This window comes from Lissotriton vulgaris, chromosome 6 (assembly GCF_964263255.1).
Source record: "Lissotriton vulgaris chromosome 6, aLisVul1.2, whole genome shotgun sequence".
Classification (NCBI taxonomy): domain Eukaryota; kingdom Metazoa; phylum Chordata; class Amphibia; order Caudata; family Salamandridae; genus Lissotriton; species Lissotriton vulgaris.
In genome coordinates, this window is record NC_141694.1 from 844,901,729 (window position 1) to 844,973,817 (window position 72,089).

The following is a 72,089-nucleotide window of genomic DNA, read 5'->3' on the forward strand; positions in this document are numbered from 1 at the left end:
GAAGTCGACAGACGACGGAATAGGTATTATTTGTATATTTAATTATACCTATTCAGTCTTCTGTCAACTTCAGTGGCGGATCCTTCATGGGGGCGTTTGGGCGCCGCCCCACTGCTTTTTCGCCGTGCGAGAAGGCAGAAACAAATAGTAGAGAACTACCATTTGTTTCTGCCTTCTCGAACGGCGAGAAAGCAGAAGTTCCTGCATGAGAGAGTGGGAGGGGTTACTCGAGGGCAGGGGGGAGTGGCTTTCCCCACTGTTGTTAATACTGTCTGTTTGGGCAGCCTGAGAGGCTGTTCAAACAGACAGTATTAACTGTAATAATAACAGCGGGCAAGCCGCTCCCCCCTGCCCTCGAGTAACCCCTCCCACTCTCTGTTCTCTGTATGCTGCAGCATACAGAGAAATCACGTGGTGTTGAGGCAGCCGGCCAAACCAATCACAGCGCTGTGCTGTGGTGGAGGGGAGGGAGGCTGCCTGGCTTCCTGGCTTCCTGCGTGACGAGTAGAACAGGAGGGCGGGAGTCGGAATTAACTTAAAGGCGCCAGCGGGAAGGTAAGGTAAGTTACGTTTATTGACTTCGTTGTTTTATTATTTTATTTAAAATTATCCCGCTTCCCCCCCATCCCTCCCCTCAGCAGTGCGGCAACACCATTTCTACCCCCACCCCCCGTATTGCTGGCCGCGACTGTTTGTGTGGTCAAATTGACAAATACACTAACAGGGGCTCACATGTATTGAAAGTGTCTCCTTCCTGTAGGTCTCTCTCACACGAGCACGCACATCGCACTTGCACCATATCCAGGGGTAAACGGATAGGAAAATGTACAGCGACTTTTTACCCTCCCTCTTCAATTGTTTCACTCGTCAGTTTCAGAAGTCGTCAATTTCTTGGAGCATTTTCGACAAGAAGCAATGCTGAGTATCAATGAGGCCCCTATCAGCATAGCTCCTACAAGGAATCAACGTTCAGAACTGTGGAGGCCCAGAAACAGATTTTGAGAAAAACAAAACGGGAAAAGCAAATTCGCCTTAAGCGTTAACTGTTTCGGTACAACAACGCCATGCACTGTTTATTTATGGATGGATGCGGATCCTCCGTTCTAATGTATACCATGCATGGCTAACACAGCCCATTTGGCCTAAACAGGGCACTCCCCTTGATAGCCCCGGAGTTCTGTCGATAGTTTGTGTAAGCACACACGCGGACAGATGTAGACTGTCCCATATAGACAAGACACAGAAAGGCACATATACATAGAATACACGTCGGTAGGCACACGCCCCTCTTTTATTTATATTAATTCATCTAGTTACTTTGCCAGTTGCCCCGGAATTTTCTCATGCGTATTTAGGCAAACAGGGCCTGTTTATGAAGGCTCGAGATCACCTCTCAATCCTCTGCTCTGTACGTCACTAGACTGCCCAGCGCATAGGAATTGCTTGCAATAATAATGCTTACACTTTTTTTGCATTAGTAATAAAATATTGGCAAAATGATAATTCCCTCGGTTCCTAGGTGCGCACATTGCAAAGGAAAAAGTTCAGACCTATTGTGGAGAATCAAGGTCCTTGTTCACAGTAAGACCGTGTCTGTGTACGGAGTGTGAATTGCTGTGTTTAAGGCTTCAAGTTTTCCGTGTTTTTGTTGCGGCGATTTACATATAAATATATACAGAAAACAATGTGTGCCATGCCGGGATTTATTTTTGAAAAAGGAAAAATACAGCTGCCTAATTTTGTATTGAGTGTCGCGTGGTGCTGTCAAGCCATAATCGTGATTATAGTCCCAGTCTTGTTCGTGCCTGGCGCCCAGGTCTCTGCCTTTATAGATCACGGTTATACATTTGCAAGTCAAGGCTTTATTTCGAGGTTATTTTGAGTCTGTTTAATGTGTCTGTCCCACCAGGCATCAGGAGAAGGGTCATGTTAAGAAATGCGAGGTGCACCCTTGATGCGTTCTTGCTTGCTGGCTGCGCTTGCTCGCCACAGTGCGCCGTCCACAACTCTTAGGCCCCGCCACTTTCAAATGTCACCAGCCGCGACTGGTCAACTTACAACCCCCCACTCCACCTCGCCCAACCACACTTACCTGAGCCGGCCGCCGCTGCCTTAGAAGGGGGTTGCCCTGGCAATTGCCCACTTTGACCTCAGCTTAAACCATCTCTACTCAGACTTGCTTTCCCCTCCACAGACTTCCAGAGCAACCTACACCCATATAAAGTTTACCCAATGCTCCTTGCTTCTGCTTCCTTGCATATCTATAATATCAAATACAGCCTCACACAGGCCAAACGTCAAAGCCTCTCTGGGTACAGGAGCTCTGTGGCTTTAATACCACACCCCAAGGTTACTGTCACACTACCTCCATCCCACACCTTTCTTTACACCACCCTGCATAGTCACCATCACACCACATCTACCCCACACCTTTGCACCATACTGCAGTCACTAACACACCACATACACCACACACCTTGACACCACTCTCCTCAGAAATCACCACACCACCACTACCCACACATTTACACACAATTTTCAGAAAACACCACACCACATCTATCCCCACACCTTTACATCATACTTCACGGTCAACATTACACTACTTCTACCTGTTAGAAATTGGGTTTCTGGTTTGCTAGGGTATGCACAAAAGCCAGGCAAAACCAACCACTCTACTCGGGTTTAGTTACACACCCCAAATGATCTGTGTTCACCTTCTGGTAGCTTGGCATAGACAGTGGTCGAAGTGGGGAATAAAAAGTAGGGGAACTGTGGGTGGAGAATAAGGGGGCGGAAATAACCAAAGATGGGATCAGTGGGCGGAGTCAGGGGTGTGACTAGAAATCGCAAAACATACCAATTTTTAGTACGTTTAGCATTTCACTGACCAGTTACAGCTTATAACGTTTTTAATTCAAACAATGGATAAACATGTTTATTTGAGGTTTAATTCAGGAAAAAGCAAATACTCATAGGGAATACAGGTTTATGTAAAGCGTGCAAAATATAAGCAGGAACAATGGCATGGGCGCAAATTCAGGATGGTGAGTGTAAAAATTCAGGACAAGGGGTCAAAATTCAGGACAAAAATTCAGGACAGGAGGTCAAAATTCAGGACAAAAATTCGGGGCAACAGGTATGCTTTGCAGACACATCAGTGGATGTCATGCAATAGTATATAAATAAATAGGCAAGGAACATAAGTACAAGTCACTTCTCCTACCCCGTAACCGCTCCTTCCCTGTCATTTCCCCTGCCCCGTCACCACTCCTGCCCGTTCACCGCTCCTGTTATTGTTATTGTTATTGTTATCTGGGTTTTATATCGCGCCAAATCACCGTCAGGTCTCAAGGCGCTTCTGACAGATACAGCAACAAGAAGTAGGATGAACAAGAATGCAGATTATCGGCCTAACTTACAGAGATGCAAAGGCGTCTCTGCATAGAAATGTCTTCAAAGATTTCCTAAAAAGGAGGAGATTAGGTTCTTTACGAAGGGCCTCAGGTAGCTTATTCCACATTGTAGGGGCTTGGACTGAAAAGGATCTCCCACCTTTGGTTGCCATTTTAAAGCGTGGGCATGACAGCAATTGGGAGTTGGAAGATCTTAAAGCTCGATTGGGATTATACACTTCAAGCCTCTCTTTTATATAGGCAGGCGCCTGCCCATAAATTGCCTTATGGGCAATGTACAGGCTTTTAAATTCCACCCTTTGCTTTATAGGGAGCCAATGGAGCCTATGCAATAAAGGGGAAGCATGGGTCTGTCTGGGGGATCTAAAGATTAACCGTGCTGCATCGTTCAGGGTAACCTGTAGGCGGTTGATTAAATTTTTTGGTAGACCTAGATATAATGCATTCCCATAGTCGATCCTGGAGACTATTGTTGCCGAAACAATGGTTCGGAGCATGTTTGTTGAAAGCAAAGGGACTAACTTTCGCAACTGCCTAATCAAGTTGGTGCAAGATCCAACAACGGTGGATACTTGGCTGGTCATTGAAAACTCCTGGTCGATCTTAATACCAAGGCTCTTTACGCTGGGGCATGGCTTTGGGGTCGGTCCAAGTTCTTGGGGCCAGAACAGATCATTCCAGGGTGAGGTGGAAGTTGAAACTACCAGAACCTCCGTTTTATCTGGATTCATTTTTAGCAGATTCGTCGTCATCCAGCTCACTGTAAACCGCAGTATATTTTGGGCCATGGACTGAGCCGATGTTGTATTATCGATACTCAGCAACAGCTGAGTATCGTCGGCATAGTTAAAGACTTTACAGCCCATGTTCACCAAGGAGTCTATCAGTGGCTGCAGATATAAGTTAAACAGGAGTGGCGAGCGTGCGGACCCTTGCGGGACTCCACACTCCAGGACACCCACATCAGATACACGATCTGCTAATTGAATCCTCTGCGTCCTCCCTAGCAGGAAAGACGTTAGCCATTGGAGAGCCTGTTCTTTTATCCCAGATATAGCCAGTCTGTCCAGGAGCAATGCATGGCTGACAGTATCAAACGCCGCTGAAAGATCTAAAAGTATCAGGGCGCTTGGTTTTTTACTGTCAGCCATGCATCTAAGCTCATCCAGCACCGAGAGCATTACTAATTCGGTGCTATGATGGGCACGAAACCCCGCTTGCCGCTCCTGGAGTAGATGACATGATTTCAGGAAGGGTGACAATGATCTTAATACATGCTGTTCTAAAATCTTAGACAGAAAAGGCAGCTGGGATATTGGTATTGTAATCAAAGATGATGCGTGGTCAGGGTCTTGTAGATACACAAGTATATTTATTCATTAGTACAGGAAGATGGTAAGTCCTTAAGATGTCAACCAGACCAACTGACCCTCACCACATACAAACACACTCCAACATTCCGCATGACCTCATCACACGCTGAGCAGCAAAGCAGAGAGACACCATAGGGAGAGTGCAACAAGTAGAGTAAGACTACAACAATTGGCTTGTAGTTTTTCAAGCTGGTTGGATCGGCCCCTGGTTTTTTTATCAAGGGTTTGACGCGTGCCTCTTTAAAGCTAGCTGGTAATAGTCCTGTGGCTAATGAGTTGTTTAGGAGGTCTAGAATCTGGTCCTCCAAAATGGGAAGTGCGAGCCGAAAGATTCCAGGGGGGCAGGGGTCTGCAGGGGAGCCTGACTTAGTTGAAATGGCAAGCTGTCTGAGAGTTGTAGAATCTATACTAGGGAATCTAGAGATAGTGGAGGTCGAAGGAATTTGGGGGGCCAGTGGAATAGTAGGCATATTTGGGATTTCTTTCTTAATATCTGACAGAATGGTTGCCACTTTTTCGAGGAAGTATCCTTGGAAGGTGTTGCAATCTATCACTGTATCTACCTTTTCATCCTTCTTACTTAATTCTTTTAAAATTCTGAAGGTTTCTTTCTTTCTTTCTCCTGCCCATTCACCACTCCTGCCCGTTCACCACTCCTGCCCGTTCACCGCTCCTGCCCGTTCACTGCTCCTACCCATTCACCACTCCTGCTCATGCCTAATCACTGCTCCTGCCCAATCACTGCTCCTGCCCAGTCACTTCTCCTGCCTCGTCACTTCTTCTGCCCCGTCACTTCTCCTGCCCCATCACTTCTCCTGCCTCATCACTTTTCCTGCCCCGTCACTTCTCCTGCCCCGTCACTTCTCCTGCCCCATCACTTCTGCCTGTCACTTCTCCTGCCCGTCACTGCTCTTGCCCCGTCACAGCTCCTGCCCAGTCACAGCTCCTGCCCCGTCACAACTCCTGCCCCGTCACCGCTCCTGCCCCGTCTACCGCTTCTGCCCTGTCTACCGCTCCTGCCCATTCACCGCTCCTGCCCGTCACTTATCCAGCCCTGTCAATTTGCCTGCCCCGTCACTTCTCCTGCCCTGTCCACTGCTCCTGCCCTGTCCACTGCTCCTGCCCCGTCCACTGCTCCTGCCCCGTTCACTGCTCCTTCCCCGTTCACTACTCCTGCCCCGTTCACCTCTCCTGCCCCATTCACCTCTCCTGCCCCGTTCAACGCTCCTTTCCTTTCACCGCTCCTGCCCGGTTACCGCTCCTACTCAGGCCTAATCACCAGTCCTGCCCAGTCACTTCTCCTGCCCTGTCACCACTCCTGCCCTGTCATCTCTCCTGCCCAGTCACTTCTCCTGCCCCGTCACCTCTCCTGCCCGGTCACTTCTCCTGCCCCATCACCACTTCTGCCCGGTCACCACTCCTGCCCGGTCACCTCTCCTGCCCAGTCACCTCTCCTTTCCTGTTGCCTCTCCTGCCCCCTCACTGCTCCTGTCCCATCACTGCTCCTGCCCCGTCACCGCTCCTGCCCCGTCACCGCTCCTGCCTGGTCACCGCTCTTGCCCGGTCACAACTCCTGCCCGGTCACCACTCCTGCCCAGTCACCTCTCCTTTCCTGTTGCCTCTCCTGCCCTGTCACTGCTCCTGCCCCGTTACTGCTCCTGCCCCATCACTGCCCCATCACTTCTCCTGCCCCGTCACTGCTCCTGCCCGTTCACTGCTCCTGTCCCGTCGCTGTTCCTCTCCGGTCAGCACTCCTGCCTGATCACCGCTCCTGCCCCGTTCACCGCTCCTACCCATTCACTTCTCCTGCCCCGTCATTGCTCCTGCCCCGTCACCGCTCTTACCCCGTCACCGCTCCTGCCCGGTCACTGCTCCTGTCCGGTCACTGCTCCTGTCCGGTCAGCGCTCCTGCCCCGTTCACTGCTCCTGCCCCGTTCACCGCTCCTGCACCGTTCACCACTCCTGCCACGTTCACTGCTCCTGCCGTTCACTGCTCCTGTCCAGTCAGCACTCCTGCCCGATCACCGCACCTGCCCCATCACTTCTCCTGTCCCATCACTTCTCCTGTCCCATCACTTCTCCTGCCCCATCACTTCTCCTGCCCATTCACTGCTCCTATCCGTTCACTGCCCCTATCCGTTCACTGCCCTTATCCGTTCACTACTCCTGTCCATCAACCGCTCCTGCCCAGTTACCGCTCCTGCACATACCTAATCACCACTCCTGCCCCGTCACTTCTCCTGCCTCGTCACCTCTCCTTTCCTGTTGCCTCTCCTGTCCCGTCACTGCTCCTGACCCGTCACCTCTCCTACCCCGTCACTTTTCTTGCCCCCTCACTTCTCCTGCCCATTACTTCTCCTGCCCGGTCACCTATCACGCCCCATCACCTCTCCTTTCCTGTCTCTTCTTCTGTCCCTTCATTGCTCCTGCCCAGTTCACTCTGTGTATGACATTGACAAATTTCACATGGTGGCAAGTTCCCCACAGTACTCTGCTGGGGGAAAGCTCCTCTGTAATCACTAACTCAGCATGATATGCTAAAGGCAGACAGCGGGCGCATTGTTATTCGAAAGGGGATAATCAGCCTCAATCAGAATGACAATGGGCCTGCCCTCAGTCTGTGAGAGCTCAGGGAGGGGCTGCTGCAGCCTTTAGAGTTCAACAGAAAAGTTCGAGCCGCCCCTGACTTTACGCTGAAAGAAAAAGTTATCGGTTTCAAGTTGGACTATTCTTGCTGTCCCAGGACGGTTGTTTGAATGAAAGAAGTAGGGGAACAGACTGAAATAATTATTAATAGTAGGGGCACGCCGTGCCCTTCCGTTCTCGCCCACTTCTACCACTGGGCATAGAGCAGGCAGGCTTATCATCAGAGGCAATGTGTAAAGCACTTGAGCAACACACTCATACAGTAGCACAATGATTAGACCACAAAAGAGACTCCACATAAGGTTTATAAAAATATATATAGCATATTATGCTGCTCAGAGGGTGGTAGTGTGTGTACGGCAGCGATCTGCTGGTACGGTCACAAACCTGTTTTAATTGCTGTTTTGTTTTAAATTGTAAATTTCACTGACCTGTGGGAATGGAGTGGTGACTCTGCTCCTCTTACGATCTTTTCCACTCCCATCGACCGGCAGGGTCGTCCATGCAAACGGACCCGCCATCTTGGAGGCAGTGGTTTCAGCGCTCTAGCTCTTTCCTGCTACACGTTCAGGGCTCCATAAAATCCCCGATGGCGCGAGCGCGCAGCGCATGATTTGGCTGCTCAAAGGGTGGTAATGTGTGTATGGCAGGGATCTGCTGGTACGGTCATGAACCTGTTTTAATTGCTGTTTTATTTTAAATTGTAAATTTCACTGACCTGTGGGAATGGAGTGGTGACTCTGCTCCTCTTATGATCTTTCCCACTCCCATCGACCGGCGGGGTCCGTCCGTGCGAGCGGACCCACCATCTTGGAGGCAGTGGTTTCAGCGCTCTAGCTCTTTCCTGCTACACGTTCAGGGCTCCATAAAATCCCCGATGGCGCGAGCGCGCAGCGGGCGTGCCAAAGGCAAGCCGGTCTGCACCGGTCTGCGCCCGTCCACGCCAAGGACGCGCTCATCACCAGCCATGCTGCCCATTGGTAAACAGTCATAATATCGATTCCAAAATATAGAATGAACATAATATCGAAGTAAAAATATAGAATGGACAAAATATCGAATGGACACAATATAGTGGTTAAAAATATCGATTTTAAGGTAAGTAACATCGATTTTCAAAATATAGAAGTCAAAATATCGAAGTATACAATATAGGCATTGAATATATCGATTTTTTAATAATATCAATGTTTTAAAGTGTTTTCTATGTTAGTATATGTGTGAAAAGTGTATATTAATTTTTGTAATGTATGTTTAATGTATTTTAAGTAATGAATTTTATGTTATTTCATTTTTGCGTAATTTAATTCTGTAGCGGGTTGTGGGTTTATAGGGGAATAGGGTTTGAAGTAATTTAATTATATTAAATTAAATATTATTTTTTAGCAATTATAATTAATTTTTAATTAAATTTTGCTTTTTAGTTCTGTAGCGGGTTGTAGGTATATAGGGGAATAGGGTGGGAAGTAATTTAATTGTAATTAATTAAATATTTTTATTTATTTATTGGTATTCATTTTGAATTTATTGTTATTTTTTAATTGGTAATTAATTTTTATTAATTGCCAATTAATTTGTATTAATTGATTAATTGTTAATTATGTTAATTTTCTACATTTATTTTCTGTAGCGGGTTTTGGGTTTATAGGGGAATAGGGTGGGAAGTAATGTAATTGTAATTAAGTAAATAATTTTTTTCATTCATTGGTATTGATTTTAAATTTATTGTTAATTAATTTTTAATTGGTAAATATTTCTATTAATTGGCAATTAATTTTGATTAATTGGTAATTATTTTGTATTAATTAAATATTTGATAATTATGATAATTCTATTAATGTATTTTCTGTAGTGGGATGTGGGTTTATAGGGAATAGGGTGGGAAGTAATGTAATTGTAATTAATCACATGTTAAAAATACTTTTTGTGTATTGATAATTAATTTACTGTTAATTTTTATTTGGTATTAATTTGTATTATTAATTAGTTTTTGTTATTGAAAATTAATTAGTTGTTAAATAATTATGAATAGGTTATTAATTTTTAATAACTAATATGTAGTTGTATTTCTAAATAATTATTACATAATATTAAATTGGTTATTAATTTCAATTAATGTTTTATTGGGATTGATATTTAATTTATTTTTAATAATATATTGAATCATTACTTTCCCTACTGTTAAACTCACTGGAGTGGGAATAGTAATTTTCACCCTCCCGCTATCCAAAGCTTTCCCTACTGTTGCACTCTCTGGAGTGGGAATAGTATGTTTTACCCCTACGCTATCCAACGCTTTCCCTACTGTTGCACTCTCTGGAGTGGGAATAGTAATTTTTACCCCTACGCTATCCAAAGCTTTCCCTACTGTTGCACTATCTGGAGTGGGAATAGTACTTTTCACACTCCCGCTATCCAACACTTTCCCTACTGCTGCACTCTCTGGAGTGGGAATAGTATTTTTTACCCCAACGCTATCCAACGCTTTCCCTACTGTTGCACTCTCTGGAGTGGGAATAGTAATTTTTACCCCTACGCTATCCAATGCTTTCCCTACTGTTGTACTCTCTGGAGTTGAAAAAGTAATTTTTACCCTTCGAATATCCAACGCTTTCCCTACTGTTGCACTCTCTGGAGTGGGAATAGTAATTTTTACCCCTACGCCATCCAACGCTTTCCCTACTGTTGCACGCTCTGGAGTTGGAATAGTAATTTTTACCCACCCGCTATCCAACGCTTTCCCTACTGTTACACTCTCTGGAGTGGGAATAGTAATTTTTACCCTTATGCTATCCAACGCTTTCCCTACTGTTGCACTCACTGGAGTGGGAATAGTATTTTTTACCCCTACGCTATCCAACGCTTTCCCTACTGTTGCACTCTCTGGAGTGGGAATAGTATTTTTTACCCCTACGCTATCCAACGCTTTCCCTACTGTTGCACTCACTGGAGTGGGAATAGTATTTTTTACCCTCCCGCTATCCAACGCTTTCCCTACTGTTGCACTCACTGGAGTGGGAATAGTATTTTTTACCCCTACGCTATCCAACGCTTTCCCTACTGTTGCACTCTCTTGAGTGGGAATAGTAATTTTTACCCCTACGCTATCCAACGCTTTCCCTACTGTTGCACTCTCTGGAGTGGGAATAGTAATTTTTTCCCTTACGCTATCCAACGCTTTCCCTACTGTTGCACTCACTGGAGTGGGAATAGTATTTTTTACCCCTACGCTATCCAACGCTTTCCCTACTGTTGCACTCACTGGAGTGGTAATTTTAAATGTTACCCTCCTGCTTACCTTCGGTAAAATATTGTACATTTTGTATTAATAACTTAAATTAATTATATCCTAATTGTAAGGTTATTTGAGTATTTTTAAGTATGTTTTAGTTAATTATATTTATTATTTCATTACTTTAAAATTACTTTTAAGACATTTAAAAAAATTCGATATTTTGACTGACTATATTTTTTACAGACTATATTTTGGATTCAATATTTTTGTACTTACCTGTTTGTAGATAGGAATTCGATATTTTGGCATTCTATATTTTGGTGACTATATTTTGGTAAGTCTATATTTTGTCATTCTATATTATGTCAGTGATCCTGCCCATTTGGGCGTTGGTGGAGGCTCTAATGTGGAACATGGCCACATAAGATATTCCAGTGATGAGCTTTATCATATCAGTGAATCAGGCGGAGAGAAGGGGGCTCTTCGGTTCGCTGAGTCTACTGATCCTCTAGGAGATTTTTTAGACAAAGGTCTTCTAGCCTGTGAGCTTTTAAATGTGAGGTCTCTGCCCAAGCATAGTGTGGAGATTCAGCTGCTGCTGGAATCACACGAGCTTGATGTTCTGTTTATGACAGAAACCTGGACCTACCCAGATTGTGAGGTTGACCCTGGCTGGGCTTGTCCACCCGGCTACAAAATCTATCATCAACCCAGGCTGAATGGGAGGGGAGGTGGGGTTGGGGTGATTTATAAAGATACCTTGAAGATGGGGACTATTGATATTGATGTGGTTATAATACTGAAACTATTTGGCTTGGCCATTAAAAATGATTCTGGTCTTATTGTAACGGGGATCATTTGTTACAGACCTCCAGGGGCTTTTAGTGTACATCAGCAGCAATTACTGTTGGATACCTTCACTAATATGGCAGCCACGCACCATAGATTAGTGATTTTGGGTGATTTTAATTTGTGGTTAAATGGTTCTCTTGATTCAGGTTTTTATAATGTACTTCACTCTTGTGAAGGTCTTGGTCTTTTCCAACAGGTCTCCAAGGCCACTCATAAAGTTGGGCATCTTCTTGATTTAATCTTCTCAGAAACCCATCTTCTGCATATTGGCAAATTTCTGCCTATGGAATGTACTGATCACTTTCTGATTACATTTTTTGTTAACTTTAGCACCCTTAATACTCAGGTATCTCGCTCCACGACAGAATACATCAGTAGAGATTGTAAGGCTCTCGTACGGATGAGGGGTTCTGATTCTGTGTTCAAGGTTGGGGATTGTTTCTCATTAGACAAGCAAGTCGAGGAGAATTATGCCTCTTTGTGTCTGAAGATCACCTCGGCCTTGGACTCTTGTGCCCCCCCTGAAAAAACATAGATGTAGGTGCAGAGCCTCGGCCCCTTGGTTTAACAATAATTTGAAAGACCTGAAATTAGCGTGCAAGCAGGCTGAGAGGAGATGGAGGCGAGGTTACAAGGAGAAGGACACGATCCTGTGGAAACTTAAAATTGAGGGTTATAAGAAGGAGATCAGAAGGTCCAAGGCAGATTATTTCTCTTCCTTAATCTGTAATGCCTCTAAAAGCTCCAGAAACATTTTTAACATCCTAAACAGTCTTACTAGCCCTGACTGTTCTTAGAATGTGATACCCACCTCTCAAGAACTCTGTGAGAACCTGGCTAGGTTCTTCCAGGAGAAAATCCAACTGATCATTGAAGATCTGGAGGGTGGCCATCGGGCAGTAGGGAGTGTAGCCTCTGAGGCTATGAGCACTGACGCTCCCGTGGTGAGTGGCTCAGAGGGTGAAGGTACTAGCCTCGCTTGTCTAGCCGCTGACTATCTATCTGAGTTTGTGCTTCTAGCGGCGGAGGATTTCAGTAGGGTGGCACGGGGTATTTCCTCCGGTTCTCCTCTGGACCCGGTACCACACAAGATTTGGAAGGAGTTTGAGGAAGAGCTGTTCTCAACTCCCTGCTTGATTTGTAACCAGTCTCTAGCTAGTGGTGTGGTTCCATCCCAATGGAAGCAAGCTCTGGTGACACCTCTGCTGAAGAAGCCTTCTCTTGATCCAGAGTGTTCTAAGAACTACAGGCCTATTTCCCTGTTGCGGTTCCCAGCTAAGATTGTGGAACGTGTAGTTAGTAAAACTCTTTCTAGGCACCTGAAGCAAAATAACTTACTGGAGGAGGTGTAGTTTGGATTCCGGCCAGCCCACGGTACCGAGACGGCCTTGGTGACCGTTTTGGATGAACTTCAGAGGCGGGCTTACAGGGGTCAGACAGCAGTGCTGATCCTGCTCGACCTGTCTGCCGCCTTTGATACGAGAAGATTAAGCGAGGCGGGGTTGAGGGGCTGTGCCTTACGATGGTTTCAGCCTTTTCTAAAGAACAGCCAGCAGGCGGTGTCCCTCCCTCCTTTCAATCTGCCTTTTCCAACGTGTCGCATGGTGTGCCACAGGGCTCGGCAATTAGTCCTATTCTATTTAATATTTATCTGAAACCCCTGATTGCGGTCATCAAAGCATACAGTATTGACATCGTAAATTATGCTGATGACACCCAGTTGATTCTCTCCTTTGAGGGAGAGGAGTCGACGTCAGTGGATGTGTTTCACAACTGTCTGCGGCACACGGCTAAAGGACAACTCATTACAATGTAATGCAGGGAAGAATGAGGTGATTTTCTGCTCAGTGAGCAGGATTCCTAATATCTTGCCTTGCAACTTTTGGCCCTCTGGTACTTCGACCGAAGTTCGGCCTGTAAAAACAGTTCGTAACCTGGGCATTATGTTTGACAAGAAACTTACTATGGAAGCCCAGGTTACAAAAACGGCAGCTTGCTGTTTTGCTATCATCAGATCTCTGCGGAAAATCTTCCCTTTGCTGCCTCCTCAGGCGCGTGCGCTAGTGGCAAGGTATACGATTCTCATTAGGCTAGACTACTGTAAGTGCTTGACTCTCCGAAGTTCCTTTTGGACTGACTACAGAGGATCCAGTCAGGGCTGGCCAAGTTAGTTCTAGGGCTATCCAGAAGGTCCTCCACATCTGCGGCCTTGGCAGAACTGCACTGGCTTCCTCTGAGACAGAGAGTTCAATTCAAGTCTCTCTGCCTTGTTTTTAAAGCTCTTCGTGGGCTGGGTCCTGCACTCTTGCGGAAAAAATTTGATTGATATATCTCTATGAGAAGGCTCCGCTCCTCATCAGCGAGACTGGTGAAGATACTGAGGTTTAGGAAAGTCAGATCAGGTGGTAGATTTTTTGGTGTGGCAGCAGATAAACTTTGGAACGAGCTCCTGTGGGAGATCAGACAAATTAGGGAGCTCCTCCCGTTTAGAAGAAGTTTGAAAACCTGGCTGTTCCCCAAGACATAGTCGCCTGGCTATGTATCTGACACACCCTTTTCCTGTACTCTGATTTGCTTAGCGCCGGGATGCCTGCAAGGTGATAGTGCGCTCTACAAGTTGAATAAATATAAATAAATAAATAAAAAATAGACCAAAACAACATGAATCAGGAGTATTTTGCATATCATTAAATTACTGAAATAGTACTCATTATCCTTAAAAATGCAAGAATCAAAATGACATACATTATAATATCGGGACATAAAATGCAACAGGTTATGAAATAAAAACATGAATCATAAGACATTAGCATCAGCACATGAATCACCAAATATCATCATAAACTCATACGGCACAGTGCGCCTCCACACGTACTATGATAATTTAGCAAAGTTCCTCAATCAGGCAGATTCAAAGCAGTGACCACAGCCTCCGTCAAGGTTTTACCGTCAAGGTTTTACCCCACAATACCACACCAGAACAATGTTACCAAGTTCAGCACATCCAGAGCCCTCAGGAGCCTCTTGGCCCACTATGGCAGAGACAGAACAATGCAAGCATAAATCGTAGGCTGTAGGAGCACTGCATGCCTACTACAATTAATATGGCAATCTCCTAGAGGAGTCACCCCCTAATGCCAGCTGAGCTCGAGTGCACCCATGTATGTGCTAAAATGGGGGGGCACACACACACTGTGGACACAGAGCGAGACATCGCTGAGCCTCCTGCATTTGCAAAGTGCTCAAATGCAACTGCCCGTGAGCGTATGATGCAACTGCTACAGCCTTACCCCTTCTTGTCCTGGCGCCTCTACGGTCCCTTCCGACCCAGGCAATGGCGTCCTGAAAAGGGAGGGGGCTCCTCTGGGCACCCACAATGTCAGTGGCTTCCAGAGGAGGGCCGCTCTCAGCAGATGCAGGCAATTCCCTAGATGAGGAGGGTGGATCAGGCCCATGCGGTAGCGGGTGGCATCTCCTGCGTTGCCCCTGTAATGTGTCTTTGAAAGGGAGAAAGGAAACCTAATCTGACTTCAGGGGTCATGAAGCGAACCTAGAGATACATCGATCTCAAGTGCCGCTGTTCTCCCTTGCAGTGCCTCTCTCAACCTAGGGCACTCGAGCCGCGCTTTCTAGCACTCACCAGCTCTTGCCTGGTGCTGACTGAAAAGATGATTATTGGCCAGTTCCCCGAGCCCAATGGCCGTTTTGAGGTTTGGTGGAATCATTTTTGATACTGAGATTCCAAAGAACATGGAGGGGGCTGCAGACCAACAAACCCTTTGAGAGCACTGGGACTCACTCAGGAAACAGCTGGTAGGCAGGCCAGCACATAAGGACCCTCAATAGAGTGGCAGTCCCTTCAGCAGGCCAGCAGGCAGCAGGCCAGCACAACAAAGTCGGTAGTCCTAATGGCGGTTCTTCCTGGCAGCACAGCAGACCTCTGGTAATGTACAGAATGTAGAGCGGGCAACATCTGGTTACAAGTCCCACGCAGTGTCGATAATCATGGGGTCAGTGCCCCTGTACTTATATTCAAAATTGTCTTTGATGTAGGAGGTGACTTCACAAGACCTTTAGAAGTGCGCACCAGTCTCTTTCAACCCAGCCCTTGATCCAGACATCAGTAGGAGGTAAATAAGCCCTTTGTGTGAGGTCAGGACACAGCCTATACAATGGTAACGTGTAAATGCCGTGTCCAAGCACAGAATGACCATCAGTATCCAGATGTAATTCTGTCACACCCAACCCTTCCTATGTGTTGGCTGTCTGGAAAGTATGCACAAAGTGTAGCTGTCACCCGGTGATATTTAGAAGTCAGGCTGCAAAGCAAAAACAGTAATAAGCACAGAGAAATGCCCACTTTCTAAAAGTAAGACACACAATTGACGGACGGAATGCAGAACAAATCAAAACATTCACCCCCAGTCAAGAGATCTGGGTTAAATTAGTTGGCAGGGTATGCCCAGACATGGGTCCCTTGCACACTTTGCAACTGGATTCAAGCTAGCCTGGCTGATGAGGGGTGTTACCCTGAAACCGGTCCCAGGATGCTTGTTTCCGGTCCACGGAAGCCATAGCTTGGAAGTTCGGGCTGGACTTATCCCATGAGGAACAGGATCAAAATGTATTTGCATATAGCAGTGTCTGAACTGGAGTGGCAAAGTGAGCTAAAGAATGATGATGGATTCAACCAAGAACTGTGACTGGGGGTGAGTGTCTGAAAGGTTTTAGCACCCCGTCCATCATCTCGTTATGTTTGCCACTTTCTAAAACTGAATGGGTGAAGATGCCTTCAAGGGAATTTATTTTATGCGTGCTTAATTATTTAGACTAATTTTAGGAAGGATCGATTAGTGATCCTTATTGAGAATCAATCAAACACTGTGGAGTTTCAATTCAGTTTAAACAATTTGTTTCAACAAGACACAACATACAAAAAACAACACAAGGTGTATTAGAAAAATATAATTTTATCCAAATTTTTTTTAAAGAAATCACTTCATATACAGATAAGTGAACAAACAGAAAATTAGGACCGTGGGTACACACATAAGTAAATTAATACGTGACTCAACAGAACCTAAGTATTAATTTACTTATGTGTGTCTATGAGAGGAGTAGGCCTCACAGCAGTGAGAAACAACAAAATAGGCTGTTTGTCACTACCAGGACATGTCACGCAATAAAGTCACATCCTACCTTTTACTCACACAGCAAGCACCCTGCCCATAGGGCTCCCTAGGACCTACCTTAGGGGTGACCCATGTGTAATAAAAGGGGAGTTTAAGGATTGGCAGTGGTTTTAGATGACAAGTCGAGTGGCAGCCCTGAGACAGATTTGAAAGGCTACTTCTGTGGGTGGCACAAGCAGTGCTGCAGGCCCACTGGTAGCATTTCATTTACAGGCCCGTAATTCATGTGATACCATTTTACAAGGAACTTACAAGTAAATTAAATATGCCAAACAGGTGTAAACCAATCATACCATGCTTAAAGGAGACAGTACATGCACTTTAGCACTTATTAGCAGGCGTAAAGTGCCCAGAGTCCAAACGCCAACAAACGCCAACAAAAAAGATGGTCAGAAAAATAGGCGTTGGAAGGCAAAAGGTTTGGGGATAACCCTGCAATAAAGTGCCAGGTCCAACACCACCTGACATATTTAAACCACACTCCAGTCACTACACCAACACTTCTATAACACACTTTTACACCACACTCATGAGTAATGATCCAGGTCCACCCCCTCCACTCAGATCTTTACACCACACTCCATGATATCAAAATACATTACCTCACATCTGTGCACTGCAGTCATCCTCATACAACATCTGCCTCACATCTTCATACAACACTTCACAGTTACACCACGCCATCTCTCCCTCCCACATTTACTCCACACAGGTACTCCCACACCAGCTCTATCCAATGCCTTTACATCACACTCCACAGCACCACCTCTACCTCACACCTTTAAATTATTTTCTGTAGGCACCATTGCGCTACCTCACCCCCCACTTTTAGACTACATCCAACAGTAATCACCACACTGCATCTAGCCTACACCTTTTCATTAAATTTCACAGTCACCATGTAAGACCTGGCACCTTAGCGTGGATCTCCCTTCCATTTTTTTTGCTGTTGCCTCGTGTTTTTGCTGGGTATAGAAGCTTTGGGCACTGTGCCACTGCTGTCCAGTGCCCCATGTGAGTAGTGTTCGTGCTGGCGGCCGCTCTTTTCGTAATAGAGCTGCCATTCTGTGAAATTCATTGCCGGCCCACATTCGAGGGCTCACCAATTATCTTCATTTTAGGAAAGCTATCAAAACATTTCTTTTTCCTTCCCTGTAGGCCTCCTGTTCCTTATGTGTGTGCTATTTTCTTGTTGCTTAGCGCCGGGACGCCTCTTAGCTGGGACAGCTGTTGCGCTTTATAAAATTGTTTAACATAACATAACATAACAGTGCAAGTGCTCCCTATGGTAAATTGATGTAGGGATTAGTGATTCCATGATTGGTTGGTTTGGTTTACTTGTCAGACCCTAGTACAGTGCACTGAGGGTGCCCAGGGCTTGTAAACCAAAAGCTGCTGGTGGGCTAGCAGCACTGGTTGTGCCACCCACAGAAGCAGCCTGTAAAAGAGTGTCTCGGGTCTGCCATTGCAAAGCCTGTGTGCAGTCTGGTACTGCCATGTTGACTGGGCAAGTGCACCCACTTAGGTATGTTGCAAGAACTGAGGTGCACTCACTATAAATAACAATCTAAGTATAATCTATGAACTTTTTTAGCTATTCTGTGTGGGGTGCTGCACTACGTGCTGGGGTTGGCCAACACCGTCAAAAGTAAATATGGAGATGCAGCCCTAAGTCTGCAAGCAGTGCGCACTGTACGCTGGAAAACTGTATCCCACCGCCACTGTATACAAGTATCCACAGTTAAACTGTTTTATGTAAACCAATAAACCAATATCTTTCTTTTCATAAATTGTTTATCTCAGCAAACATTGCATATAAGTCAAACAATTAGATCATTGTTTCATTGTTCATAGTGTTTGAAAATGTACATACTTATACTCTTTCTTTGTATATTTGCAATTGCTTTTGTGCATTTATACAACGACTTGTTTTATCATTGCGTATATATGCGTAGTGTGAAATCTTCACAATCTAAACTGTTCATCAGTTATTTGCTTTTGAGTTTCGGAGAGTCCGGAGCCCAATGCATTTCGGGAATTGGATTTCCCTTCATCAGGGGCGATCTCCTAATTGCGCTGCAACCTATCTGTAATCACAAGCCTCTAATGAAACTCAATCCGCTTGCACCAAAGACAATCTATCTGCGAAACAATGTTGCGTACTCTTTCCCAACGAACTAAAGGCACGATCTCTATTGCCGATGTCATTAATCTAACAGATTCGGCATGTATCTGCTTTGGAAAGTGTCACGAAACCATGCGCATCCGTCAAAGAGCAAGATTACGGAGCCTCAGAAAAATATCAGCACTTGCAAAAACTCTTGCACATCTTCTTTCTCAACTTGATCTAAAAACCCACTTGCCAGTCCCTAAACCTTCCCTTTTGTGCATATTAGTCACCCCTATGGTAGACCCAAGGGCAGTGTGCCTTGTGGGTAAAAGATAGGACAAGCCCTGAATTGTGTGGCATGTCCTAATAGTGAATTACAGCCATTTTTGTGTTTCCCTATTGCAAGGCTACCTGTTCCCCATAGGCCAGAATGGGCAGTTTGATTATTACATCTTCTAATCCTAACTGACTCAGGGAACTAGGTAGAAATTCGAGTTTAGTATGCCTCAACTCAGAATGATAAAATACATCTTTTAGTGAAGTTGGTTTTAACATTCTGTTTTTAAAAATACCACTTTCAGAAAGTAGGTATTTTCTTGTTCAACCATCCAAGCCTGCCTCTGCTAGGTTGTGTATTCCTTGTCTGGAATTTGAGTGAATGAGGCTGGGGGATTCCAGGAGACAGGGTGAGTCAGCACAGGGCTGAACAGAGAGATCTGCATGCAGATAGGAGGGAGGAGTTGCACCTGGGACCTGAATAGGGCTGTGCCTTCCCTCCACAATGCTGGCTCCACCTCCTGTGTTGCGTCTGATGTCCCTGGCTACACTGTGAAAGGAAAGAAGGAGTCTTGTCAACAAAGTGCTCCAGGACTGACCAGAACTGGTTTGGACCAAGCAAAGGCCTCTCTGCCTTCAGAGAACAAAGGTAAAATGAGTATAAGAGGGTACCCAGACCCCAGAACTTTAGATCACTTTTGGGAAACAAGAAGAAACCTTTGCAGAGGAGAGGAACCAGAGAGACTGAGGAGAGACTATCCCTAAGCGTGAGGGATTGGCCTGCAGTGACAACCAAACTTCACCCACCAGCTCCCCAAGAGTTCTTTGGAAGTGCCTGCAGTTGTGTTGGGCTTTCTGAGGGACTGAGTGTCGCAAGGAGCTGGAAGGGCGACTCACGAAGAAAAAGCGTGCCGCCGCTACTGCTGCTGTCGCTTTGCAATGCAGAAGTGCCTCACATCACCGGAGAAGAGGATCGACGTTGCACCAGACACCGCCGCATCATCGGAGAAGCGTGTCGCCGCCGCAGCCGCTGTCGTGGCATCGCTCAGAAAGCGTGTCATCGCTGCAGCTGTCGCACCGTTGCCGAAGCGCCTCACATCGCCGGAGAAGAGGATCGACGTTGCATCAGACGCCACCACATCACCGGGAAGCATGTCGCAGGGCCTGTCGCAGCTCAGAAGAATCGTTGAGTCGCCGCACGGCCATCGGGCGTGCACGCATCGTGTCCCATCAAGAAGAAGACGCCATTTTTGTTCATTGCACCGGATCTTCAACGCATCACGGCGCTGATGGTCGCATCGCCACGGAAGTGCAGTAAGAAATTGAGGCATCGCCTCCCCACGCTGAGAAGAACCAATGCATCCCCTACACATCAGTAGGGACCTGACGCATCACAGTTCTTGCGTGTAAGGAACCGACGCATCACCTTCCCTACAACACTTTCGTTGTATAGCGTTACGCATCCAAAGGTACCTTGAACTCAAAGTGTCGCATTTTACATCTTAAGAGACCTAAACTAATTCTACCATTTTTAAGTACAGTATTGTGGATTTTTGTTGTTTTTGGTCTTGTGTTAAGTCTATATAAAAATACTTAATTTTATACTACAACTTGTGTGGTGTCCATCTGTAGTGTTGTCACTGGGTTACTGTATGTGTTCACAAATGCTTTACACACTGCATCTGAGATAAGCCTGCCTGCTCGTGCCAAGCTACGAAGGGGGTGAGCATGGGTTATTTTAGGAGTGTACCCCCTTACCCTGACTAGACGCAAGGGTCCCTATTTGGTCAAAGGTGCCTACCTCTGCCAACTAGAGACCCCCAAATCTAACACACCATCACACCACCTCTGCCTCACAGCTTTACCCAACACAAACAGTTACCACCACAACACATCCATCCCTGAAACACTTCACTACAGAGATGCCGAGGCACCCTGGAAGGAGTGCTATAATATTTTAGTGTGCATATAAGATTTTCTGCACAGTGTTGCCTGTTTCTAATTCTGTGAGTTTGGTGATGTCCCCTCCCTCCAAAAAGACCCAGGTGGAAATGACAATGTGATTAGATAACAATATTGTCTATGAAAAAGTGAAATTAGCACACACAGTTTGAAATCGCAATCTGCAAAAGTAAACTGTTAACAACAATATCTGCTAAGTGACTAATGTGTGTTCTCATCCAGTCAAAATTGTATTTCTTACGAACCTAGCCAAGATGTATTTAGTGACATAAGGTAATTTGGAAAGATTTTGGGAAATTTCAATGCGGAAAACATTGCATATAATTGTAATGCTTGTTATTACACATATCCATTAGCTTTATGGACTGTAGCAGTAAAAATGATCTTGTTTGAGCCATAACCTCTAGCTGCTTCTCAGTAACAGTAGATGGATTTTAATCCACTTGGGGGGTCCACTGGCCTGCATGAAAATAGAAGATTAGTCTGGATATGCATATATTAAACGCGGTAAATCAGGCGCTCAGTCAAGGACCGGCCCAACTACCTCAAGCCAACATTCTTTTTTTATGACACTATAGGGCAAACGGCAGCTCTGAGTTCACCACAGAAAAGTGCGCCTAGCCCATCTGTCTGCCTGTCTCCCACACACTCTACCTTTCCTTTTCTACTCGGTATTTACACTCAGCAATTGCGTCTCCCGATGACATTATGGCAAAGGTCCATTAATTACGGCAACCAATTATCCTTTGTTTCTGAGGCATGATTTGGGTAGCGGTTAAGACACCTCTCGGCGCGTCTGCCGCTCGTTTTATCACTCTTTGTATTTGTGCAAATGTCATTACGCTGGCATCTGCACCAAGACCTGTCTTTCCGTTGACCCGTGACGTTTGCTTAACGTAAAACGCCCTTGGAAATTCGCGTGGGATGTTAGGCGCACAGAAATAGAAGGGTCTTCAGTCCAGCGACAGACCCGCTGGCTGAAAAGGCGTATGATAGTCCCTGATAAATGGCATATCCTTGCTGTAGGCGTCACTGGCAGAGGAAGCATCGGGTAACCTAACTACAACTTCTGACCGTCAAGCACATTTCAAATAATTCGTTCTTCGTAGAAACAATTAGAAAGAAAGAAAAAACAACCACCGACCGTATGCCACATGGAAGTTGCGTTTTTTACTGCAAGATGGAAATCGTCTTTTAGATATAAGTAGGGCATGAAAAGGACAACAATACGATTGATTGGAATCGGACCGAAAGAATAGGACCTCTCCCATGGATATCTCACCAGACCAGTGGTTAATTTGTTTCTACTCTGGAGGCAGTTTACACCAGCCCATTTCTCCTGTTAGCGCTGCCTAAAACAGAACCAAGTACTAACCATGAAAGTTGAGGGAGGATGTGGCATAATGGCCAGAGCTTACGACGTCAGAGCTGGGGAACCAGGTCTGAATCTCAGCGTGGGCTCAACATCCTGTGATTGTGGGCAAATCACTTAATGTCCCCCAAAAATGAATGGTCCTTAACTGGTGCTCATGAAAAGCGCCGCTGTTGATGATTAAGGGCCACTGCTGAGCAACTGAAATCACTGACTCAAATTAAGCACTGCACCAGACATTTGTCATTGCAGCCAAATGACACAAAACCCCTGAAAATCATACCAATTAAACATAATCATTAAATAAACTTTCACTTACTAGACAAAACTAAATCCAACTACTTCCAAACTTTGGGGCTGATTCTCAAAGGTAATTTACTCTTGTAAGTAAATTTACACTTTCAAGTAAATTTACTATGTTTTGGTATCACAAGCTGCACTCTTATAGTACCCTGCACTTTTATAGTAATTTATACTGTTGTAGTAAGTCCACCGCTACACAAGGCCAACAATTTGTACTGCAACACCCTTCCATAGAAAATATTGAAAGCAAGGAATTACTACAATAGCGAGAGTTACTACACAAGTGTAAGTTACTACAAACTGCAGTTTGTGAATACCAAAAAGGTGTACATTTACTCAAAAGTGAAAGTTACTACAAATGTGCAGTTTGTGTGAATAGCATTTAGTAGCAGGTTTTGTAGCACTTCGGTAGTACTACAAAACACACTACAAAGTACAGTTTGGGAATCAGGCCCTGAGTTTGTGAATACCAAAAGTAGTAAACTTAGTCCAAAGTGTAAACTTACTCCAAAGTGTAAGCTACCTTTGTGAATCAGACTTACAATCTCCACACTGACCACAACTCTAACGCCTTGCTCATACCTTCCATCCTAATCTCCCCACCACACAAAACTGTCATTGCCTCCACACATTCTGCAAATGACTGCTTTATACTTTTCCTCTTGGAAAACAACAATCTGGGACTCGCAGACTGCCCTTCCCCACTCACTCTTTCACACTTTCTGCGTCTCATATGTACGCATCCACACTCTCTCAGTTCTCTTCTTCTACACCCGTGGTGTTCTCTTCTTCTACATCTGTGGTGGTTATCTCTACTCTGATAGCTGCCACTCCATCATATGTGATTATTTCAAGAGTCAAACCATTAAATATCCAGCTCTCTGATCACAGGTACGTCCCAGTCTTACCTTTCTTTTCAACCACCCCCTTCTATCTGTTGCAGTGGCCTCAAAAAACCTAATGCTGACCCTCCTCACCCTCCAACTGCTCTGTGCTCTCCCAATTTCCTTTCTTCTCCAAGGTACTTGAACGCCTGTGGAGTAATTCATCAATGCATTTATGAGTATGTGTGGTAGCATATTGTAACATAGCATTTGCTTGCATCCATTTCCTTGTCATTCCATTTCCTTGTCGGCCTTTCCCGGTGGACTACAATTTCATATGGATAAGCAATACTATATCGATAATATTTTTATAATAGTGTTGGGCGCAAAGGTAAAGGGTAGTGTAGGAAGGAGTTAAAAGTGAGCGCACAAGGATTAGTGCAAGGGGTTAATGGTAATGGGGATACATGTAAGGATTGAGGGGAAAGGGGTTACGGTTAGATATAAGGGGTTAAGGGGTATGGGTAGGACTTAAAGGTTAAGAGTTAGGGGTAAGGGTTAAGGGGTAAAAGATAAGGGTGAAAAGGCATGGGGTTAGGGATAAGGGATAATAGAGCCAGACTGGGGTCCCAAAGCAGCCCTGGCAATTTATCAGACCAGCCCCGATATGGTGCATAGCGAGCGAGCCTGACCACTACAAGGTGATTGGGTGGTTCTACCCCCAAGAAAATTTGGGGGAAATGGCAAATATTAAGCATTCTTCAACACATTTTTAATTATATATTCAATTGCATCAGTTTTTAAAAGCATTATAAATTATGACCTTACAATGCACCATGATACAGCAATCTTTATTGGGGCTCTTCAATTATTCCCTCACTATCACCCTCCAAGTGTCTCTCGTCTCTCCACAGCCCCTCTCTCACATGTATTTCATTTGGTTTATATCGCCTCTAACATACAATACTGTTCTGTAATCTGCATAGTACACAGCCTATGAGGCAGGCATTTAAAGATCTGAGGTACCTTGGATGAGTCAAAACTGTCACTAGACAAAACTCCGATCAGCACGTATACATTAATCACCAGAGTTATTTTGGCACTTTTATTGTTGCCTGAAATCTGTTGGATATACAAGGAACTCTGCAGTGCTTTTGGAAACGTCTGTACTGATACAAAACCAGCCCCCAGTAACAAAAGCACCCCCCCAACCCTACCAGCCTCCCGGGAACCCCCCAATGGCCGGTACAGCCAGTCCGGCCTTGAGGGATAAGGAGTTTAAGTGTTAGTGGTGAGAAACAGGGGTTGAGAGTAAGGAGACAATGGGGTAAGGTTTCAAAGGGTAAAGGGTTAACGAGTTAATCATAAGGGGCTGTGGTTATGGGTAAGGGGTTAGAGATAAGAGGTTAAGGGGAAGAGTAAGGGTTTAAGAGTAGGGGTAAGGAGTGAAGGGTAAGCAATTATGGTTAAAAGCAAGGAGATTAAGAGACAGGGTAAGGGGTTGAGGGTAAAGTTAAATGGAAGAGGAAAGGGCTAATGGGGGTTAAGGGTAAAAAAGAAGGAGCTATGGGTTAGGGGTAAAGGAGATGGAGTAAAGGATAAGGACATAAGGGGTTAAAGGTAAGGGGGAAGAAGTAAATGGTAAGGCTGAAGGAATACATGTCCACCTTCTCGCTCTAAAAAGAGTCAGTCACCAAATGAAAAACTTTATACAGTGGAAGGTTGTTCCCAGGAGGAAAGGGGAATGAGAAAACAGAATACATAATTCACCTGTGTATTCTAGATGGGTACACTACAACTTGATAAAACACTGTTAAGTTATCAGTCAAAATACGCTATACTTTTTATTATGACAATGAGCTGAACACAATTATTATATCTCCTGCTTTAAGGCCATGGATTAGCTCTCTCTTGATATCGAGCATTGTAAGCAGTTTAGTAATCTTGACGGGTCTCTCTCTTAAAATTCTATAATGATAACTTCCCTATGAAAGAAGCAGATGTTACAATCTCTGGTGTCCCAGAATCTCTTGGTTCTAATACAACGTTCACCTAAGTTTACCAGCATAGCTTTCTTGTATTTTTAAGAGTTTTCATGCTTACTTCCTTTCTTTTGAAATCTTGCTAAATTAAATAATTTTGTCTTCTGTTTGATTCACCATATTGTGCTTATGTTTATCCTGATTACTGTTAATCCTGTTACCTCACAGGTTACAGGTCATGGCACTTTACTTGTATTATCTTTAGCTTTGAGTACTTTAACTCCTGTTGTGTTACAGATCATCATTCTTTACACTTTATTTGGAATGTCTTAAAATTAAGATGATCTACAACAACTTCGACAACCAAGACCTTCTCACCGCTCCAGCCCCCCTCGATGCGACGCCACCCAACCAACCCTGCTCATATGGACCCCACTTACGATAGAAGACACCTTGAAGAACATGAATAGCATCCACTCAGAGGCACCCTCAGACACCTGCCCACACCACATCTTCCACAGAGTCGCCTCTGCCATCGCACCCGAACTACGTTGGGCAATCAACTGCTCCTTAGAGACCGCCACCTTCCCCGACGACTGGAAACACGCCAAAATCAACCCCCTTCTGAAGAAACCCTCCGCAGACCTGACAGACCTTAACCACATCAGCGCGGCGCAGATTCTTGTGCTGTGCTGAACGTTCTAATGAGCCAACGGGCTCATGACGGAACGGTTCCGTCATGAGCACAGGCCAACTGACGCTCATGGCGGAACCGTTCCGTCATGAGCATCGAAGGGGTTAAATACTTCAGGCCCTTCTTCCTGCTTACTTTCACAGCCAAGGTCATTAAAAAGGTTGTCAACACCCAGCTTGCATACTTCATCGAAGCTAACATAGTCCTGGACATCTCCCAATCCGGATTCTGCAGCAACCAGAGCACCAAGACGGCCCTAATCGCTGCCACTGACAACATCTGCTCCCTCCTCGACCAGGACAAAACGGCAGCCCTCATTCTTCTGGACATCTCGGCTGCCTTCAACACCGTCTCCCATCGCACCCTAGCCACCAGACTCTATGATTCCATCTTCCGTGGCATGGCCCTTGACTGGATTTGCTCCTTCCTCACCGGCAGTACTCAGCAGGTCAGACTCCCTCCCAACCTCTTGGAACGGACAGAGACCAACTGTGGAGTGCCCCAGGGCTCCTCCCTCAGCCTCACCCTCTTTATGTCTACATGACCACCCTCACAACCATCGTCATCTATAACAGGCTCAACATTGTCTCCTATTCCGATGACACCCACCTGATACTCTCCCTCACGAATGAACCCAACATCACCAAACACAACTTCCAAGAAGGGATGAAAGCCGTCGCCACCTGGCCAAAGGACAACTGCCTGAAACTAAACTCTGAGAAAACAGAAGTTCATCTTTGGCTCCAACCCCTCTACATGAGACAACTCCTGGTGCCCCCTTACCCTCAGAAATCCCCCCACCCCGGCAGGCCACGCACAAAACCTCTGCATCATACTAGACTCATCGCTCACAATGAACCTCCAGATAAACGCTGTATCCTCGACCTGCTTCAACACCCTCCACCCTCTGCATGCTTCGAAAGACGTTCATATGGATCCCATCCGAATCCAGAAAAACTGTCATGAACGCTCTCATCAGCTGCAAACTGGACTACAACAACACTCTCTATGCAGGTATCAACAAGAAACTCCTTCGCAAACTCCAGACCGCCCAGAACTCCGCAGCCAAACTGACCCTCGACATCCCCTGTCGCAGTCACATCACCCAACACCTCAGCGACCTCCACTGGCTCCCATTTGAAAGAAGAACTTTCAAACTCCTCACCCATGCATACAGTGATCTTCACAACATCAGACCCAAATACCTGAACAGCCGCTTCTCCTTCCAAGCACACAAAAGACACTGTCCCACGCATCTACAAGACCAGAATGGGAGGAAAGTCCTTCTCCTAATTCGCAGCCAAAACCTGGAACAACCTCACCCTCCACCTCCTGCAAGCTACCACATTGTCCCAGTTCAGAAAGGACCTCAAGACCTGGCTCTTCAGATAACCACAGCACTCAACTGAGCTGCCTCCTTTTCCGCCCCACCTTGAGATCCTCACTGGTGGGTAGTTGCGCTTGACCAACTCGGATTGATTTCTTTAGCTTCGAGCGCCGTTACTTCTCTTGCATCACTGGACATTGTTTTTTGTTCCTTACATACTACTACAATGATCTGAGGTATGCATAGGGCTTTATTTGTTTAATTAATCTGATTTATGTTTAGTGCTTTATCTGTTTCTAACCTTCCAAAAATACTTCAGTTCATCTACCAACCTAATTGTGATTTAGTAATGAGAGTCTACCTGCTATCATGACTCCTTAACTGACTTCACTTGAATATTCCATTCCTCAGTTCACTGTCACTCACCTTGTTTCCTTTAGTTTGCAGTTCAAAGTCACAGCAATTTCACATCAGCTCACCGCCAGCGATTGATGCACCAGGTAAGTGTCCACACATTCATCAAAATGTGTTTTCTTCCAACTGCACGACTGACCAGCAAAGGCAATTAAGGAAGTGTGCGGTTTCAATACGAAAACCATCCAAGATGGCCACCAAGATTAGCTGTTCCTGCAAAATCTTGATATGTTTGAGTCATACGGGAACAAGAACCCTCAACCCCAGTTGGTCAGTGCTTTTGATGGTTTGATGTCCACAGTTCTGTTTGAGCCAGCAATGACACATGACAACCTCCAAAGTCATACCCACATTTCAGCCTCCCCATACCTGTTTTGACTGAATCACTAGGACTACCCTTACGCTGTTTCATCTGGCTGAACCAGATTGTTCTTACAGTGGCTTATAGAGGACCCCAAACTTCATCCTGGAGAAAGTTGTGGCGATTAGGTAGGAGATTTCCAAAAATATTCTCAGCTTTATTGGAGGGGCCTGTTACCCAGTTGGTGAAAAATGAATGTCTAGCCATCGGGTAGAATGTCTCTTGGCCTTCACTACAGTGGGCGTTACCACCCAAAGTGGTCGGCAGTGCTGTAAGTGCTGGGGAACTTCCACCACTGTTCCTAGATTGAGGCCCAGAACAGGCCCAGAACAGACGACGAAACCTTGTTTACGTTGGGGAATTTATATTTCATTTTGGACTTTCGTCTTACAATTACTTCAATTTGTGACATTGAGACATCTTTTAAGAATTTTCATTTGTACTTTTGTTTCCATACTATTTCTCTTTGGGCATTGAATAAAGACTTTTACGTTACATCTCAACGTTTATCTTGCTTTGCCCAAGTCCACTCCAAGTTTATTTGCTCTACCTGGATTAACCAACTGTTATTGTTAGTTATCCCTCTTTATGGACTATTTTCTTCCAAACCATACCACCTATTCCCGGACCCCATGTCTTTAGATTTCAGTTTTTTAAATGTCATATATATCTACTCCTAAATCTTACAAGTCTGTTTTCACTGTGTGCAAACTTTGAAAGCTGCTTGTTGATGAATGTGAGTGTGATTACCAGAGGGAACATACCACCTGACTAAGATTGGTCCACACATTCATTAAATTACAGATGAGATATGCTCCATCCTTAGACACGGGCTGAGGAGCTGACATCATAGGACCTGCCAAGGAGAAAATTATTTGATATTGATGACTGTATTTGAGGCCTGATCACTGACATTTTTCTAGCGTGGTGAGGACTTTGTCTCAGCAAGTGCAGACAAGATACATTTATGGCAATCAAAGTTGTACACTTCTCAGGTGTGTCGCTGAGACACTTATGGTAGTGAGGCATAGATAACCTGGATAATAGCGGCGTGTTGAGATGCCAGTTCTGGTTAGGGTTCTGCCACAAGAGGATGTGGTGCTGCTACAGCTGCTGCCTGCAATGCAGCAGAGATGGAAACAATAAAAACAAATGTAGAAGTTGTAAACATTAGTATATTCAATCTTCACTCCATGGGGTGGAGCAGGCTGCTGGTAAGAAACATTTGTAGGCTATGTGCCTTTGTGTGAAAGGGGAGATCTCTGCTGTTTGCGGACAGTGTGATATAAGTTAAGAGTAAAGAGCTTATTGAGACACAGAGGTGTGTTGTTCTTGCCTGGCCTGACATTGGAATTCCCTGGAACAGGCATGGCACATAGCAGATCTTTGTGGAAGCGGCGTGCCAGGGGCATCCCCTCCTAATAGCGAGTCGCAGGGAAATGTACGATTATTTTGCAACTGCAAATGCGGTCGCCAAACAACGGGTAATTACCAATTTCAAATTGGTGGTAAGCCAGTCGCAAATGGGAAGGGTTCTCCAGGGGATCCCTTCCTCTTTGTGCTTGGCAGCAAAAATATTTTTTAAGAGCAGGCCCTAAGAAAATGAAAAGAAAACTTTTCTTTTTTTTCTTTTAAACGCATTCCGTTTTCCATTAAGAAAAACCGGCTGCATTTGAAAAAAAAGAAGGTGCTTTATTCAAAAAGCAAACACAGACATGGTGGTATACTGTTCCCAGCAGGCCACCATCCTTGTGATTGTAGCCCATTCTAGTTGCGACCTGCTTCATCAATATTGATGAGGCAGATCATTTGCGACAATCATTGGGAATCGCTAACTGTGTCTGATACACATTAGTACATTCTGTTTTGCGAGTCGCAAAAAATTGCAATTTGCAACACGCAAAACGGAATGATCATATATCTGGCCCATGAACTCTAGAATCTCTCAATCATCCCTACAACATTTCGGGGTCTCTAAAGATCAGTTATAGCTTCAAGATGCAAATCATAACTCACACAAGTGCAATGGTTATGTCATTCCAAGATGTATTCCAATAAGTGAGCACACCTTACAGTACTGTACTGTGGACAGGACCTTCTTCCAACCCACTGAATCCTGCCAGCCCCCACATGTGGTCATTGGCCAAGAGCAGCCATAGCGTGCTGAATATTGTTTCTATTTTATTCAAAATGTGTGAATCCTTTGCCAGATGTGTGAACCCTGATGCCCACAGGAGTGTTCAGGATTTATGAATTCAGTATAGGATTCTCGAATCTTGTGTAATTGTTTTTTTTTTAACATTATTGCCAGGGGATGGTTCCTTTGGGGCTCCCTGCATGGGTCATGGGGTCAGTGTTGTTTCACCCTGCCCTTCTCTGTTGTTTTTATTCTTTTTCCCTAAAACCCATTCAATGCACCATTTGGGTTAATGGTGGCTACAACAGACATTTTCTGTGTTAGCCAGTTAATCAGAATGCTCAGATTCTGCAATGGATGATAGAAGAAAAAACTCCTTGGTTTAATGATGTGCCTTTATGTTTTTAGCAGGATGCATAAACCACAAAGGATCTGCAAATTACTAGTCCAGATACCTCTAAAATGTAACCACTTGGGGGGCGTGGCCAAGATGGCGGCGGAGTAGGACTCACTTTTCGGTCTCTCCGGCGCCGCGTTTCCAAAGCCTTGTTCAGCGCCCAGCAGGGTGTCCAGCAGCTGGCCAGAAGACTTGGCGGGAGTACCGGCACGCGCCAGGGTGCAGTGCAGCGATTTTTCAGCCACCTGAGACTCTGCCGGGCCCGCGGAAGATTGCGGCCTGCATAGCCCCAGAGTCCCAGGAATTGCGTGCGACCGGGCGGAGCCTAGAGTGCGGCAGGAGGAGCGCCCTGGCGCTGCCGTGCATAGGGGACTTCGGAGGGAGCGAGCGCAGTTGGACACGATCCGGCCGCAACACATCTGGTGGCAACGAGAGAAGTGGCGGACGGCGGTAAGGCCTCTCCCCCTCCTCCTGGCAACCCGTGGAGCAGCGGCCAAGACTGCGGCCTTGCAAGCCTTGATGGGGGCTTGGCGCCGCCAGAGACACCTGGGAGAGCAGCTTGCTGATGGCGAGACCGGCACTTTGAAATTCGGCGCCCGCACTAGGTGAGCCACCCCTGGGTCTGGAGCCATAAGAGGAGCGCCGCAGAAGGGACCGGCGGCTGGTAGCGGGAGGCCCTGGGTGAGGGCCTGACCCGGCACGGACAGCAAGGCGGCCGCCATCTTGAGGCCTACAACGCTCCACCTCAGCAGCTACGAGCGGAAGGCGCAGAGGGGGCCCACAGCACTTGAGGGGCCTGGCGAGGGATTGTCTTGCCTGGAGGCATAGCTACCTGCCCCTCCCAACCGTGCAGTGGTGGGGTGAGTGGCGAGAAAGCGAAGGACGGACACTGCAATGTTGACCCGTTCCATATTAGCGGTAAGGTGACCTGCATCTTAGGGCCTACTTCTCCCTGCCCCTCGACCGCAGTCGAAGCTTCGCAGCAAGAGCCCACAATACCCTGCGTACATGGATTTGGAGCGCGTGTGAGATTGGGGTGGGCCATTCGGACCTCCGGAGGGCGACAGCGAGGCGCTGGGCGAAGACCTGTCACCGGGCAGGGCGCCGATTGCACCGGCCGCTAACGGGGGCCAGGACATGGCGGCACCCAGACTCAGAAAAGACAAACCCCCAAAGGACACAGGGCAAAAAGTCATGCAACAGGCGGCGTCACCAAGCACTGGGAAATACCCGCTCCGCGATGACCCAGAGGGCCCAGCGACCAAAGCTTTCATGCTGGAACTTTTTGCAGCAATCAAAGAAGACATCACGGAGCTGCGCTCTCAGCTTGCGTAAGACCTAAGGGAAATGCGGCGAGATGTAGATGCGGTAGGGGAAAGTGTCGCAACGCTAGAGGAACATGACCTGGGTACCGCGGAGGATGTGTACAGGTTGCATCAGGATGTCCTACGCCTCACGGAGCAAAACCTAGACCTCCAGGCACATGCGGAAGCCATGGAGAACCGGCCTCGCCGAATAACATACGAATACGGGCGGTGCAGTGGAAAGGGGAGGGTACAGATCTGCGAGAGTACGTGGAAGCACGTTTTCGATCCATTCGGAACGATGTAGCACCTCAGGAGATCAAGCTGGACAGAGTACACCGTGTGGGTCTACCGCGAGGCACTAAGGCCCCACCTCCGGACATTCTGGTTTGTGTCCACGACTTCCAGCTCAAGGAGCAAATCCTAAAGATGTCGCGAGGCCTCTCCCCCTTGGAATTTCGAGACCATCGGCCCGTGTTATATCAGGACCTCGCGGCCTCCACCTTGGCCAAGCGCAGTAAGCTTCCGTCCTGTCACCACCTTCCTCAGGGAGAAAGGGGTGCCCTACTCCTGGGGTTACCCATTCAGACTTATCTTTAAATGGAAATCAAAACTCATACAGATCCGATCGCTGGAGGCAGCCTGCGAACTCTTGGGTCTGGGCCTACCTGGAGGGTCGACTGACACTGAGGTTTCCCCTTCTCGGCGACGTCGCCGCTCCCAAGAATGGCAGATGGTCGGCAAGCCTGAGACCGGATTCCACGGTCACCCAGTGCGAAAGGGGGCGGCTGTGGCCTCGGTGGCCCGTGTGACGGAGGAGACAACGGAGGAATGAGCTCTCTCCTCTGTGCATTCACCCTTGGGCTCACTGGATAGTGCCGGGGGGGACCACCTACCTGTGGTTCCAGGAGACGATGTCCCAGGCCGTCGTGGGAGATTAGAGGATGATCGCTTGTTCCATCTATGTGCGTCCTCCTCACCTACTCACCAATCACCTTCGGATGATGGACAATACATATGTTTTGAACTGTTGGAGTTACTATGTTCTTTCTCTCTTTTTTCTTTTTCTTTCTTTTCGGGGGTTCTCTTGGGGAAGTGGGGGCAGGTTCCAGGTCTGGCGGTATGCTTACCAGCGAGCAGGGTACCTCCCACTAATGCAAGCAGAGCGAGGGGGCCCGGCCCCCGCGAATTGTCTCTTGACCCCGACTGAATTGCGGGTCCTCACACTAAACGTGCGGGGGCTTAACAATCCGGTGAAATGGAAGGCGATACTCTCCCTTCTGGAGGCTTCCAAAGTGGACATTTGTCTCCTGCAGGAAACCCACCTGTTGCAGAAGGACTGTGCTAGGATGCGGTCCCGCTGTTTCCCGCATCAATTTTACTCCTCCTCCCCTACTAAAATGGCAGGGGTGGCGATTCTGGTGGCCCAGCGGTCCAAGGGGAAAGTGTTGCAGAAGGGAGCGGAACTGAAAGGGCGGCTGCTTGCATATAGATTCTCCCTGGGGGGTTCCACCTTCACGTTGTGCTCCATTTATGAGCCAAATGACGGCCAAGAGAAGTTCCTTAACACAGCCCTCACAGAGATCGCCACAACACCTGACCGACATATCCTGGTGGGGGGGACTTGAATTTAGTGATGGACACTCTACAAGACAGATCGGGGCAAAGACACTCACAGACTGGAGAGCTCTCAGGGGAGGGGGTGGCCAGGTTGGGAGATATGGGGCTTGTGGATCTATGGCGTAGCCTCCACCCAGGCGAGAAGGGGTACACGTATTACTCTCATACTCACAAAACCTATGCCCGCCTCAACCATTTCCTAGCTTCCACCCCTTTCCGTGCGCTTGTTACAGAAGCTGAGATTGGAGCCGCGTCCCTGTCTGACCACTCACCCGTGTTAGCAGTGTTCGCCCTTCCCCCGACATCTCGCACACCCCGCACTTGGAAATTGCGTGACACACTCCTGCATCGAGCTGAGGTGGTGGGAAAGCTTAAGGGGACTATTAGCGATTACTTAACACATAATAACACCACTGACACCTCACTAGCCACTCGCTGGGCGGCACTCAAGGCAGCCCTTCGGGGGGAACTGATAGCGGTATCGGCTGCCGAGAACTCGGAGCGAGCGCGCAAACGAGAAGAGCTGTCACAAAAGACGGGCAAGCTTGAACGCATGCATCAGCGTACCGGGGCCCCAAGGGTATGGAGACAGCTGCGACAGGTGCGACAGCAACTGGCTGCGTTAGATCAGGACCGGGCAGAATACGCCGCTTTGAGGGTACAACACCTATACTACACTGGGGGGGATCGGTGTGGGAGGCTGCTGGGGTGGGCACTGATGGAGGTGCAACAACGCCAAGCAGTTCAGGAGATTCATACACAAGATCGAGGGGTGGTTACCGAAGACGCGGACATTGCCGAAGCCTTTAGCGATTTTTACACTTTCTTATATGCAGGGGCTCCCCTGGACCCGGCGGAGGGCGCGAGCTTCCTAGAGGCCATTCCCCTTCCGTCCCTAACTTCAAAGCAGGCAGAGTCCCTAGATCGGCCGATACGACCGGAAGAAGTCATTGCAGCCATCTCACGCCTCAAATTAGCCAAAGCGCCCGGACCAGACGGATTTTCCGCAATTTTCTATAAAACGTTCTGTGCGCAGGTGGTGCCGTTGTTGACTGCTCTTTTCAATTCTTTTGAGGAGTCAGGGGCAATCCCAAGGGATCTGCTGGACGCTACCATTTCCATCATCCCCAAACCGGGGAAAGACCGTACACGATGCGAGGCCTATAGGCCTATTTCTTTATTAAATGTGGACCTCAAACTCTACACGAGTATCCTAGCGACCCGGCTGGCGCCACTCAGGCCTTGCTTGATTGATCCGGACCAGGCGGGCTTCATTCCGGAACGCCAAACAGTAGACAATACAAAAAGGGCGTTACATCTTATAGAAAAATCCACGAGAACGGTGGGTGAATATATGTTTCTGGCGATAGACGCCGAGAAGGCATTTGACCGCTTTCATTGGCCTTACCTGGAGCAAGTGCTGGTGAAAGCGTGGCTGGACGTCAAATTCCGCACATGGGCTCTTAATTGTTACTCGTTTCCCACAGCGATGGTTAAAGTCAACGGACGCTCCTCGCCCCGTTTTCCAATCGAGCGGGGCACGAGGCAGGGGTGCCCCTTGTCGCCCCTGCTCTTTGCCTTATACATGGAGCCGCTAGCCCAGAGGCTGCGACTCGACCCAGAGGTGCAAGGCATTAAATTTGGGGCCTACACACATACCATCAGTCTTTATGCCGACAATATTCTCCTGTCACTCTCCTCCCCCAAAACTTCTTTACCGGCTTGCATGGCAGGTCTCGACGCCTTCGCTAGAGTATCGGGCTTTAAAGTCAATATGACCAAGTCAGAAGTGTTAGATCTCTCATTAAACGCACACAGCCGCTCGTGCCTCCAGACTAGCTTTCCATTCCGGTGGTCCCCTATTTGGGAATCCACCTCGCCCCCACATTGCGGGACACCGTCCGGGTCAACTATACACGACTGAGCACCCTTATTCGCAAAGAGCTGAACCGCTGGAAGCACCTGCCGATGTCATGGTTGGGTAAGGTAGCAGCCGTCAAGATGACGATTCTGCCCCAAATTCTTTATTTATTTTGGGCCATCCCGCTTCGGACACCAGATGGCTGGCTCCAACAGACGCAATCCGAACTAGCACACTTCGTTTGGAATGGCAGGAAACCTAGACTAAAACTAAGATTAGCTATGCTGCCACCAGAAAAGGGAGGAGTGGGACTGCTAGACCTCCTCTTGTACTACCAGGCGACGCAACTGAGAACTCTGGTCGAGTAGAGCCGATGGGAGTCGGAGACACACTAGCTGTTTCAAGATCAAGCCATAGCGGGTCGTCCACTCCAGGAGATTCCCTTTCTCCGTAAGCAGCATAGACCCCTAATCTTTGTGCCTCCTTCATTACAAGAGCACCTCTGGAGGTGTGGGACAGCACTAATGCCAAACATGAGTTGACCACTTTCCCCTCCCCGCTAACACCCATAATGTCACTGACCATGTCATGAATGATGTAATATGTGACATCATCAGCAGTGGATTGCGGGTGCGCGATATATAGTTATTGCAACTAACTATATATGCGAATTTCTATGGTTTTGTGCGAGTAAATTAAGGTTTTGTAAATGCTAATTCCTAACTATATATGGTCTATAACCTATGGTTTTTTCAGTGAATTTCAATGGTTTTTTAATAGCAAATATGAAAAGCTGTAAAATGTCAAGTACGTGGTAGGTAAAAACATTTTTGTATTTATGCACGCTGATGTGCTTTGAACGCTGCCCCCCCCTCCTCTTTTCTTTTAGGAGTATTCTCTCTTTGCAGATAGTGAAGGGTAGGTAACGTAAGCCTTTGCCCCCGTTGTAACCCGTCGTGCCTGCTTCCCTCTACATTTGATTGATTGTTATCCAAGCATTTACTGTTTTAGAATTGGGTGCTCTCATGCTGACGCCAGCTTCAATCTGAAACATCCAGAAACACTGTAGACTACCAATTCAATCAGTTCCGGTGGAGCCCCAACGTGACCCGGTAGAGAAGAACTTGCCCTCCCCTCTTTGACTGATTGTTCTTGTTGCCTGTCCCTTCTCTTGTCATTTAACAGAACTTTTTGGACTGCTGAAAGGGGTTGTATTCCGACCGCTGGTTGCTGGAGACATTTTGACTATATTCTGGACCTGCGTTGTCGCGTAATGCGTCATATGACGCGCCGCGTTAGCGCACCCAGAAGTGCTCCGGTGCGCAAGGCGCAGCTTCCCGGAAACGATCCAGAGCACGGCGCGCAGCGCGTAACGTAAGCATAACAGGTCATGTGACTTGTTAATAAAACTTTTCATTGGTTCATTTTACTTTTGTTATTCTAATGATGAAAGGCTTGGTTATATGACCTAAAAATAACGCTTTTCATTGCTTTCGAACAAATGATGAAAGCCCCACCTTTTTTTCTCACTCTGACTTGTAAAGCAAAGGACCCAGATGCATTTACAGTTTATCACTAACAATGTTCCAGGCTAATGTATTTTCCCGGGAAATTTACAACTGTCCTGCAAGTAAAATATTCCTTTTTCGAGAAAAAGGGCGTTTCTTCGTCCCATGAGAGAGCCGTTGAGCAAAAGAGGCTCGGCCTGCTGTCTTAATCGCTGATAGGCATGAATATCAGATTCTTATCGATCACTTTATGTTGCAGGAGTAGAAAACACAACAGCCCTTGACCATTTTTCTTTACTGCGTTCCTGCGTATTATACCTTTTAACAGTCATGTAATTGGACTGCTTTATTTCACTTGCCTTTTACTGATTCGAAAACAGTGGCTATTATTCAAAACTTTACCAATGTAGGTACTACTACCATGTTTTTTTTAAAAAACCTTTATTGTGAAAATGTCAGTATACAAATACGGGCCTATAACCACGTGGGCCGGCCACGGAGCAAACTGGAATCGTATATGATGAGGGCACATTTACACTGTAGAAGAACGTAACGGGCGACCCATTAGATTGAAAGAACTAAGGTGTCTACCATTTGCGGAATCGGTGGACGTACATTTTATAATTAAAGTACGACAGGGCCAGTTACAATAAAATTATCTAGATATACATTTGCGGGCAAGTACCATGGGTGACGTTAATTCGAACTTTCAATAGTACAGTAATCAATAACACATCAGAACTTAATATCAATAGGGATGTCAAAATGTTCAATCAATTCTCGTCCCTGCTCGCCATGTGCTTCAAAACTGCATACGTATCTCGTGATATCAAGGTTGGGCAACCAGTACACAACAAGGAGTTACGAGTCCCATTTATACCGGCGCCATTTTGGGCGCGGCCGGGCAGGTCCAGGATATAGTCAAACATAACAAATGAGGCTGACGTCTCTGAAGCAGTTGACGCACAGCAGGACATAGCAAATAAACATGAAGTCTCTGAAGCTGTTAACTCACTGCAGGACAAAACAAGTGAACCTGAAACCTCTGGAATAATTGTCGCTCAGAAGAACAACACACAAAACTCTGTAGTGTCTGAGTAAAGTAAAACAGAGAAGGGCACTGTAGTTTCAGACACACTTAACACTAATGACTTAACAAAGATATCGTCTGTCTATGAAGCAGCTGTCATGTTCACAGAATTGACAAAGAAGTGTGCAGACACCAATGCTATTAAGAAACACAAGGAAATCCCTAACGCATCTGCATTCTCGGAAGAGGTTGACACAGATGACATCTTAAGGAACAAAGAAAGACAAATTAAGGATGAGGAAGTTGTCACTTTAGTTTTTTCATCAGCTAGCGACAGCAACAAACACATTGTAATGGAGATTAGAGAGGCTACGGATGGGTGAATTAATTATCAAAAGAAATGGCGACTCCCCCCTTTAGCAGATTAGCTAAATCTTTGCCTAATTTGGGCATAAAAGTTATATTATTGGAAGTAGATGGTTATAGTTCTGGTTAATTTCCATTCAGAGTGTCCTACACAGCACCACTCTAGGTAAACACTACTTTATGTAAAACCTGAGACATAGCACTCTTTGGAATGTTTGTGATCTTTCCTGTTAAGTTGCATCATAAGTTATTTTAACCATTCCATATAAAGTCATGCATAAAAATGAATACACAGACACAAATAACATGTGTATCCAAAAACAAAATACAGATTTCGGCCTTATTTATTGCCTCTAGTTTTCAAAGGCAAATTTCTGTGGAAAACATGCACATTAAGGGTTGCCTTTCCTTAAACCTTTGTTTTTAAAAAAAATTGGAAGAAACAAAAAGTCTTCCCTTCCATAAATAACCCAAGACTTTTATTTTGTTATGGCAAGGGAACGAAATAGAGAATAAACTATAGTTGGTCACCATGGGGTTTAAAGAAGGGATGGTTCTTCACCAGATTAGATATTTACCCAGACCCTCATTCTCCAATGTGATGAACTAGGCTAAAATTCTTCTGGTGCCTGCACCCTGTCACAGAATATCACCCCAAAACATGGAAGCGCCCAAACACCAGATTGAGTTGAACCCCACAGTAAGCCTTATTTCTTCAGGGCCTCAGAATTTCTTTTGCTTTGCTCATGGAAATTGTGGGATATAGGAGAGATAAGGTGTCACCATTAAGAAAGGGTAGTATTTAAATTTGCATATCAATTATGTTTAACCTTTTAGACATATGATATGCTAGCTTGAACTTATGCTTTACATTTGAAGCCGAATTCAACAGCTTAAGTAAGTAGGTTTTCGTAGTTGTAACTTTAAAGGGTGATCTAGCAAGCTGTAAAGATTTTCTAAAACAGTGGAGCGTATTTAGTTTTTTAATGTACATGTTTATGAAACGATTACACAAATGAAACATTTGTGAGTTTTAAATTTCCGGAGAAGTATAATTCACCAATAGTTTTCTCTGTAGATGTTTTTCCATTAACAATCCCAGTTCCATCATCCGCCCAGGATATCACTACTGTTCCCCATGTCATAAAACCTTAGGATGTTCAATAACTGAAACAGCTAATATGGGTTTACTTACAGGGGACATCTTTTGTTCTGTTTTGTAAAGTAAAACTATTGTGAACGCAAGTATTATACACAGTAAGTGTTTAATATAGCATTTGTCAGTCATTGGTTAAGCAGCTAGGACCTGTTCACTCTTGACACCCCAGGTGCTGTGTATGTTGCACTATAGTGCTGCATCGGGTACATTGTTCTATTTTTTTCTACAGCACCCTCAGTGCATGAACAACTATAGCAAGAGTAGAAAATATGATCATTGCCTTTTAGTTTAGACTTCATTTTATGTGTTTTGATTGCAAATTGGAGACAGTTTTCATTGATATGCTTTGGCACCAATGTTCTACTTTTTTATTAAAGTTTTTTTGCTGAGAAAAAAAAAAAATGTCTCCACCAACCAGCGATCGGACCAGAACCATTTTCGGCAGTCCAAAAATGTTCCGTTAAATGACAACAGAAGAAATAGGCAACAAGAGCAATCAGTCAAAAGAGGGGACGCTTTCGTGAATGGGGCCCATGCCCTAGCAGGCAAGCGTTCGAGTTCCAAGGTGTCCCAGGGCCATTTTAGTGGACCAGGCCCAAATCCAAAGAGCTGGCCACCATTTTGAGAGTCCTGTTGCAGCCGGCTATCGCTGCACCACAAGAGTAACCGCAATTCAGCTAGATGGCGGGTGAGTCACTGTACCGCAAGAGCGGGCGGAACTCAGCTGGAAGGCGAGTCAAACGCTAAGAGGCACCCCACTGCAGATGAGGTGCCTCCACCTGGGGAAGAGGGAGAGGCCCGTTTGCGCTGCCTCCCCCCCCCCCTCCGGGCACCCCACGCAGTCTTTCGGCGCAGCATTGTAGGATGGCCACACCAGTGAAACTTGCTGGACACCACCTCGGTGCCATCCGGATCTCAGCGCGTTCGAGTCACTGTACCGCAAGAGTGGGAGAAACTCAGCTGGACACGCCGTCTTTCGGCGCAGCATTGTAGGTTGGCCACACCAGTGCGGCAACTTGCTGGACACCACCTCGGTGCCATCCGGATCTCGTCACGTTGTGCTGCCTTCGGCGTACTGTAGCAGCAAGAGTGACCGCAACTCAGCTAGACACGCCGTCTTTCGGCGCAGCATTGTAGGATGGCCACACCAGTGCGGCAACTTGCTGGACACCACCTCGGTGCCATCCGGATCTCGTCGCGTTGTGCTGCCTTCGGCCTACTGTAGCAGCAAGTGCGGGCGCAACTCGGGTGGAAGGCGCGTGAAACGCTAAGGGGCGCCGCACTGCACATGAGGTGCCTCCACCTGGGGAGGCGGAAGAAGGCCGTTCGCGCCGCCTCCCCCCGGGCACCCCACGCCGTCTTTCGGCGCAGCATTGTAGGATGGCCACACCAGTGCAACTTGCTGGACACCACCTCGGTGCCATCCGGATCTCGGCGCGTTGTGCTGCCTTCGGCCTATTCGCACATCGGTCCGCTACTGACGCCGCCTCATGGGCCAACGGGTTTTGTATGCTTTTTATAACCCAAAGCCGCATAACAGGTCATGTGACTTGTTTATAAAACTTTTCATTGGTTCATTTTACTTTTGGTTTCCTAATGATGGAAGGCTTGATCATATGACCTAAAAATAACACTTTTCATTGGATTAAAACATTTTTTTTTCCCAAACGATGAAAGACCCACCTTTTTTTTTCTCACTCAGCAATCAAAAAAGGTTCCGTTAGATGACAACAGAGGGGACAGGCAACAAGAATCATCACTCAAAAAAGGGGAGGGCAAGTTCTTCCCTACCGGGTCACGTTGGGGCTCCACCGGAACTCATCGAATTGATAGTCTACAGTGTTTCTGGATGTTTCAGACTGAAGCTGGCATCAGCGTGAGAGCACCACCATCTCGTAGCTCCGTCATGGCCATTCCGCAAGCAATCATGGCAGCCGCTCCCCACCGGAAGCCTGCGGGAGTCGGGGGCCCCCAAGACTTTTGTAGAATCTTCAAGGCTGAGGGGACGCTTTCGAGAATGGAGCCCAAGCCCTAGCAGACAAGCGTCCGAGTTCCAAGGTGTCCCAGGGCCATTTTAGTGGACCAGGCCCAAATCCGAAGAGCCGGCCGCCATTTTAAGAGTCCTGTGGCAGCCGCCTATCGCTGCACCGCAAGAGTGGGAGCAACTCAACTACATGGTGAGCGAGACGCTGTAGCCGCAAGAGCGGGCGGTAAACAGCTGAATGGCGGAAGAGGCACAGTGTAGCAAAAGCGGGCGGAATGGCAACTGAAACGGTAAAGGGGCGCCCCACTACAGCAGACGAGCCTCCACCTGGGGAGGCCCATTCACGCCGCCTCCCCCCCCCCCGGGGCGCCCCACGCCGTTTTTCGGAGCAGCATTGTAGGATACCAAAACCAGTGCGGCAACTTACTGGACATCACCTGGGTGCCGTCCTGATCTCAGCGCGTTCTGCTGCTTTGGGACTATTCGCACAACAGACCGCTACTGACGAGGCACAGTGCAGCAAAAGCGGGCGGAAAACCGCTGAATGGCAAGTGAAACGCTAAAGGGGCGCCCCACTACAACAGACGAGCCTCCACCTGGGGAGGCCCGTTCACGCCTGCCTCCCCCCCCACCCCACCCCCCCCGGGGTGCCCCACGCCGTTTTTCGGAGCAGCATTGTAGGATACCAACACCAGTGCGGAACCCAGGTGACATCACCTGGGTGCCGTCCAGAACTCAGCACGTTGTGCTGCCTTGGGACTATTCGCACAACAGACCGCTACTGACCATTGTTGCTTCTGTTTTAATAAAAAAAAATGTAAGGTGTTTATTGTTTTTGTTGCGATGTATATATTTATAAGTTATTAAAGTGTTATAATCCTACTACTTTGTTGGCGTGCTATATATTTTTAATGTTTCAAAAAAGGGGGTGGTGATGGACAGAGTATCTGAATTAAACAGAACACTCATACCCAGTCAACAGATCAGGGCTTGATCCATCACCGTTTTTTAGCTCACTGCACCATCCCAGCTCAGAACCTGGCTATATGCAAATTAGTCTGTCCCTGGCCCAGTGCATCATGGGAACAGGGCAGACCAAACTACCAAGCCAATTCTTATACTGGGAAGGAAACAAGCTTCCGGGGACCGGTTTCTGGCATTACAGCCGTCTTCGGCCCGGCTTGCTTGAATCCTGATGGTGCAATGAGCAAGGGACTCACATCTGAGTATACCCTTCCACGCTTATGGTGGACAAAACGATTCAAAAAAGGGGGTGGTGATGGACAGAGTATCTGAATTAAACAGAACACTCATACCCAGTCAACAGATCAGGGCTTGATCCATCACTGTTTTTTTAGCTCACTGCACCATCCCAGCTCAGAACCTGGCTATATGCAAATTAGTCTGTCCCTGGCCCAGTGCATCATGGGAACAGGGCAGACCAAACTACCAAGCCAGTTCTTATACTGGGAAGGAAACAAGCTTCCGGGGACCGGTTTCTGGCATTACAGCCGTCTTCGGCCCGGCTTGCTTGAATCCTGATGGTGCAATGAGCAAGGGACTCACATCTGAGTATACCCTTCCACGCTTATGGTGGACAAAACGATTCAAAAAAGGGGGTGGTGATGGACAGAGTATCTGAATTAAACAGAACACTCATACCCAGTCAACAGATCAGGGCTTGATCCATCACTGTTTTTTTAGCTCACTGCACCATCCCAGCTCAGAACCTGGCTATATGCAAATTAGTCTGTCCCTGGCCCAGTGCATCATGGGAACAGGGCAGACCAAACTACCAAGCCAATTCTTATACTGGGAAGGAAACAAGCTTCCGGGGACCGGTTTCTGGCATTACAGCCGTCTTCGGCCCGGCTTGCTTGAATCCTGATGGTGCAATGAGCAAGGGACTCACATCTGAGTATACCCTTCCACGCTTATGGTGGACAAAACGATTCAAAAAAGGGGGTGGTGATGGACAGAGTATCTGAATTAAACAGAACACTCATACCCAGTCAACAGATCAGGGCTTGATCCATCACCGTTTTTTAGCTCACTGCACCATCCCAGCTCAGAACCTGGCTATATGCAAATTAGTCTGTCCCTGGCCCAGTGCATCATGGGAACAGGGCAGACCAAACTACCAAGCCAATTCTTATACTGGGAAGGAAACAAGCTTCCGGGGACCGGTTTCTGGCATTACAGCCGTCTTCGGCCCGGCTTGCTTGAATCCTGATGGTGCAATGAGCAAGGGACTCACATCTGAGTATACCCTTCCACGCTTATGGTGGACAAAACGATTCAAAAAAGGGGGTGGTGATGGACAGAGTATCTGAATTAAACAGAACACTCATACCCAGTCAACAGATCAGGGCTTGATCCATCACCGTATTTTAGCTCACTGCACCATCCCAGCTCAGAACCTGGCTATATGCAAATTAGTCTGTCCCTGGCCCAGTGCATCATGGGAACAGGGCAGACCAAACTACCAAGCCAATTCTTCACCAGAAAGGAGACAAGCTACCGGGGACCGGTTTCTGGCATTTCAGCCGTCTTCGGCCCGGCTTGCTTGAATCCTGATGGAGCAGTGAGAAAGGGACTCATGTCTGAGTACAGGATGGTTATCAGATAGTAGGAACGCGTGTGGTGTGACGGATCTCATCGGGTGGGGGCCTTGATCTACTGTAACTCCTTTGAAGAGGGGTGATTCTTTACAGTTGAGGCCATAAACTACATCCGCAGGGCTACGTGATAGCCTGGGACCGGCCTGGACAATCAGACACAAAGGAAGAGGAATGTCAGAGGGTGCCGTAGTGAATAGGGTGAAAGGGTGGTGTCGGGCGGGCACAGGGTGTGATTCTCAGGGAAGAGCAGCGCAGATGGGGGGAGGTTTATGGCCCATGCATAAGACAGAGAGCGGGGGTGACCAGTGCGTGGGGGAGATGCTTGCGAGGGTGGGGAGCCATGCTGAGGATCGGCGGAGTGCAGAGAGTGGGTCTGGTCAAGGAGTCTAAAATGGCTGCCGTGCACGACAAAAGTGTGACATTGGAAAAAAAGCAAGACGGCGCAGACAATGTTTATCAATACGAATTAATTTATAACAATTATTTTTAACAATATATTTACTCGCAGTGTCAAAATGGCAGTCAACACTTCCTGATTTCCTTCGAATCGAACGTTAACAGACGTCACGCAGCAACAAAAAAAAAACGCTCATGCGCAGCCGCTGGAAGACAAGTATCAACATATATGAGCCTCCTCAGCCACCCTCAGAAAACATAGGGGGTCAGGATACGTCTCCCGTACCCCCTTATACCCATTGCTCACATTGTTTTTCCTCCATCTTGTAATTTAATTAAATCGAAACACAAAATGGCGAATTCCCGTTTCGCTTCCCGGTTCACTACCCGGTTCGCGAACCGGAAAGCGCTTCTACCGCAAAAAAATCTATATTTTTTTATTTGCCCCACGGGACCCTTTAATAACCCCAACATCATTCCTAGGGGGTCAAGAAGGGTCTACCTTGCCCCCTTTCATTAAATTCCCCCTTCGTTTTTCTCCTCCTCTTGTCTCTCGATCCTACCGAGAGACAAGATGGCGGCCGCTCCGGACTGTTTAGAATGTTGACAGACACCGGAGAGCCAATCAGCTTCGCTTCGCAAAGCTCCGTTATGCGAAAAGTACGCGAACTGGAGCGCTATCCGGGACGCTGTCACAGATATATCTGTTTTTTTAAACGTTAATTTCTCAAAATCCACTGGAGCACATATATTGAGACCCAGCAAAGGCACATCGGGCTAACAGTCCCTACAATTTTGCCAAGTTTCGTGTAAATCCATTCAGCCGTTCGAGCTAAAAGTGAGGCCAAACGCCCTATGGAAAAATGAATGGGAAAAACGCGTTATGGGACCCCCCTTTTTTCACACCCCCCCTTGACGAACCCCCCCCAAATTTTCAGGGGCTGATTGGAAACAAAAGGTGCCATTTTCCTGAAAATTTCAGCCGCTTCCGTCCACAAACGCCAAAGTTATTAGACATAGAATTAGCAAAAGTTCCATAGAGAAAAAATCCTAACTATATATACCTACTGGCGACCGCCAGTAGGTATATATAGTTATATTGCGCATAATCAAAGCTTTATTTAAATCACAAACGTTAGTAATATGCTAGAAACCAATGTTAGCATTTACTGGGACCGAATTAAGTAGGACAGCCCTTAAAGTGTACAGTAATTCACAACGTGTCGTTTACTGCTAACACCTTCCAATATGGTGTAATGATTTGTTGTCCCTTGTTTGTTTCGCCCACTGATCACATGTGAACGCTATTAAAAACATGGCGCATACCGTCAATGTTTGTGACATTGAGGAAGGCGGAGCGCCGAAACGCGTCTGTTGCAAACCAGAAAATAAATTAACTGAAAACGACCCCCGGAGTGCGTGGTTTCTTTCCTTCGTGCAAAGTCTGGTGGAAACCGTGAGCCGGATACAATGCGGGTCCTGCGACCGCATCACGCACCCGTCTGCGAGTGCTCCTGAATACTTGCAGGGACTCGAGCTGGATATATATATATATATATATATATATATATATATATATATATATATATATATATATATATATATATATATATATATATATATATATATTCACAGAAAAAACCATAGGTTATAGTGGATATATAGTTAGGAATTTGCATTTACAAAACCTTGAAAATTCAATGAAAAAACCATAGGTTATAGGCCATATATAGTTAGGAATTAGCATTTACAAAACCTTATTTTACTCGCATAAAACCATTGAAATTCCATATATAGTTAGCTAACTATAAGCGCTAACTATATATCGCGCACCCGCAATCCACTGCTGATGATGTCACATATTACATCATTCATGACATGGTCAGTGACATCACTGATGACATCACTGATCACAACATCCAGTGATTGTATGTGTCTGTAAAGTTTAAATATGTTTCACATATTGAAGAATGAGTGGATGTATAAGTGTCTGGATGAAGAATTTAGTAGGTGCATGACTGACTGTATGAGTGAGTGATTAAATGTGTCTCACTGAGTACATGGGTTAGTGACTAAACTGTCTTAATTCGTGCATCAGTATGTTTGATGTTGTGTAAGCTGCTGCATGTGTTGATCAGTAGCTATAAGAGTGGCCATATGGGTTATTGATTGGTTGCCCAAATATTTGAATGGGAGGCTGAGTGTGTGTGTGGGTGGCTGGGAGGTGCGTGACTCTGTGCATAGATGTGTAAGCAGTTGATTCACTAGGAGTATGAGTTCAAGAGTGCATGTGGAAACAGCTATATGGGCGGTTGACTGTGCATGGGTGTGTTGGTGAGTGAATGGATTTCTCATTGCTACATGTGCAAGTAAGTACGTATGTAAAACACAATACATGTGAGAGTTGAGATATATAAATAACTGAACATAAGAGCCAGTGAATGTGTGAGTGGCTGTATCGATCACTGTGAGCTTGTATCAGGGATTATATAAGAGAGTAAATATGTGTTATTATATGTTTGAATAAGTAAGATGTGTATAACTGTATAGTTGAGGTAATGGAGGTGTGATTGATTCTTTGCATGACTGACTAGGTGTGTGAGTAACTCCATGGATGAGTGACAGTCTGTGAGTGTCTGTTTATACTGAGTGTATGTAAGGTTATATTAGAGTCTGAAGAGATTCATTGTATTATCACATGAGTGATGTGATCAGTGATGACAAATGAGATGTCATCAGTGATGTCATTTGAGTTGTCATCAGTGATGTCATTTGAGATGTCATCATTGATATCATTTGAGTTGTCATCAGTGATGTCATTTGAGATGTCATCAGTGATGTCATCAGTGATGTCACTGACCATGTCATGAATGATGTAATATGTGACATCATCAGCAGTGGATTGCGGGTGCGCGATATATAGTTAGCGCTTATAGTTAGCTAACTATATATGGAATTTCAATGGTTTTATGCGAGTAAAATAAGGTTTTGTAAATGCTAATTCCTAACTATATATGGCCTATAACCTATGGTTTTTTCATTGAATTTTCAAGGTTTTGTAAATGCAAATTCCTAACTATATATCCACTATAACCTATGGTTTTTTCTGTGAATTTCATTGGTTTTTTAATAGCAAATATGAAAAGCTTTAAAATGTCAAGTACGTGATAGATAAAAACATTTTCGTATTTATGCACGCTGATGTGCTTTGAACGCTGCCCCCCCCCTCCCCTCCGTTGTAATCCGTCGTACCTCCTTGTCTCTCCATTTGATTGATTGTTGTCCAAGCATTTACTGTTTTAGAATTGGTTCTCTTTGGATCATTCTCTATTTACAAACAAGCACAAAGTCGCAATACTCTGTTTAGTCTTTGCAGATAGTGAAAAATCGTGTAAAAAAAATAAAAGTAATCGAGCAAAATCAGTAGGCCACTAATTGGATCTCTTTTTGACCTCGCTAAAATAGAAATATTAGGAACAACCCTTCTTGAGAAATACGAAAATAGTGACATGAACTGAGCTCCACACCATGAGGGCTGCAAGACAGCTCGGCTCCATCACCCATCCCGCACAAAATAATGACAAACCCTATGCAAATATTAAAAATATAGACAACACACCAGCAAAGAAACAGGGTAAAACATTTTATTAAAAAACTATTTACATAACGTTGGTTTATAAGATGATGTCAGTAGTGGACCGATGTGTGAATAGATCGAAAACAGCACAAGGCTCCAAGATCCGGATAGCAAGCTCCTGGATGTTGGGTGCCATAGTTTAGAGTTCTGAATTTCAGCCTTTTTCAATGCCTGTGCTTTGTTGAATCAAAATGGCGGCTTGACACAAAGCTGACTCAAGCGTTGCTACTGATGCTATGCAGACCAAAACTGGTTTTCAGTTTGTACATTTTTCTAGATTTTTCAATCCAAGTTTGGTTGACTTTGTAGAACGATGGCTTCAGATTTTCAACATACGGTGTGGTGGCGCTGACTGGGAGGGGGCGCTTCGCTCCTGCCCCCTCCCCAAGTAAGATTTTCATACGTGAAAGTACGTTAATGGTTTTGGTCCCTGAGATGCTTCGATGTCACTACCATTCTCAAATAGCATAAGTTCTAGATGTTGGGTGCCATAGTTAAGAGTTCTGAGCAGCGCTTGTAACACTGTCTGAAGCTTATTTCCACCTACTGCAGCTTCACTATTCTCAAAGTAAGTGAGTGTCGTTTGTGGACCTGACTGCATTAGAAAACAATGTGATATGTTACCTTCCTAAACAGCTTGACGGAGGCCCCTGAGGGACGCTGTGATGGCCATGGACTCGGAGAAGACGCTTGGCTCCGACACCCTCCCCAAGTCTTATAGCACTGGTGTAGCCTGAGATCGCCCCCGACATAGGCGGCCGGCTCCCGGCGGTACTTTTTGCCTTTTGATGACTCTTCAATTCTGGACCTTGTCCCACAATCCGTTTGACCTGAAGACAAGCTGTAGTGGGGCGCCCCTTTATCGTTTTAGTTGCCATTCCGCCCGCTTTTGCTACACTGTGCCTCTTCCGCCATTCAGCTGTTTTCCGCCCGCTCTTGCGACTACAGCGTCTCGCTCACCATGTAGTTGAGATGCGCCCGCTCTTGCGGTGCAGCGATAGGCGGCTGCCACAGGACTCTCAAAATGGCGGCCGGCTCTTCGGTTTTGGGCCTGGTCCACTGAAATGGCCCTGGGACACCTTGGAACTCGGACGCTTGTCTGCTAGGGCTTGGGTCCCATTCTCGAAAAGCGTCCCCTCAGCCGTGAAGATTCTACAAAAGTCTTGGGGGCCTCCGACTCCCGCAGGCTTCTGGTGGGGAGCGGCTGCCATGATTGCTCGTGGAATGGCCACGACGGAGCTACGAGATGGTAGTGGTCTCATGCTGACGCCAGCTTTAGTGTGAAACATCCAGAAACACTGTAGACTACCAATTCGATCAGTTCCGGTAGCGCCCCAACATGACCCGGAAGAGAAGAACTTGCCCTCCCCTCTTTGACTGATGGTTCTTGTTGCCTGTCCCCTCTGTTGTCATTTAACAGAACTTTTTGGACTGCTGAAAGGGGTTGTGTTCTGAACGCTGGTTGGTGGAGACATTTAGACTATATTCTTGACCTACGTTGTCGCGTAATGCGTTTTATGACACGCCGCGTTAGCGCACCCGGAAGTGATCCGAGGCGCGGCGCGCAGCGCGTAACGTAAGCATAACAGGTCATGTGACTTGTTAATAAAACTTTTCATTGGTTCATTTTACTTTTGTTAATTTAATGATGAAAAGCTTGGTCTTATGACCTAAAAATTACGCTTTTTATTATTTTCGAACAATATTTTTTTTTCAAACATATGTTATAATATTCCAGGCTAATGTACTTTCCCGGAAAATTTACAACTGTCTTGCAAGTAAAATATATTCCTTTTTCGAGAAAAAGGGCGTTTCTTCCTTCCATGACGGAGCCGTTGAGTAAAAGAGATTCGGCCTGCTGTCTTAGTCGCCGATACGCCTGATTATCAGATTCTTATCGATCACTTTATGTTGCAGACATGAAAAACACAACTGCCCTTGACCATTTATCTTTACTGCGTTCCTACATATTATACCTTTTATCCGTCATGTAATTGGACTGCTTTATTTCACTTGCCTTTTACTGATTCCAAAACAGTCACTAAAAGTAAAAACTTTACAAATGAAAATACTACTACCGTGTTTTGTTTTAAAAACCTTTATTGTGAAAATGTCAGTATACAAATACGGGCCTATAACCACGTGGGCCGGCCACGGAGCAAACTCAAATCGTATATGATGAGGAGACATTTACACTGTAGAAGAACGTAACGAGCGGGCCATTAGGTGACAAGAACAAAGGTGTCTAACAGTTGCGGAATCGGTGGACGTACATTTTGTAATTAAAATACGACAGGGCCACTTACAATAACATTTTCTAGATATACATTTGCGGGCAAAGAGTTACGAGTCCCATTTATACCGGCGCCATTTTGGGCGAGGCCGGGCAGGTCCAAGATATAGTCAAAATGTCTCCACCAACCATCGGCCAGACCAGAACCCCTTTCGGCCCTTTATGTTACAAGATGGTGTCTTCTATTCAGAAAATATTGGTGGCAGCATTTTGAAAGGAAACAGAAACAGCCGTTCTCCTAGTGAGTTTCACATTGTTACATTTAGGAAGAATGTTGAAGAGTAGTATGTGGAAAATCTGAAGCCATTTTTCTACAAACTCTCAATCAGACTTAGATGGAAAAAAAACCTGAAGAATGTACAAACTGAAAACCAATTTTTGTCTGTATAGCACCAACAGTAACGCTTGAGTCAGCTTTGTGTCAAGCCGCCATTTTCATTCAATCAATAGCGTCCCCCTGCACACATTCAGGGACCTGGTCGTGTCTTTAGATGAAACGCATTGTAGGAAAAGAAGCAGAAAGGAAAAGGAAAAAATTTCCGCCGGACCTAGTGAAGCTGCAGCAGGTGCAAATAAGCTTCAGACAGTCTTACAAGCACTGCTCAGAACTCTCAACTGAGGCACTCAACATCCAGGACTTGCCATTCGGATCTTAGCGCCTTGTATTTTTGTTTTGTTCTTGATGGAGGGGAAACAACAAAAAACAGGCATTGAAAACGGCTCAACTGGAGCAAAAAAAAAATTACTTCTTGGGTGCATTAGGGCATTTATGATTTTCGAATGCCGTATTCATCAGGTTGATGCTCATGTTGCCATAGGACAGCATAGCACCACAGTGTATACAAGTTAACTTCATATGTTCAGATGAGGCAGGTGGCATATTTAGCATTCACCTTCTTTGATCCAGGAGGGATGGAGAAAAACTGCCAGATGAAACTTGAAACTTGGCCATCCAGATCTCGGCACATCGGTCCGCTACTGACAGTGACCGCAACTCAGCTGGACACGCCGTCTTTCGGCGCAGCATTGTAGGATGGCCACACCAGTGCGGCAATTTGCTGGACACCACATCGGTGCCATCCGCATCTCGACGCGTTGTGCTCCCTTCGGCCTATTCGCACATCGGTCCGCTACTGACAGTGACCGCAACTCAGCTGGACACGCCGTCTTTCGGCGCAGCATTGTAGGATGGCCACACCAGTGCGGCAATTTGCTGGACACCACCTCGGTGCCATCCAGATCTCGGCGCGTTCATTCATTCAATAGCGTCCCCCTGCACACATTCAGGGACCTGGTCGTGTCTTCAGAAGAAACGCATTGTAGGAAAAGAAGCACAAAGGAAAAGGCAACAAGTTCCGCCGGACCTAGTGAAGCTGCAGCAGGTGCAAATAAGCTTCAGACAGTTCTACAAGCACTTCTCAGAAATCTCAACTGAGGCACTCAACATCCAGGACTTGCCATTCGGATCTTGGCGCCTTGTGCTGGTTCCGACCTATTCACACATCGGTCCGCTACTGACATCACCTCATAAGCCAACGGGGCACCCCACGCCGACTTCCGGCGCAGCATTGTAGGATGGCCACACCAGTGCAGCCACTTGCTGGACACCACCTCGGTGCCATCCGGATCTCAGCGCGTTCGAGTCACTGTGCCGGAAGAGTAACCGGAACTCAGCTGAACACGCCGTCTTTCGGCGCAGCATTGTAGGATGGCCACACCAGTACGGCAATTTCCTGGACACCACCTCGGCGCCATCCGGATCTCGGCGCGTTCGAGTCACTGTACCGCAACAGTGACCGCAATTCAGCTGGACACGCCGTCTTTCGGCGCAGCATTGTAGGATGGCCACACCAGTGCGGCAATTTGCTGGACACCACCTCGGTGCCATCCGGATCTCGGCGCGTTGTGCTGCCTTCGGCCTATTCGCACATCGGTCCGCTACTGACGCCGCCTCACGTGCCAACGGATTTTCTACGCTTTTTGTAGCCCTATGTCGCATAACAGGTCATGTGACTTGTTTATAAAACTTTTCATTGGTTCATTTTACTTTTGGTTTCCTAAAGATGGAAGGCTTGGTCATATGACCTAAAAATAACACTTTTCATTGGTTTAGAACATTTTTTTTTCCCAAACGATGAAAGCCCCACCTTGTTTCTGGATCATTCAGACTGAAGCTGGCGTCAGCATGAGAGCACCACCATCTCGTGGCTCCGTCGTGGTCATTCCGCGAGCAATCATGGCAGCCGCTCCCCACCGGAAGCCTGCGGGAGTCGGGGGCCCCCAAGACTTTTATACAATCTTCACGGCTGAGGGGACGCTTTTCGAGAATGGAGCCCAAGCCCTAGCAGGCAAGCGTCCGACTTCCAAGGTGTCCCAGGGCCATTTCAGTGGACCAGGCCCAAAACCGAAGAGCCGTCCGCCATTTTGACAGCCATGTGGCAGCCGCCTATCGCTGCACTGCAAGAGTGGGAGCAACTCCACAACATGGTGAGCGAGACGCTGTGGCCGCAAGAGCGAGCGCAACTCAGCTAGATGGCCGCCACCTGGGGAGACCCGTTCACGCCGCCTCCCCCCCCCCCCCCCCCGGGCCGCCGCACGCCAATTTTCGGAGCAGCATTGTAGGATACCAAAACCAGTGCGGCAGTTTACTGGACATCACCTGGGTGCCTGTCGTACATGTTGTGTCAGCCATGTGACACTGGACACAGACCGCTACTGACGAGGCCTCCCCACGCACCACCCGGGACGCCCCACGCTGTTTTTCTGTGCTGCATTGTAGGATCCCTAAACCAGTGCGGCACCCAGGCGACATCACCTGGGTGCCGTCCAGAACTCTGCACGTTGTGCTGCCTTGGGACTATTCGCACAACAGACCGCTACTGACGAGGCCTCCCCCCGCCCCACCCGGGACGCCCCACGCCAATTTTCGGAGCAGCATTGTAGGATCCCTAAACCAGTGCGGCACCCAGGCGACATCACCTGGGTGCCGTCCAGAACTCTGCACGTTGTGCTGCCTTGGGACTATTCGCACAAAAGACAGCTTCTAACCATTGTTGCTTTTTGTGTTAATAAATGTTTAAATGTTTTTAGTTTTTGTTCTGTTCATTATCGTTAAAAGTTAATAAAGTTTTATAATCTTACTTTGTTGGAGTGTTATCTATTTTTTGAAAAACGGGTGAATGGGGCCTTGAATCGGGTTATTGTCATGTGTGGGCTTTGGAAGTGTGCTGCTGCAGGATCGGACATTTCAAACTCAAATGCACGTTCTTTTTCTTACCTTTCCGAAGCATGGAGCGCAATAGCAGGCAGAGAAAGGGTGATGCACGTGTTGAACACTACCTGACCTGGCAAGTTGCTGGCAGTGCCCCCCCCGCCCGCTCCTGAAAGAGGGCACACACACACCGCCGCCCCGAGTACTTCAGAAATCTTTAAAAGACCATGCGCTTGTTCATGAGGCTTAAATGGTTTATCACCTCTTCTAGAACCCCTACATCGACCCTCTGACGTTTCATGGAAAAATTACCATGTAACACAATACCAAGCCCTATCAGCTGAAACCCCCAAGGAATCGTGGGGCATATTAGCAAGGGGGTTTATCTCCCCTTTTTTGGCTTTAAAAACCATGAAAGCGGAGATAAAATTATTTCCCTATTATCAAGCTGTCGCTAACACCAGTTAGTGACACCTAAAAGGAGATAGCGACCATCTTGGGCCCGGCTTTGCATGTCAGTGATACTTATCACTAATGACATGCAAAGTGGCGTGCCAAGATGTTAGCGACTGGAAACAGTCCCTAACATCGCTACCTTCTATTACCAACTTTTGGAGATATTTGCACTAAGCGCGAATATCTCCAAAAGCTAACACCTGCCCTGAGCAGGTTTTAGCCATGTTATCCAATGGGAGGTGGATAACATGGCTAAGAGCATTAGGTCGATAATACATGAATATCGCTGACTTTTCTGCGATAATAGCAAGGTTTATCTGCGATAAAAATCGCCGATGTGCGGCGATAATTTTTGTCTCTAAACAAGTTATAGACAAAAATTATCGCTAGTTGTTAGTAATATGCCCCCGGGTTTTTGCTTGCAGAAATCGGGAGGCGGGAGACTAGCACTGAAATCAGTACTCACACGCCTGAATCAGGAGGATTGGCATGTCTGAATTCTCTACAGCTGGGGCCATAAACTACATCCGCAGGGGTAGGTGATAGCCTGGGACCAGCCTGGCATCTAAAATGGCTGCCGTGCACGACAAAATTGTGGCATTCGAAAAAAGGCAAGATGGCGCAGCCGCTGGAAGAGATGTATCAACATATATCAGCCTCCTCAGCCACCCTCAGGAAACATAGGGGATTAGGATACGTCTCCCGCACCCCCTTATACCTAGTAATTTAATTTACGAAGCACAAAATGGCGAATTCCCGTTTCGCTACCAGTTTGCGGCCCAGTTCGCGGCCCGTGAAGCGCTTCTACCGTGAAAAATCATTTTTTTTTTCTTTTCCCCACGGGTCCCTTTAATAACCCCAACAACATTCCTAGGGGGTCAAGAAGGGGATACCTTGCCCCCTTTCATTAAATTCACCCTTCGTTTTTCACCTCTTCTTCTCTCTCGATCCTACCGAGAGACAAGATGGCGGCCGCTCCGGACTGTCACGCAGCAAAAAAAAAAAAAAAGCTCACGCACAGCCGCTGGAAGAGATGTATCAACATATATCAGCCTCCTCACCCACCCTCAGGAAACATAGGGGATTAGGATACGTCTCCCGTACCCACTTATAACTAGTAATTTAATTTACGAAGCACAAAATGGCGAATTCCCGTTTCGCTACCAGTTTGCGGCCCAGTTCGCGGCCCGTGAAGCGCTTCTACCGTGAAAAATCATTTTTTTTTTCTTTTCCCCACGGGTCCCTTTAATAACCCGAACAGCATTCCTAGGGGGTCAAGAGGGGGATACCTTGCCCCCTTTCATTAAATTCACCCTTCGTTTTTCACCTCTTCTTCTCTCTCGATCCTACCGAGAGACAAGATGGCGGCCGCTCCGGACTGTTTAGAATGTTGACAGACACCGGAGAGCCAATCAGCTTTCTGCGCGCAAAGTTCCGATAAGCGAAAAGTAAGCGGACCGGATCGCTGCCCAGAGCGCTGTTACAGATATATATCTTGATTTAAACGTTAATTTCTCAAAAACTACTGGAGCACATATATTGAGACCTAGCAAAGGCACATCGGGCTAACAGTCCCTACAATTTTGCCAAGTTTCGTGCAAATCCATTCAGCCGTTCGAGCTAAAAGTGAGTCCAACCGCCCTATGGAAAAATGAATGGGAAAAACACGTTTTGGGACCCCCCTTTTTTCTCAGCCCCCCCTTGACGAAACCCCACCAAATTTTCAGGAGCTGCTCAGAAACAAAATGTGCCATTTTCCTGAAAATTTCAGCCGATTCCATCCACAAACGCCAAAGTTATTAGACATAGAATTTTCAAAAGTCCCATAGGGAATTAATCCTAACTATATATACCTACTGGCGATAGCCAGTAGGTAATATATATATATATATATATATATATATATATATATATATATATATATATATATATATATATATATATATTTTTTATTACCTACTGAAGGTCGCCAGTAGGTAGTTATAGTTAGGACCTAGTTTCCATAGGAAATGCACAACATTCTATTTGGAATAACTTTGGCGCCGGTGGATGAATCTTCGTGAATTTCTCCAAGAAAATGGCCTGCTTAGTTCCGCTTCTTCCCTGAAAGTTTGGGGGTGATTCGTCAAGTGGGGGGCGAGAAAAAAGGGTGGCCCCAAAACTTTCCCCATGCAATTTTCCATAGGGACCTTTAGCCAGGGCTACAGCCGAACGGCTGAACGGAATTACACGAAATTTGGCAGAGAGGTAGAGTTCAGTTCGCAGAGTGTGCTTTTTTAAAAATGTTGTAAATCCATTCAGTAGTTTCTGGGAAAATTGCAAGTAAAATCATAGCGATATCTAGAGTCGGAGTTCAATACGCGTACTGAAATCTGTTCAATTACGAGCGCGAGCTGCATGCTGATTGGCTGTGAACTGTCTGTCAACACTCGAAACCAGGAAGTGTTGGCGGCCATCTTGTGCCTCGCTAGAACCAAGTCACAAGAAAACAGTAAAACAAAGTTGAGAAATAAGGGAAGGGGGTAGGCTAGAGACATTGTGACCCTCTAGGCTTGCTCAGGGGGTCGTACATGGATGTTTAGGCTCTATTTTTTATTTTATTTTTGTTAAAGAAAAATCACGGCGTACGAGTATGTAAATACCTACAATTACGAGCAGGAGCTGCATGCTGATTGGCTGTCAATGTTCCAAACCAGGAAGTGTTGGCAGCCATGTTGTTTGTCGGGAGATCAGAGTCACAAGAAAACAGTAAAAGAAAGTTGAGAAATAAGGAAAGGGGGCAGGGTAGAAACATTCTGAGCCTATAGTCTTGGTCAGGGGGTGGTACATGGATCTTTAGGCTCAATTTTAATTTTTTTAAAATAAAAAATGGCGGGGTACTCATGCAGTACTTGTACGTGGTGGAAAAGGTGAAAAAAAAGTAGAAGTCTGTTTTATACATTAGGTCCCTGGGGGCCAAATTACGGGGGCAATTTTTCTGCATAATGGGGGCTTGTAAGGTGCCCCGAGCACTGAGGAAGGGCACTCCTCTGGTTTTATTTTGAAGTATGTGGGAGGGGGGTTACGGTCCTACTCCCCACAGTCTTGGTGTGCGGCACCCCTGGGGTCTTTTAAAAAAATAAATATGTTTTGAGGTCTTTCTCTCTCTCTCTCTCCCCGTACACGTCCCGGGGAACGCTACCTTTCTGGGGCAGTGATATGTAAAATAACCTTCCAGCTCCGGGTACCTGCATTGTCTGGAGTTTTTATTACTGTTGGGAGGGTGGGCTTGATAATATGTCCTTGTAAATTCCCATAGAAGCCTATGTTCTGGTGTTAACATGGGCTTCTATGGGAAATAACAAGGCCGTATTATGAAGCTCATTATCGCCATTTTATCGGCAGTTTTTTGCCAATAAAACGGCGTTAATTTTAACACCGGTTGTTGATGATATGCAGCTAAGTTTACTGGTCAAAAAAAAGAGGTATGGGCCATATTATCAAGAAAAGGCGATACATTATCGCTGTTTTTATCGGCAGGAAACTGTTGATAAAGCGGTGATAATGAGCTTGATAATATATCCTTGTGAATTGCATAGAAGCTCATGTTGACACTAGAACCTGGGCTGCTATGGGAATTTACAAGGGCCTATTATCAAGCCCATTATCGGCGCTTTAGCTGCAGTTTTCTGCTGATAAAAGCGGCGATAATATATTGCCCTTTAGTGATGATATGGCACTGACGGGCATATTATCAAAGATCAGAGTTCAAATTATCGTTGTTTTATGGGCATGAAAGTGGCGATGAAACAGCGAAAATGGTCTTGATAATACGCCTTTGTTAATTCTCATAGAAGCCCATGTTCTGGTGTTAACATGGGCTTCTATGGGAATTAACAAGGGCCTATTATGAAGCCCATTATCGCCGGTTTATCGGCAGTTACTGGCGATAAAAGCAGTGGTAATGTATCGCTTTTTGTCGATAATATGCCCCTTCATTTCTATGATAGTATGTAAAACTTTCCTTTTTTTGTGTAGCAGTTGTACTCTCTACGCATGCCCAACCTCGTTTCGAAGCCCACAATTTTTTCTTTTTCTTCAAGTTCAACAAACAAAGATTTCTTTATTTCAGGTATTACATTTGGCGCTTTGTTTTCCCGGGACGTGAGTGTCATCCGCTGCGGTACTTTTATAATATATTAATAATCGTATTTTATCTACATTTATTTGGAACGTAGTGCTGAGGCGCCAAACGTTGATCACGTACTCCGTCCACCCCTAATTTAATAGTTTTTCACTGTTGTTTTTATTACATCTGTTACTTTCATTTTATCGTCCTCCTATTTTCTTTGTGATCGACGTGATTTTGAGGCACAAACACCACGTTGTTTGTCCTTAAACTCTGATGTTATCAGACTTGGTCACACATATACCTAAAAACTAATTTGAAGGACGTAAGTCACAGGCATTGCAACGCGTGTTCGTCAACAGAAACACATTATTAAGATTATCGCCGCTTTTATCAGCAGGAAAACTGCTGATAAAGCGGCGATAAAGGGCTTGATAATAGGCCCTTGTGAATTCCCATAACAGCCCAAGTTAGCACCAGAACCTGGGCTGCTATGGGAATTTCCAAGGCCCTATTATCAAGCCCATTATCGCAGTTTTCTCGGAATTTTTGCTGCCGATAAAAGCGGCGATAATGTATCACCTTTTGTTGATAATATGCAACTTCTTTCTGTGTCCTGTATCGTATTTTGCGGATACGAAATTCATTTTACTAATTTAATTGTTTACTTACCTGCAATCATCCAGATTCCGCTGTTTATAATCCCCCACCCTGCCCCTCCCCCGCCCCATTTGCCTACCTCACCACAACTCCCTCTACGTGCAGCGGCTGAGTCAGTATATATTGTCACCTGTGGAAGATACAAAAAAACACAGTTACTAGATATATTTTACAACACAAAATAATTTGTAAAACATTTCATTTGCCTTTTTTGCTGTTCTCAGAATATATTGAATTTCACTACAAACAGTGAGTTCAATAGTACTCATCACATAACAGCGGGCAAAGAAAAGGCTATCCATAAGGATATCTTAACTGCATCGCTGCTGCGGCGATTTTTGCGCTGTGCGGCTTTTTTCATTTTATCGCGTTACATGACGAGCTCAGCTCGTCATCAGCACACGCCACCCGTGGCTGATGACGAGCTGAGCTCGTCATCAGCAGCGAAGGGGTTAAAAAAAACCAGTCAACATTGTCAATAATAATATAAAAAATAGAAATAAAACATATCTTAAATGTTTTTTTCTAAGAGCAATTTCTTACGGAAATATAAGATATCTGAAGCAATCATAAAATAACAATATATTCTGATAAATGTTCTTACACTGTAAATAATGTTACTTACAAGTAGATGCTGAGAAAATACACAGCAAAAAGTCCTTAATGGTTTCGCACACTTTTCCTTACGGCCAAATAGTATGCATCAAGTCCTTTGTTTGGAAGTTATTCAATAGTAATCCTGAACATTCGCCTCCCAGCCTTCTGTTCCAAAACCACCGACATCATCTACGGGTCTCCCAGGACTCATCCATCAATCCGACGCTGTTCATCATCTACATGGCCACCCTAACACAAGTAGGCCACCATCACAACTTCAACAACATCTAATACACAAAAAACACCTAGCTCATCCTCTTCGTCACCAAGAAGCCACATACCACCAAAAGGAACCTCCACGACACAATGAAGGACTTCACCAACTACATAAACAGCAGCACTGTAAACACAAACTGGCAGAAGATGAAGGTACTCATCCTCAGACCCACTCCATCAGCCTCAGACAACTCCTGCTACCTGATTACAGTGTGAAGAGTACCAACACCTACTAACCATGTGCACAACATAGGATTCAACCTCAACTGCTCCCTCTCCATGTGTAAGCAAGTCTACACCGTGTCCTCGTACTGCTATAACACCCTCCACATGCTCCGCAACATTTACAAGTGGATCCTAACCAAAAGAAGAACAGTGACACAGGCCCTCATCAGCAGCAGACTACACTGTGGTAAAACACTCTACACATGAGTTCTAGCCAAACACCTACAACAACTACAACAAATCCAAAAGACCACTACCTGAATGATCATCAATGTCCCCGGCTGCACCCACATCACCCACCACCTGATAAACCTACACTGCCTCAATATCAACAAAAGGATCACCTTTAAGCTCCTCACTTTCACTTACAAAATACTCTACAACACAAGACTAATCTACCTTAACAGCACTAATCCTAAAGGGCAAATTTCGATCTTAAAATTTTGTCTTTAAAAATATTAGGTAAGAATTTGGTAACTCTTTGGGCAAAAGTTCCTTAAAAGCGAATTGAGTATCATTACACTGTATCCAACTTTTCAGACATTTTAAATAAACAATGTAATGTCCAGATGTGGTAGAAGGTCCATCATGAAAAATAATAGCAACAGCTATAAAAGTTCTTCCTGATATTGAACATTGACCAGCTACAAAATTTGTAATTAAAGTTTTCAATTTTGTTCCATCAGTTCTACAACGTTGCAGCATTAAAATAACATACTGTCCATATCTTTGTATAAATAATGTTGATGAAATTTCTGATTTCCATTGGCTACACTCCATGTTTGGACTTGCTCCTCTAATTAGATTGTTAAAAGAAACTGATTCATTAGTGTCTATGTCAGTGCTACATGTAAACAAACAATTTCGACAGTCATGATGCCATTTATAAGAAAGGCCAAAAAGGTTTTTAACATCTAAACCTTCATCTTCCAGTACACCAAGCATAAACATTAAAAATTCCTGACAATCTTGCTGAATATTCTGCGTAAATTGAGTAGAACCAGATAATATGTCCAAAACATTTTGAATATCAGAAACACTTTGTATTTTACTTTTATAACTAGTACATTTCTCATAAACAGAATTCAACAATGAACAGAATCTTTTGTCCCGATTTTCCACAATTTGCTGTTGGAAACTTAGGGAAAAAACCAACATTAACAACTACATTAGCATAGCAGTTGACACCAGAACTATTTTCAAATCGATAACCAACATTCTCTTCAACTCTGTCCTTTGTCTTTTTGCTTGGAGGCGCAACTTTATCTTGTTTTTTTTCTTTCTCTACAGTTTCAGAACCGATATTCTCAAATCTTTTTCTACCTACCACACGCTTTTCAATCACTGGATATTGACCTAAATTGGGTGCATATTCTCTTCTTCACCTATTATACACTTTCACACAGTTTGTATCTGCAGAAACCTTTGTCTCATCAAAATCAATCAAGTACAATCCAGATAAAGTTCTGACTCGAGACAAAGCAACATATGCCATACCTTCTTCAAACACGGTACTTCCAATATTCACTAAAGCACAATCTACACTTAAACCTTGAGATTTATGAATGGTCACCGCATATGTCAAACAAACAGGAAACTGTTTTCTGCAGACATACAAATCTTTTACAAGCAAAAAACGAGCTGCACAACGACTAACTTGTTGTACTTCAGCAATTTCATCAAATTTGATTTTTAAAAATTCAATGCCAGCTCTGTTTACATAATTAACAAAATCAACAACTTTACCCATTGCTCCATTTACTAAACCTTTTTGCACATCCAAATTACGTCGCAAAATTACTCTACAATTTACACATGCATACAAATTATTTTCTAAACCAGCAGTTTTACTTATCGCTTGATACTCCTTTCTCCAAAAGAAATCCAGAACCTCTCCAAGAGAAGGATTTTTTTATTGGTGATAAAAGACATCATAGCTTCGAATTTATGATTGAAATACCTGCATAGATTAACAGGATCCAAAGAGCACAATTCTCCAGGTGTTTTGTATTCGATATTTGGTATATTTGGATTTGCCTCTCGAAGAAATTTGCTGAAACATTTTGCAGATGTACACCTGTTTTCAATATGTGGTTTACTGCATAAGAAAGTCCAGACAAATCACTCTCAAACAAAAGATGAAACAAATATGGAATACATTGTCGAAATCTTGCATCTTCTGCATATAATCTTGATGGCCGGTATTCAGATGCAGGAATCTGCACAGGTCGTTCATCATATCATCCTCCTTTTCCTGTAGGAAACAACTGAGGGAAAAAACGAGCTTCCAAGCTTTTTGCCCATACACTAATGGGACTTCCTTGTGCTTCTTTCATTTGAAATAACTCTATAGCATTCCCCATCATTTCTTGGGAATGCTATGGATGAACACTGTAATGTTCGTAGATTTCTTCAGTTCTGGACACATCCACTTTTTCAATTTGTCCAGATGGCAAGTCAGTATCTTCTTGTACAGATATTTCTTCTTCTCCCACATACACATTTTTGTAATATTGATTATTTTTTACCAGATACAACGTTGCCTTTTTCACTTTCCTAACATCCACTAATTCTTGCCAGATTTTCTTACTCTTAGTAGGAACGCCATTAACAAGAATAACTAAAGGTTCATCCTCTACATTTTCTACACCAACAGTTTCAATATTTATCTTTAAATCTAGAGGCAAATATACAACTCTTCCCTTTAATCCTCTTTGTAAATCAGAAGGAGGCAATTTTCCTGTCTTAGGCTCCATACGAACAATAGCCTGAAATGGATGCACACATTGAATAAGAATAGACTCATAGGTATTTAAATCCATCAGTTCAGAAGGAATATTTACCAACTCAAGATTATTATGCACAGCTCTAGCAGGGATTTTGTTCTCTTCTAATTTGTTATAACAATATTTACATATAGGCTGATCAGAACCCAAATCAAAACAATTCTCTACCAACAAATAAGTTGTAAAATCCTTCCACTCATTATTATTTCCTTTTCACTTTTTAAATACAGATCAACAGTCCTAGTGTGATTTTTATAATGAATTGGTCGACAACAGATACAAGAATAATTTGGCCTTTCACCTGAAATCACCTTGAACTGTATAATTTCTTGTTGAAAATTTTCTACACTGCTCTGTCCTACATTCTCTTCCACATTTTCTTCTATTAATCTCTCACTTTCTGCACTGTCTTCCTGAGGACCAAAGTAACTAATAACAATTTCATCACAAACATTTGTTACGTCTGTTACAGATCCACGCAAAAGAGCACTGTTCAACTTTTTTAACATTAGTGCTGGACTTTTCGCGTAATACAATGTTCTGACTAATTTCCTCATCTGAGTATGATGAACTGCTAACATCCTGAAATGGTGGAAAACACTTTGACATACTTTTTTAGAAACACAAGGTAGAGAATGACCTCGTAAACCACTATTTTCTCTCACTCTGCAAGGGTCTAGTCCTTGTAACATCTTAATCTTTTGTTTAACACTTTTCTTGGTGTAATTACGTAAGAAATTGCGTAAAAAATCAATAGATTATTGCCGGACACTGCAAATACTACTACAATTCCAAGTGTACACTGAAGCTTTAGGAAGTCTCATTAAAACTTCAGCAGCTAACACCTCTTCTGCATTTCTAGGAACAATTTTCTCTTTCTCAATAGGACAACCATTTCTAACCTCATAAGCACGACCAGTGGTGTCAACTGCATGCAACAAATCATTACTCTGAAGATAACTTTCTTCATTAAAAAAAGGCTCAGAAGTTGAAGTATGTTTCCATTCACCCAAAAAAAACTCACAAAAATTACTTCTGTTAAATAGTCTTCTCCACCTACTTTTGCTCTTCATTAAATGGATTGGTTTATCTAGTGATCTAATTCTATTGATTACTAATATAAACAGTTCTTTTCAATTCCAAAGCTTTCTCAACTACATTTTCTGTAGCATTCCTCTTCTTATAAAATACTGTTTTTTTCTTATATACCTTAATTTCTTTCATTACATTTGATACCAATCTATTATAAAACATTTTTTTCCTAACTTCTATGAATTGATTTTTTCTCCTTGTACTATACACAGTTTTGTCTGCACTTGATTTTCCATTATTCTTTTGTTTATTAATTTTTTTTCCGTTGCTGATACACTAAGGACATTTTTTTGTTTCTGAACACTATTCTTACAGCCTGATTCATCATCATCCCGATTTGCGAGGCCCTAATAGCGATTCATAGCGAATCGCTATTAAGGACTCGCAAAACGGGATTCATGTAGGAATCGCAAAATAAAATGCGATTCCTACATATTCCTTATTTGCGATTAGCAAATTGCTAATCGCAAATAAGGAATAACTCGCTATTCATTCCTATGGGCCAAAAGCCCCATAGGAATGAATGGGGAGTATTCCTTATTTGCGATTAGCAAATTGCTAATCGCAAATAAGATTGCCATTTAAAGGGTGCCAGGGGTGTCCAAAGGACACCCTGTAGCACCCCTAAAATGGAAATTTTCACAGGTGTTGCACACACACATGTCCAAAGGACATGTGTGTGTGTAACATGCAACTCAGAAAAATGCATTTAAATGCATTTTTCTGAGTTTTCGCAATTTACCGCGAGGTTTGACCTCGCGGTAAATTGCGGCCAGAAATTGCGAATTCGCAAAATAATTTTGCATGATGAATTGCATTTAAGGAATCTCAAATAGAGATTCCTTAAATGTAAGTCCTCGCAAAATTGCGAGATCGCAATCAGCGATTTTTGCATTTGGGATGATGAATCCCAAATGCAAAAATCGCACTCGCATAGGGCCAGATTCTCAGAATCTGGCCCTTTGCGAGCCGATTTGGCCTTGATAAATTAGGCTGATAGTCTTTAGTATTTTACTCAAAAAAGTGTTCCTGCTCTTACCAGGAGTTTCTTTCTGTTTGTTAAGACATCTCTCTTCATGTAAATCTTCTTGGTGAGTTCTCTTCAAATACACACTTTTATTTCGCTGCTTCGTCTGTTGGTACTTTGTTGGCATGATGCAGTACTTTTAATATCGATAAACACAACTTATAATAAAAAAATATATGTAACATTACAAAAAAAATATATCAAATATTCTATTATATTACTTACAAGAAGAGAGGGGGAGTATGAGGACAAAGCTCGGAGTATAAAAATAAGAGGACTTACAACAAAAGAACAAGGTTTATGAAGCAAGGAAAATTTAATAAAAAATTAGAGTATAAATAGAAAGTACAATACAACGGAATATAGAAACAGCCGCAGCCCGTGGAGGGAGTTGCAAGGGGGCAGGCAAGTGGGGCGGAGGAGGGGCAGGGTGAGGAGTGATAAACAACGGAATCTGGGGGCATATTACCAACAAGTAGCGATATTTATCGCTAAATAGGGTTAGCGATGATTTTTTTTATCGCTGCCTATCGCTGGATATGTTAGCGGAGAAAACATGCTATTAGCAACGCTTTTCTCCATTGTGGTAAAATGTCCAGCGATAGCCGCGAAATGCATGAATATCATTGAGAATACAGCAATATTCACGCATTAGAGACAAAATTGTCTTAGCCATGTTATCCACTTGCCATTGGATAACATGGCTAAGAACTGGTCTGGGCAAGTGTTAGTATTTGGAGATAATCGCGGTTAATGCGAATATTTCCAACGGTACGCCTGCCTTGCTAATAGGCGATAGCGATGTTAGCGACTGCTTTCAGTCGGTAACTGGTTGGGTACGCCCACTTTGCACGTCATTAGCGATAAACATCGCTGACATGCAAAGCGGCCCCCAAACTGCTCGCTATCACGTAAAAGCTGTTGCTAACATCAGTTAGCGGCAGGTTGCTAATAGGACGATAGAATTGTCGCCGCTTACCGGCCAAAAACGGACGGTAAATCGATGATAATTGCCTATCGCCCCCCTTGGTAATATGCCACCTCGATCATTGCAGGTAAGTAAACAATTAAATTAATAAAATGAATTTCGGGACATATTATCAACAAAAGGCGATAGATTATTGTCGGTTTTATTGGCAGGAAAATGCCGATAAAGCGACGATAATGAGCTTGATAATATGCCCTTGAGAATTCTCATACCAGCCCAGGTTAACACTGGAACTTGGGCTTCTATAGCAATTTACAAGAAGCTATTATCAAGCCCATTTCCGCCATTTTATCGGCAGTTTACTGTCCATAAAACATCGATAATTTTAACACTGGTTCTTAATAATATACCTGTCAGTGCCATATTATCAGTAAAGGGCGATACATTATCGCCGCTTTTACCGGCAGGAAACTGGCACTAAAGCAGCGATAATGGTGTTGATAGTATATCCTTGTGAATTTCCATAGAAACCCAGGTTAACACCATAACCTGGGTTTCTATGGGAATTCACAAGGATATATTATCGAGAGCATTATCACTGCTTTACCGGCAGTTTCCTGTTGATAAAAGCGGCAATAATGTATCGTCCTTTATTGATAATATGTCCCATAAACCCTTAATGTACAGAGGCACAAAATGATATTAAAGAAAAAACATAACAGCATGCATTATAGCAAAACACGTTTACTACTGTAAAATGTTTAACAACAGTCGAATATAGGAGCATATTATCAATGCAGGCGATAACATTATGAACACTTTATCTATTGGCAGTTTCCTGATGATAAAGTGACGATAATTGTATCGCTGAGTCTTGATAATATACCTTAAAATTCGTTAATGTACAAAGATACACCGCACAGACGCACTCCGAAACAACTTTTCAACTCACCTTCCAAATTGAATTCTAGATTAACAGGAATATCACTCACACAGTGGATATTCTTCTACAAAATCTCTGGAGTTCAGTGTTCAGTGTTTGCAGCACAACCGTCAAATGGAACATTTTCCCTCTTATTTTACGTATACATACATACATACATATAAATAACCAATTAAAATCGTGTTCACATTAATTCAAAAGAAAACACACATTTCGATTGGTTTAACATTCCATTAACATTCCAAAGCTTTAGAACTAATAGAACTTTCAACCCTTCCCCTGTTCCACAATCTGCCAGTTACCATAGAAACACTTCAGGGAACACCTAACTCAGCACACAGGTGAAAAGTTCATCATACATTGTTGCAAATTAAAACAGCAAGTGTGCTTGACTGGAGAATATACCAGCTTATCTTATGTAACATTCTTTTCTATCACTTTTTCTTAACCAATAAAAAAATGCCTTTTAAATAAGAGGAACATGGAACTTAGTTTTCTGTAAAATGTTGTCAAACAACCAATCATGTCTTTTCTTTTTTCAAAACTGCATGTTGTCCACCATTTTAGAAAAATCTTACTTTTGAACCTGGCATTTCATTTACAGGTGCCATCAGAGTGCATCCAGATCTCTCTTCAAAATGCTTACAATGTGGATTGTGGGACACAGCTATATTTTCTGGAGTCAAAGGTACGCAGAACGGAAAAGAATTCACAAGGACTTAGATTTACTAAATGTAGACATTAAATGGATTGGACAGAGAGGATTAAAGTTGCACCAATTGATGCCATTGGTGAAATCCTTTATGCATCTCCAACACCTTGACCTCATAATTGTGCACTGTGGTGGCAATGACCTAGGCACTTTGACTAGGGTAGGTCTGGAAATGCTCATGAAGGACACCTTTGCCCAATTGATGACACTGTTCCCGAAAACTTTGTTTGTGTATTCTAATATATGCCAAAGGCAGAGATGGAAGCGGTCCAACCACTATTGTCCATAGTTTGAAAAAGCTAGGAAGCATGTGAATAAATCTGTTTCTGCCTTTCTCCGAGACTACTGAATGGGGCCTGTTTACAACAATAATCTGCGTTTCAATATGCATGGAATCTATAGGAGAGATGGAGTACATTTTACAGATGAGGGGAACAGAGTGTTCCTCATAAACTTAACACTCTGCATTGGTACTTACTTGTGGGTACTAAAATCTCGCAATAAACACAACGGCTCTTTTTAGAGCCACACAACACATAAACAAATACACTTCGTAAATATCTAAAATTATTTTTAGTTTTGTTGGTTATGTACGTGTACGTGACGACTTTCAACATTACAGCTGTATGTCGTCCATACGTGGTGGGTACACGTAAAATAAATGTACCACCCCCTGAGCAACACTATAGGTTGAGAATGTTTCCTTATTTGTCAACTTTGTTTTACTGTTTCCTTGTGACTCGGCTGTTGTGACAAATAAGAGGGCTTGCAACACTTCCTGGTTTGGAGTATTGACAGCCAATCAGCATGCAGCTCCTGCTCGTAATTGTACATATTTCTGTACGCGTACATTGCGATTTAAAAATAAAATAAAAAATATAGCCTAAACATGCATTTACGACCCCCAAACCACGCGTGATCGTCACCACGAAGCCATTAGCATGCATTTCGGGTCATATTATCAACAAAATGAGAAGGATTATCGCCGCTTTATCGGCACTTTCCTGCTGATAAAAGTGGGGATAATGTGTCGTCTTTTGTTGATATCGCGTTTTGTTGATAATATAGCCCGAAATTAGTTTTATTAATGTAATTGTTTATTTACCTGCAATCAGCCAGATTTCGTTGTTTATCACCCCTCACCCTGCCCCTCAACCACCCCCCCTGCCTGCCCCATCGCAACTCCCTCCATGGGCCACGGCTGAAAGACGCGGATGCGATCTAGTCATTTACCAGAGAGTTGTGGGGAATTCTTGGTGAGGCGCGCGCTCACTAATGAGTGCGCACTTCACCGAGGACGTTCCGGAGTTCAGACCCGTTTTCAATTGCTCCTTAGACTTTCTTGAAGAGAAAGTGGAAATATTTCTGTGAGAGTTAAAGATAGATGTTTGACAAGTTAGTGAGTAAGTAAACTTACCTGATATTATAGACAATATTGAATGTAGTCAGTCGATGTATTTTCTCTAACTTAAAAGAAGAATCGATAAAATTCGTGATAAGCAAGGTCTTAAGGGAAAAGAACACCTTGAGTTAGGAATAGAAGAAAGACTTTTGAATTCAGAAGGAACATTATTGAAAAGAAAAACACAAGATATTGAAGAATTGACAGAATAGATAACAAGCAACTGCATAAAGAAAAGTTAGTAGAAGAACAGAAAGAAATTAATAATATAAAAATTAGACAATAAACTGAGAGGCCTAGGTTAATGAATGTTAGGTAATTATAGGTTAAAAGCAGTGAGAAAAATAAAGAACCATAAGCTACAAGGTTGCAGATAAATACTAGAGGAGAGGCTAGTTCAAAATTGGAAGGGGTAGGTAATTAGTAGGATTAGACTAAGTTATAGATGAGGAATAGAGATAGAGTAAACACATGAAGTATTCAAAAAGTAGTGTGATAATGATGTCTAAATCTAAACAGATACACAGTGTTGTTCGGGACAATAAATAGTATCTTTTCCATTATAGTAAAACACATTTACTATTTTGGAATGGGTAAGGTGAGTAGACATATTCTACATTTTTAGTAGTGTATTTTACTATAGCAGCCTGAGTCCTTTCCTATAGTCATAAGGAGTGACTGCTTTCAAAATTTAAGAAAAGCTAAGAACAGGATATCCTTAGAAGTAATTATAGTTGTATAATTTTGCAAAGGACTAAAAGTCTAGTAATGGAATGTTATTAGATAATTGTATTTATATAGTATTTTTTGTAGGCCAAAATAGGTGAAAACTGTAGTTTTGTATTATATATTAGGAAAAGTGATAAAATGTACTGTTTATATTTTTATACAAGGAGCAAGAACATAAAGGAAAAATTATGGAAAGAGAACAGCCTCATACTCAGGAGATTTTGGATATTACTTTGAGTATAATTGTAGAACTAATCGTATCTGTCACAGGCAATGAGAGTGAAGAAGTGGAAATTAGTGCTGCAGACATGAATTGTGATTTTGAAGACGAAAGCTTTGATGCAGATTTCGTTGAAGTTTTAAATTATGTTGAAATTTTAGAACACATTAAATCAGAACCTGCTGATGAGGAAATTGATCTGTATGACATATCTGATGAAGTTGTATTGGAATGTCTGTTAAATTAGATGTTAGAAGAATACATTTATTGTTGAAAAATAATAAAGGTTTGAGCACTATCTACTAATGTATTTATTGTACTAAAAGCGAAGCAGTTATAGATTCAGTTATATATTCTTTAAATGTTTGTATTGATTTAAAATATGCAAAGTGGGTTTGAGGGTATTGATTGCTTAAAATCCGTATGGAGTATATATGCAGTCTTGTATGCAGGTGCAAACTTGTGTTTTATGCCTTCAATTCCCCAGTCTGTATCCTTAGACTTCCACCAAGCACCCTGACACTGCTGCTTTAGTATGGTAGTGAGCCACTCAGCAGTATGTTCTTTTTGATTGTACAGTGGTAAAACTGAAGCTGTAATAAATTTAGTGAGGAACTTTCTTTGCAGAAGTGTAATGATCCAGTCAGTATCTAGATAGTCATGGATTAAAAAAGGACTTAGTGCATAGGCTGTTTCAAACCTCTATGGAATGTGGATGCACTGCTCTATGCTTCAGCAAACTTATGTTTTATTGGTTCAATTCCACAATGTGTATCCTAATACTTCCAGCAAACATTCTCACACTACTGTTTCAATATTGTAGTGAGCCATTCAGCAGTATGTGTTTATCTGTATACTGTGGTACAACTGAGGCTATTATAAATTCAATCAGGCTCTTTCCTTGCAGTCTTGTAATCATCCACTCACTATCTAAGTACTCATGCTTTAAAATAGGCCTTAGGGCATAGACTGCTTCAAAACCCTTATAGACGATGTATGCAGTCTTCTATGTACTTGCAAATTTGTGTTTTATACGTTCAATTTACTAGTTTGTATCGTTACACTTCCAGCAAACACTCTGTCACTGTTGTTTTAGTTTTGTAGTGACTCATTCATCGGTATGTAGTAATCCTATCACTACATTAAAACACTAATGGGCATATATACAATAACTGGCATATCCCCAGGAATATGTCAGCTATTGTGCTCCATGACACTACCACCATGGATGCGCCGTATTTACAATGTGGTGTACCATGGGACAAAAATGGCACATATATGTGATGTATCTGTGCTGTAAAGGTAGTGTATTGTTTTTATGTTGGAAGTGCAACGTATCTCCAGCAATGGTCTGGGGGCCCTATGCTCAGACTGCTGTGTCAATCCTTACACCTGCTTCAAGGTAGTGCAGGGTTTTGACACACCAGGAGCGCAAAACTGACAAAGTGAAATCTTGTAGATTTTAGTGAGCCACTTTTAGGAGGTGTTCCTGTGCGGGAACGCCTCCCTCCTCCCCTCCCTTGTAGGAATGTCTCCTTCTGGTACAGGGATTTACAATGTGACGCACCTCCCAGATACGTCACATTCTAAATACCACAAACCATGTTGCATCTTTTGCACCACCGCTTCATCAGAAAAGTGATGCAACGGTGGTGTAAAAGAGGCTCAAGGGTGTTGTAAATCTGCTCCTAACAAACAGTTACAAATTCACCCAGGCAGCTTCACTAGCACTGCATTCTTTTTTAATTTACTTTTGTTATTATTGCACATTAACAATATGAAATGTAACTTTAAAAATAAAATAAATATTAGTATGTATAATAAAAATGTAGGCAATTACTATAAAAAGAAAGAAATATAATAATTAGTATATTTAAAAATTATCATTTTCAAAACCTTTGAAATTCACTGAAAAAAACATAGGTTTCACACACGTTATAGTTAGGAATTAGCATTTTAAAAAACCATAGAAATTCACTGAAAAAACCATAGGTTTCACACACGTTATAGTTAGGAATTAGCATTTAAAAAACCTTGCAAATTCATTGAAAAACTTGCGCGCCCG